Source organism: Salvelinus namaycush, chromosome 26 (genome assembly GCF_016432855.1).
Source record: "Salvelinus namaycush isolate Seneca chromosome 26, SaNama_1.0, whole genome shotgun sequence".
Classification (NCBI taxonomy): domain Eukaryota; kingdom Metazoa; phylum Chordata; class Actinopteri; order Salmoniformes; family Salmonidae; genus Salvelinus; species Salvelinus namaycush.
Window position 1 is genome coordinate 35718174 of NC_052332.1, and position 71181 is coordinate 35789354.

General features: G+C 45.3%; 4 protein-coding genes across 5 annotated transcripts in view; 2 read left to right on the plus strand and 2 right to left on the minus strand.

Annotated features, from left to right (window-relative positions):
• Positions 1-12599, plus strand: part of LOC120021318 (glutamine--fructose-6-phosphate aminotransferase [isomerizing] 2-like) — a 25379-nt gene extending 12780 nt beyond the window's left edge. The window contains exons 5-19 of the mRNA XM_038965026.1: positions 114-172; positions 928-1062; positions 2440-2501; positions 3900-3982; positions 4586-4703; positions 4939-5102; positions 5417-5512; positions 5726-5823; positions 8820-8940; positions 9036-9193; positions 9416-9530; positions 9729-9856; positions 10715-10882; positions 11103-11264; positions 11493-12599. Of these exons, the coding sequence (XP_038820954.1) occupies positions 114-172; positions 928-1062; positions 2440-2501; positions 3900-3982; positions 4586-4703; positions 4939-5102; positions 5417-5512; positions 5726-5823; positions 8820-8940; positions 9036-9193; positions 9416-9530; positions 9729-9856; positions 10715-10882; positions 11103-11264; positions 11493-11537 (1712 nt within the window). The 3' untranslated portion in view covers positions 11538-12599. The remainder of the gene's footprint in view (positions 1-113; positions 173-927; positions 1063-2439; positions 2502-3899; positions 3983-4585; positions 4704-4938; positions 5103-5416; positions 5513-5725; positions 5824-8819; positions 8941-9035; positions 9194-9415; positions 9531-9728; positions 9857-10714; positions 10883-11102; positions 11265-11492) is intronic.
• Positions 12600-15138: 2539 nt separating this feature from the next.
• LOC120021529 (mitogen-activated protein kinase 9-like) lies at positions 15139-44468 on the plus strand. 2 transcript variants are annotated; one of them, XM_038965319.1, is made up of 12 exons: positions 15139-15364; positions 17287-17443; positions 17659-17788; positions 17984-18042; positions 28474-28612; positions 33995-34160; positions 34379-34450; positions 34873-35055; positions 35342-35466; positions 39260-39323; positions 42544-42615; positions 43487-44468. In XM_038965319.1, the coding sequence occupies exons 2-12, from the start codon at positions 17328-17330 to the stop codon at positions 43624-43626; spliced, it is 1266 nt and encodes a 421-aa protein (XP_038821247.1). In that variant the 5' UTR covers positions 15139-15364; positions 17287-17327; the 3' UTR covers positions 43627-44468. The 2 variants fall into 2 exon arrangements, with proteins under 2 accessions (XP_038821247.1, XP_038821248.1); XM_038965320.1 differs by lacking the exons at positions 15139-15364; positions 17287-17443 and having other exon boundaries at positions 17671-17788; positions 17984-18085.
• A 2695-nt stretch (positions 44469-47163) lies between these two features.
• On the minus strand, positions 47164-52295 carry LOC120021116 (rho GTPase-activating protein 24-like). Its single transcript, XM_038964756.1, has 3 exons — positions 52214-52295; positions 50661-51735; positions 47164-49917 (listed from the first exon to the last, which is right to left on the minus strand). Exons 1-3 carry the CDS (start codon positions 52293-52295, stop codon positions 49695-49697), a joined length of 1380 nt encoding a protein of 459 aa, XP_038820684.1. The 3' UTR covers positions 47164-49694.
• Positions 52296-55663: 3368 nt separating this feature from the next.
• LOC120021784 (rho GTPase-activating protein 24-like) lies at positions 55664-56728 on the minus strand. The gene is made up of 3 exons (XM_038965636.1): positions 56561-56728; positions 56123-56330; positions 55664-55913 (listed from the first exon to the last, which is right to left on the minus strand). Exons 1-3 carry the CDS (start codon positions 56652-56654, stop codon positions 55742-55744), a joined length of 474 nt encoding a protein of 157 aa, XP_038821564.1. The 5' UTR covers positions 56655-56728; the 3' UTR covers positions 55664-55741.
• Positions 56729-71181: the final 14453 nt, after the last annotated feature.

A 71181-nucleotide genomic window follows, 5' to 3' on the forward strand; every position in this document is an offset into this window, starting at 1 on the left:
CACTGTAGCTATTAACCCATGTTTGACACAAGATAATGTTACGCTGTCACAGAGGAATAGGCATTCTGTGAATGCCAAAATATTTGACATGTGATCTCTGTTCTTCACCTTAGAATTTGTTGTGATCCACAATGGCATCATCACTAACTACAAGGAGCTCAGGAAATACCTGGTAAGTTGTGAGAACACACAAGGCATTCCAATCTGGACATTTATTTATACACCTTGAACACATTATTGCTACTAGACCTTTGTGCACGGGTATACAGCTCTGTACAGACGTCATAAACCAGAAGAAGTGTAGTTTTACAAGTGTGAAGACCACACAGACCCGTAGGCCGTTGGTCAGTAGGCCCAATAGAGATCATATATGTGGGGTTTGTTTGTAGACTTTAGCAAATGTTATTTAATGAAAGGACATTACAGTATTCTATTTCTGTAGCGTGGATGTTTAAAGGTGTTGACGTAGAAATGGAATCGATAGAACTGGCCTCCCCATTCAAGTCAATGGTGGCATAATGGGTGGACTGGCAGCCATTGCGAGTGTACCCATTAGTTTACCAGTGAAATTACCAGGGTCAGAGTTACCAAGCCCTTTCTATGGATTCTATTTCTGTTGTTGTTGATGGGTCGGACCGTAGATTCCTGTACAGATTGTCAGTTGTTTATTATCTACTTCACTTGCTTTGGCAATGTTAACATGTTTCCCATGCCAATAAATCCCCTTGAATTGAATTGTCTTGTCTTTGCCATTCATGGATGCGGTATGTCAGGGTCTGCATTGCTATTTAATTAGCCAGACTGAGCTAATAACTGAGACTGACAGTTAGGCTACATCTCTTATTTTTGTTGAGAGAAAGGTTGTCTGTTTTGAAGGTTGTCGTGTCTGTAACTAACAGCAGTGTTTTATTTGTATACTGCCGTCAGAAATCCAAGGGGTACAAGTTTGAGTCGGAGACGGACACCGAGGTCATCCCCAAGCTGATTAAATATGTCTATGACAACAGCGAGAGCGATTATGTGTCCTTCTCCACCCTGGTGGAGCGCGTCATCCAGCAGCTGGTAAGCGTCATGGAGGGGTGTGGGTTCTTCTGGGAAAATCTCAGTATATGACCACACACAATTAACAGTCCTGTCTGCATGTGGTAGGGTAGTTGATTATGTTGTGACAAACAAACTGAATTCATTTAGGATATGTCAGCTGGGGTTGTGTGTTGCAATGCCCCCCCCCCTCCCCCCGTCTGGCTTGTTTTACTGGTTCCCTTTAACCTCATCGCATAATCAACAGCAGCAGTTGTCCGTATGTAGCAGCTAACCTAATGCCCTCCACAACCTGAAAGGAAAAGGTTTTTAGGGTCTAAAAGTCCTGCTGTGTTCAGTGTGCTGGGATCTGGTTGAGTCTGGTTTTAGAAGTGGCTCTGAAAGATGACCTAATATCCTGTATATCAGCCCACCCCACCCAACTACCCCAGAAGAAAACGAAGACCTCACTCTGTAGCTTCAATAAAAGAAGGGGAAAGTTGAACAAAGAGATTAGCTCTTGGCATAATTGAAAACAGACTGAATCATAAGCTGTGTGTGTGTGTGTGTGTGTGTGTGTGTGTGTGTGTGTGTGTGTGTGTGTGTGTGTGTGTGTGTGTGTGTGTGTGTGTGTGTGTGTGTGTGTGTGTGTGTGTGTGTGTGTGTGTGTGTGTGTGTGTGTGTTTATTTGTTTTACATTTCTCCTCCCCTCTCAGTTTGGCCAATGAGAGAGCTCAGGGCTAGGGAGCAGAGTAGTGCTTCCACAGAGAGGCCTCTTATTCCTCCTACAGCCTGAGTGTGTGGAGCTTAGTTTCTCTGCCTCCCAGCGTACCCCATCTATCACCCTGCCTTCCAGCATACCCCATCTATCTCACAGCATACCCCATCTCCTCACCTTACTGGGCCCCTGGGCTGGGGTTTAGTCAGGGGATAGAGGGAGGAGGGATGGAGGAGGGAGCATAGTGGCTGGGCTGGGGTTTAGGCAGGGGATAGAGGGAGGAGGGAACATAGTGGCTGGGCTGGGGTTTAGGCAGGGGATAGAGGGAGGAGGGAACATAGTGGCTGGGCTGGGGTTTAGGCAGGGGATAGAGGGAGGAGGGAACATAGTGGCTGGGCTGGGGTTTAGGCAGGGGATAAAGGGTTCAGCTGATTTGCCATAGTTTCCTATCTTTTTGTCCTCTATCGCTTTCCTTTGACTGATGTCTATTGGGTTTAGCCTGTCTAGGGACTGATGTCGGACATGAGTGCAGGCTATGAAGTTTAAACATTATAGTGCATCTGACTGTTGTTGATGACTCATTGTATCAATATCATCCTGGCCTAAATGAGATCATATTGGATGTGAATTCACTGAGGTCTACAGGATGTAATTTCTGACACCGCTAACTTGCTGTCCTCCTTTTGTCTCTTCTCTCCAAGGAAGGGGCTTTTGCTCTTGTTTTCAAAAGCATCCACTTCCCGGGGGAAGCTATAGCCACCAGGTCAGTATGATCCCTCTGACATTTCTCTACTCGGCCCCATCACTTCTATCTCACACGTTCGCCCAGCCTACCAGAACACTTTACCTTCCATTATAGATTGACCCCCTGCCCAACCTCTAACCCTGTTGATGATCTCAAGGGTTGCATAATATCCTGTAGAACTCTCACTAAGCACAAAGTTCCGTGGAAGTTTAAGTGGAAGCCCCTGACTCAGGGAATCTGATCCTGTTTCAGAGTTCTGTCACCACATGCCCACTATGATGCAATGTTCTGGTGAAACAGTAAAGCCAGGTATGAACAAGGCATGATGGTTATGTAAGAAACTTATACAAGTTTTGTCATCCTTTTTATCAGCATAATGTTAACTGTATACCTGTAAAAGTGGCACATTATGCACAGTAAGCAACACTGTTCACTGTGTGTCTGGCTGTCTGTGTCTGTGCAAACTAGTGGTTGTGTGTGTTTTATGTTAGTTAAGATTTCTCCTCCCCTCTCAGTTTTCAAATGAGAGAGCTCAATGGGCTAGGGACCAGCGTGGAGCTTTTCCAGAGAGGGCTCTTATCCACTGAGTGTAGTTTACTGTCTCTTGTCAGAGTTGCTTTCCAGGGGAAAGAATGGTTACAATTAAGTCATTCTACAAGTGTTTGTAGTTCCTCATCCCCTCCATTCAACAATGCCCTCCTTCATGGTATTGTTGCTTAATATTGGCCGCTTTTCCTTCCAGTTCTCTGCTGCCAATGACTGGAATGAATTGCAAAAATCACTAAAGCTGGTCTTATATCTCCCTCTCTAACTTTAAGCATCAGAATTTTTGCAGGCCCACGCCACTGGTCTAACCATAAAGATTTCAGGGTATTATAATGAACAAAACAAGACTGTACAAGACCAAATTGAGTGATGTTTGTGGTGTGTGGGATGCTGTTGGCCTGTCTTTATAGCTGAGTGAACGGATGTGGTCTACTCTGTGTGGGAGAAAGTGGAGGGTGTGTTATGACTGCCTTTGTCTATTCTAAGAGAGCGTGTCTCAGACAGCGGTTTGATTTGGCCCAAAAAATGTAGGTCTAGTTCATACCAGTTTCTCACATTGGCTCACTCTCTCATTCCAGCCTCAGCCTCTCTCTCATTCCAGCTTCAGCCACTAACGGATCTCTGTCACTGTCATCCTTTCTCACGCTCTCCTTCCAGCCTCAGCCTCTAACGGCCTCTGTCACTATCATCCTCTCTCACTCTCTCATTCCAGCCTCAGCCTCTCTAACGGACTCTGTCACTGTCAAACTCTCTCACTCTGTCTCAGTCCAGCCTCAGCCTCTAATGGCCTCTGTCACTGTCATCCTCTCTCACCCTGTGTCATTCCAGCCTCAGTCTCTAACGTACTCTGTCACTGTCATCCTGCCTTAGGAGAGGAAGTCCTCTGCTGATTGGCGTGAGGAGCAAGTATGAGCTGTCTATGGAACAGATTCCTATTCAGTACAACAGTACTGGTGAGTCCCTCATTACCTTCTCTCTCTGGGTGCCTCTGGAAACTAGGCCAGCTGTTGACAGACAACTCTTGATGGCGGCAAACTGATACCTTTAGTCCTGGTGTTTTTAAGTATTCTCCTTCATAATTTGTAATACCCCTGTTGTGTACTGTAGCTGTAATGAGCACGTGGAGTTGTAGGTTGGGATTTGTGACCGAAGTTGCTTGTGCAATCTCGTCTGTATAGGTAAAGTGCTGTTTGTCATCAAGCAGAGCACTTAGCTTGACATTTTTATGAATTTATGTCAACTTTAGCTCTCAACTTTCTTGTGCTCGGAACCATGCTTTTGATACATATGTTTTCATTTAGCTGAAAATAAACATGACTGATTTGAAATTAAGTGTAATATTAAGGAGCTGAAAAGGGAAACTTACCAAAGACAAAATGTTAAGAACACCCTTTCACCTTTTTGGGTGAGCCTAAATAATATCTGTCTGTAATGTTTAGTGTCAATTACATTTCAGAAGGTTTAGTAATGAGTTATGTTATACAACTGAAGTTCCTTCTGGAAAAATACATTCTGTTCTATTATGTTCTGTCTGCATGACCTTGTCTACTTTCCAGGTCACTTTATAGAAGGCATCCAGCAGAGGAACTTCAGAAACAGGGTGGACAGCACCGTAGCCTTGCACTCAGTCAGTGACAGGAAGGCAGTGGAGTTCTACTTTGCTTCTGATGCCAGGTGAGAGCCACGAGAACATGAATCTCCCCTCAACTGGATAACTAACCCCAGATGTAATTCATGTAGCTCCTCCAGTTCAATACTGATTGTGTTCTACACTCCTATCTACTGGCCGTCAACTGTCATTACATGTACTTATTCATGTACTGTATATTACTGCCATGTTCCTTACACGCTCTTATGGAAAGAAATTAAAAATAAATACATATCTCTGTCCTTCCTGCTTCACCCCTAGTGCCATCATTGAACACACCAACAAGGTGATCTACCTGCGGGATGATGACATAGCAGCGGTGGCCGAGGGCAAGCTGTCCCTGCACCGTATGAGCCGCTGTGCCGGGGAGGACCCTAACCGGGCCATCCAGACCCTACAGATGGAGCTGCAGCAGATCATGAAAGGTCAGGGGTCATCACAACACACAGTCACACACTGATAACAAGAGCCCTGTATTTAGAGAGTTGGAACCTTTTGAGAGTTGTAAGGTTTCTGATGCATTGACATGACACTACAACATTCTATGGCAGCCATTTTAGTGGCCCGTTAACATGACATGGGGAATATTTCAACTATGTAACGGATTGTCTAGAATTAGAACAATATTACACATTCTAAAAGTTAGAAGCACGAGCATTTCGCTACACTCGCATTAACATCTGCCAACCATGTGTATGTGACCAATAAACTTTGATTTGATTTGGATGTTGACTCACAGGGAACTTCAAAGCCTTCATGCAGAAGGAGATTTTTGAGCAGCCAGAGTCTGTCTTCAACACCATGAGAGGAAGAATCTGTTTTGACACCAACACAGGTATGGCATAGTCTGAAATCCCCTCAATGTACTCCGTGTGATGCTAAACATGGCGACGAGTGGCGTAGGAGTAGAATGATAACTCAACAGACTGGTACCCAGGCTAGGTATGGCACACACAGTACCCCAAACAGATAACTTTAGAAATAGATCCGTAGCTGAAGATCAGAAAGGCGTCTTGTTTTGTATCAGAGATGTGCTTTTGATCACCAGTGGTCCTGGGGGGGCTGAAAGACCATCTGAAGGACATCAGACGCTGCAGACGCCTCATCCTGATTGGCTGTGGGACCAGTTTCCATGCTGGAGTGGCGGTGAGTGCTAAACGGGTCAGGGGGGGCGATTGATGGACATTTTGCTGTAGACTGAGTAGGAGATTCACTAAGTGACACTTGTGTGGGTGTAACGAGAAAGATCCTGTATGGGTCCTGGTCCTGTATTGCTCAGTTGGAGCGGGACACTAGTCCGGATGCATATAAGAAATCTCGCTACGACCTTCAACGAGCCATCAAATAGGCAGTTCTTACTTTCACTACTAGAGGGTGATCGGACAATTTCTGGGGGGTCTGCACTCCCAAAGTTGTTGACTGTTTTTGTGCTTGCCAGTTAGCTAGCTGTTCTCAGCTCTTAGCAGCCAATGGCTAGCAGTTTGTTACTGGCGATTTAAAAACGTATGATTGCCATAATTTCTTCAAGTCATTATTGAATGTAACAAATCAAGCCGTTGCCCGACTATTAAAAGGGACAGGCGGCTATTTGAGACTCAGCGTTTAGATTGAAGTTTTACGGTGTGCGGCTGCTCGGCCATGGAAACCCATTTCATGACGCTCCAGACGAACTGTTCCAGTGTTGACATTGCTTCCAGAGTCAGTTTGGAACTCGGTAGTGAGTGTTGCAACCGAGGACAGACGATTTTTATGCGGTACGTGCTTCAGCACTCGGCGGTCCCGTTCTGTGAGCTTGTGTGGCCTACCACTTGGCAGCTGAGCCATTGTTGCTCCTAGACGTTTCCACTTCACAATAACAGCACTTACAGTTGACCGGGGCAGTTTTAACAGGGCAGAAATTTGACGAACTGACTTGTTCAAAAGGTGGCGTCCTATGACGGTGCCACTTTGAAAGTCACTGAGCTCTTCAGTAAGGCCATTCTACTGCCAATGTTTGTCTATGGAGATTGCATGGATGTGTGCTCGATTTATACATCGGCAATGGGTGTGGCTGAAATAGCCGAATCTACTAATTTGAAGGAGTGTCCACATACACTATATATACACAAAAGTATTTATTTACCTGGTACCCATGTACAGTGGGGCAAAAAAGTATTTAGTCAGCCACCAATTGTGCAAGTTCTCCCACTTAAAAATATGAGAGAGGCCTGTAATTTTCATCATAGGTACACTTCAACTATGACAGACAAAATGAGAAAAAAAAATCCAGAAAATCACATTGTAGGATTTTTTATGAATTTATTTGCAAATTAGGGTGGAAAATAAGTATTTGGTCAATAACAAAAGTTTATCTCCATACTTTGTTATATACCCTTTGTTGGCAATGACAGAGGTCAAACGTTTTCTGTAAGTCTTCACAAGGTTTTCACACACTGTTGCTGGTATTTTGGCCCATTCCTCCATGCAGATCTCCTCTAGAGCAGTGATGTTTTGGGGCTGTTGCTGGGCAACACGGACTTTCAACTCCCTCCAAAGATTTTCTATGGGGTTGAGATCTGGAGACTGGCTAGGCCACTCCAGGACCTTGAAATGCTTCTTACGAAGCCACTCCTTCGTTGCCCGGGCGGTGTGTTTGGGATCATTGTCATGCTGAAAGACCCAGCCACGTTTCATCTTCAATGCCCTTGCTAATGGAAGGAGGTTTTCACTCAAAATCTCACGATACATGGCCCCATTCATTCTTTCCTTTACACGGATCAGTCGTCCTGGTCCCTTTGCAGAAAAACAGCCCCAAAGCATGATGTTTCCACCCCCATGCTTCACAGTAGGTATGGTGTTCTTTGGATGCAACTCAGCATTCTTTGTCCTCCAAACACAACGAGTTGAGTTTTTACCAAAAAGTTCTATTTTGGTTTCATCTGACCATATGACATTCTCCCAATCTTCTTCTGGATCATCCAAATGCTCTCTAGCAAACTTCAGACGGGCCTGGACATGTACTGGCTTAAGCAGGGGGACACATCTGGCACTGCAGGATTTGAGTCCCTGGTGGCGTAGTGTGTTACTGATGGTAGGCTTTGTTACTTTGGTCCCAGCTCTGCAGGTCATTCACTAGGTCCCCCCGTGTGGTTCTGGGATTTTTGCTCACCGTTCTTGTGATCATTTTGACCCCACGGTGTGAGATCTTGCGTGGAGCCCCAGATCGAGGGAGATTATCAGTGGTCTTGTATGTCTTCCATTTCCTAATAATTGCTCCCACAGTTGATTTCTTCAAACTAAGCTGCTTACCTATTGCAGATTCAGTCTTCCCAGCCTGGTGCAGGTCTACAATTTTGTTTCTGGTGTCCTTTGACAGCTCTTTGGTCTTGGCCATAGTGGAGTTTGGAGTGTGACTGTTTGAGGTTGTGGACAGGTGTCTTTTATACTGATAACAAGTTCAAACAGGTGCCATTAATACAGGTAACGAGTGGAGGACAGAGGAGCCTCTTAAAGAAGAAGTTACAGGTCTGTGAGAGCCAGAAATCTTGCTTGTTTGTAGGTGACCAAATACTTATTTTCCACCATAATTTGCAAATAAATTCATTAAAAATCCTACAATGTGATTTTCTTGATTTTTTTTCTCATTTTGTCTGTCATAGTTGAAGTGTACCTATGATGAAAATTACAGGCCTCTCTCATCTTTTTAAGTGGGAGAACTTGCACAATTGGTGGCTGACTAAATACTTTTTTGCCCCACTGTATATAGCCAAGTTATCGTTACTCATTTGTGTATTTATTCCGTGTGTTACTATTTTTCTCTGCATTGTTGGGAACATCCCGTATGTAAGCATTTCACTGTTAGTCTACACCTGTTGTTTTACGAAGCATGTGACAAATAAAATGTGTATTTTATTTGGTAGAGCATGGCACTTGCAACGTCAGGATTGTGGCTTCGATTCCTGAGACCACCCGCACATAAAAAATGTACGCACACTTCACTGTGGGTCGTTTTGGATAAGAGCATCTGCTAAATGGCTTATATTAAGACAAAGGACTTAAATAGTCCAGACTCCAGGCTGAACAGTCGGTTGTTCATAGATGAAAAATAGAGTGATTGATGATACCCAGCACGGATAAATGAAACCCTTCCTTGATGCCTCCAGACCAGACAGATTCTGGAGGAGTTGACTGAACTGCCTGTGATGGTGGAACTGGCCTCTGATTTCCTGGACCGCATCACTCCTGTCTTTAGAGATGACGTCTGCTTCTTCATCAGCCAGTCTGGTACGTGAGACTGCACATTATCTGGTCAGATATGGTGCTAGCTGCAATCGATTGTGCTTTGTTTCACAAGACGTTATGACTCCACCTCCTTCCAGGTGAGACAGCAGACACCCTGATGACGCTGCGTTACTGTCAGGGCCGTGGAGCTCTGACGGTGGGCGTCACCAACACAGTGGGCAGCTCCATCTCCAGGGAGACAGACTGTGGCATTCACATCAACGCTGGCCCTGAAATCGGCGTGGCCAGCACCAAGGTACACTAGCACCACCACCACCACACTGCTGTCTGTTCACAGGGAAGCCTCAGTTAATGTGAGCTCAGTGGTGTTGTACTGAGCACGGCGACTATATTGATATCATGATTCACATGTGTACATAGATTGAGGTTTGGAGGAGATGGTGTACTGTGTTTATGCGAGTGCCTCGTAGACTAGTGTTTGTGCATGACTGCTCACAGTGCCCCATACTTTCTCCAGGCGTACACCAGCCAGTTTGTGGCCCTCACCATGTTTGGTTTGATGATGAGTGAGGACAGAATCTCAATGCAGAAGAGGAGACTGGAGATCATCAACGGATTGAGGATGCTGCCAGGTCAGCCTGACTCTCTGTGCCTCTCGTTACCCCCCCCTTATAACCTCCACCCCTCTCATAGCCCCTGTCAACTCCTTATCTATAACCTCTAGCCACCCCTGTCATTTTACACTCCTTATCTGTCTACCTCCAATGCATTCCCTCACTGTGACGTCCTTGTGAGCTAATGCAGAATGTGTATGGTGTTCCTCTCCTCAGGGTTGATTAAGGAGGTTCTGACTCTGGACGATCAGATCAAAAACATTGCAAGCGAGCTGTACCAGCAGAGGTCCCTGCTGGTTATGGGCCGTGGATACAACTACGCCACCTGTATGGAGGGGGCACTGGTGAGCACTGAAACTACTCTTCATGCAGGGCTCTCCGACCCTGTTCCTGGAAATCTACCCTCCTGTAGGTTTTTAACTCCGACCCTGTTCCTGGAGAGCTACCCTCCTGTAGGTTTTAACTCCAACCCTGTTCCTGGAGATCTATCCTCCTGTAGGTTTTAACTCCAACCCTGTTCCTGGAGATCTACCCTCCTGTAGGTTTTAACTCCGACCCTGTTCCTGGAGATCTACCCTCCTGTAGGTTTTTAACTCCGACCCTGTTCCTGGAGAGCTACCCTCCTGTAGGTTTTAACTCCAACCCTGTTCCTGGAGAGCTACCCTCCCATGTGGTCTAGTGGATCCTTGTGGTGGGCTGGGCGCCTGCAGGCTGACTTTGGTCGTCAGTTGAACTCTGTTTCCCCCGACACATTGGTGCAGCTGGCTTCCGGGTTAAGCGAACGGGTGTTAAGGAGCGAGGCTTGGCGGGTCATGTTTCGGAGGAAGCACGACTCGACCTTCGCCTCTCCCGAGCCCGTTGGGGAGTTGCAGTGATGAGACGAGATCGAAAAAGGGGGTAAAAAAATAGAGAACGTTAAGCTGTCCAAGAACAGGGTTGGAGAGCCTCGGGGTAAAGAGCTCCCGAGTGGCGCAGTGGTCTAAGGCACTGCATCCAGGCTGTATCACAACCGGCTGTGATTAGGAGTCCCATAGGGCGGTGCACAATTGGCCTAGCGTTGTCCGGGTTTAGCTGGTGTAGGCCGTTGTTGTAAATAAGAATTTGTTCTTAACTGACTTGCCTAGTTAAATTAAAAATGTCAAATAACTCTCAGGAGGACCAGATGGCTTATCGACTTTCATTTTATTATTTTCCTGTTACAGAAAATCAAAGAGATCACGTACATGCACTCAGAGGGCATCCTGGCTGGGGAGCTGAAGCACGGTCCCCTGGCTCTCATCGACAAACACATGCCTGTCATTATGATCATCATGAAAGACGCCTGCTACACCAAGTGTCACAACGCTCTGCAGCAGGTCACTGCACGCCAGGTGAGACACACACACACACACACACACACACACACACACACACACACACACACACACACACACACACAGAGGGGACTCTCTCCCTCTCTCTGACTTTGCCATTCATCTAGCTTTTGTACCCCCTGCTATTCAAAAATAATTCACCTGAGGGAATATCACAATGGACAGAATAGATTAATGATTATATCATTATTGATGCTGTTTTCCCCCTTCCTGTCAGGGGCGGCCCATTATCCTGTGTTGCCAGGACGACCCTGAGATCACTAAGAATGCTTACAAGACCATAGAGTTGCCACAGACAGTGGACTGCCTTCAGGGCGTCCTCAGTGTTATTCCTCTCCAGCTCATGTCCTTCCACTTGGCTGTGCTCCGAGGATACGATGTAAGTCACCAGGCCCCAATGGTCCTCTGTTTTAGCCGACAGCAGTCATAGTATGTGTTGTGTATGAGGGTGTTTTTATAAAGCTGTGTGCGTGCTCTGTGTACGTGCTCTGTGTGCGTACTCTGTGTGCGTGCTCTGTCTGCGTGCTCTGTGTGCGTGCTCTGTCTGCGTGCTCTGTGCGTGTGCGAGACCTTAACACTAATGTTGATTTTCTTTCCGTCTTCTCAGGTGGACTGCCCCAGGAACCTAGCCAAGTCTGTGACAGTGGAGTAACTACTAGTTTCAAATCACTCAAAATACCATAGTGCAGTCAGGCGTGTCTTTCTCTGTACTGTGTGTGTTGGCAGGTACTGGAATGTGTAATTTTAACTGGGTGTTTATAAGGGGTTTGGGTCAATTTGAATTGAAGGCAGTCCATTCAGGAAGTAAACTGAAATTCCAATTAAATTATTGAGAAAATGTATTTTCAATGACTTCAATCAACTTAAAAGGAAAACCTATTTAGAAATGTTGGGATTTTCAAGTAAAATCCTGAATTTACTGACTTCAATTTGAATTGACCCCAACCCTGGTATTTATGGTAGACGTTAAACTCTGAAGAGTCGTCATGACTAAAGTTGTGTGTTGGAGTTCTATCAGTGAGTTAAATTCAATGACGTTTACTCAATAAGTGCCTTGTGAATTTTTATATTTTTTATTTTTATGTATAAGGAAGGGACATCTATATTCTATTCTATTCTGTTTACTGCTCGGCACTGAAGCAAAGGAACAATGTCAGAGCCTATTGTTTACATTTAGTCTCGAAATGTTTACAGTTCTGCAATACGTAGACTGACAAGGACTAAAGTGTCTTGGTGTTTGTTTGTAATAGCTCGCACATCATTTAATTTGCATGATGCCTACTATACCTTTTTAAACAGTGAAGGAACAGTTGAATCTTAACATTACAGAAGGTAGAGAGATAATATGCTTTGACAGTTATGTATTCCAACTCTCTATTCCTCTGTATTTGTTTGAGCCAAAGAGAAAACAAGCAAAGGACTGTTGGCTATATGGACAATTTCTCGTTTGATGTCCTCTTTACAACGGGAAAATATATGAGTACTTTGAGGCTGTTACTGTATAAAGCCCTTATCATATGCAAACTATTTTAGACCAAACGCGTGTACATGTACATTGCGATATATGTTTAAAATTGTAGATATTTATTGTATTTTATCTCTGATTATTAGTCTTACTTGTCTAGTTTTGAATAGGCCAGAATCTATCCCCTAATCTTTGACTATGTATATTACTTTTTTTTATTTTTTAAATACAATTATTTTTTATCCTTTATGTTTGTGTGTGTGATGGTTTCCAGATCATATAGTGCTAGCTGAAAGAAGACCAATATTCTCTTGATTTGATTTCATCTATATAAATACAGTACCAGTCAAAAGTTTGGGGACACCTATTCATTCCAAAGTTTTTCTATATTTAACTATTTTCTACATTGTAGAGTAATAGTGAAGACATCAAAACTATGAAGTAACACATATGGAATCATGTAGTAACCAAAAAAGTGTTAAACAAATCAAAATATATTTTAGATTCTTCAAAGTAGCCACCCTTTGCCTTGATGACAGCTTTGCACACTCTTGACATTCTCACAACCAGCTGGAATGTTTTTCCAACAGTCTTGAAGGAGTTCCCACATATGCTGAGCACTTGTTGGCTGCTTTTCCTTCACTCTGCGGTCCAACTCATCCCAAACCATCTCAATTGGGTTGAGGTTGGGTGATTGTGGAGGCCAGGTCATCTGATGTAGCACTCCATCACTCTCCTTCTTGGTCAAATATTCCTTACACAGCCTGGAGGTGTGTTTTGGGTCATTGTCCTGTTGAAAAACAAATGATAGTCCCACTAAGCGCCAACCAGATGGGATGGCGTATCGCTGCAGAATGCTGTGGTAGCCATGCTGGTTAAGTGTGCCTTGAATTCTAAATAAATCACTGACAGTGTCACCAGCAAAGCACCATCACACCTCCTCCTCCATGCTTCATGGTGGGAACCACACAAGCGGAGAACATCCATTTATCCACTCTGTGTCTTACAAAGAGTTGTAACCAAAAATCTCAAATTTGGACTCAACAGACCAAAGGACAGATTTCCACCGGTCTAATGTCCATTGCTTGTGTTTATTGGCCCAAGCAAGTCTCTTCTTAGTAATGTCCTTTAGTAGCAATTCGACCATGAAGGCCTGATTTACGCAGTCTCCTCTGAATAGTTGATGTTGAGATGTGTCTGTTACTTGAAGTATTGAAGTACTGTGTACTGTGAAGTATTTATTTGGGCTGCAATTTTGGGTGCAGTTAACTCTAATGAACTTATCCTCTGCAGCAGAGTCAACTCTGGCTCTTCCTTTCCTGTGGTGGTCCTCATGAGAGACAGTTTCATCATAGCACTTAATGGTTCTTGTGACTGCACTTGGAAGAAACTTTCAAAGTTCTTGAAATTTTCCACATTGACTGACCTTCATATCTTAAAGTAATGATGTACTGTCATTTCTCTTTGCTTATTTGAGCTTGGTATTTTACCAAATAGGGCTATTTTATGTATACCACCGCTAACTTGTCACAACACAACTGATTGGCTCAAACGCATTAAGAAGGAAAGAAATTCCATAAATTTTAACAAGGCACACCTGTTAATTGAAATGTGATCCAGGTGACTACCTCATGAAGCTGGTTGAGAGAATGCCAAGAGTGTGCAAACCTGTCATCAAGGCAAAGGTTGTAGTTGCAAATGAGAACTTGTTCTCAACTAGCCTACCTGGTTAAATAAAGGTGAAATAAATACATTTAAAAAGGGTGGCTACTTTGAAGAATCTCAAATATAAAATATATTTTGTTTTGTTTAACACTTTTTTGATAACTACATGATTCCATATGTGTAATTTCACAGTTCTGATGTCTTCACTATTACTCTACAATGTAGAAAATAGTAAAAATAAATAAAAACCTTGGAATGAGTAAGTGTGTCCAAACTTTTGACTGGTACTGTATATAACCATGAATGCCTAGACTAGATATATTGTCTCTTCTCCTCCAGATATGTAACAATATTTATAGAAAAATAAATAATTATTCCCATTATTTTTTATCAATGTGTTTTATTTTGAAATCTTTAGTGTGCAACTTGAAGTGTTTACAGGAATGATGTATGTAAACCCTGAATTGCGAATTCTATATATTGGCCATTGAGAGGATCTGAAGCCACCTGTTGGCCATAATGACAGGAGCAGTCCACCATAGGAATGAATGGAATTTTACGGTATTGGCAAAATTACGAATTCTACGGTAAGGACAAAATGTCATTTATTGAAGTATTTTTTTGTTGTTGTAGTGGGGACAGTAACATTAGTAATCTTCAGAAATTATATATTAAGGAAAATGTTCATATTTTTATTTTGTATGTTTAGCTCACATAATATAATTTAAAAGTATGCATTAAAGTGTCTGTAATGGAACAAACGTGGCAAAAATGAATGTAGACATTAATACATGCATTTCTAGAGCTTCCAAAATATGTTTTACAACGGTGAGGGAGTGCCAAGATGGACGCGCGGTGTATATTTATACATTTTTATTTTTATTTTACCTTTATTTAACTAGGCAAGTCAAGTATATAGAACTCATTGGTTCGCAATCGCAGACAGCATCATATATTTTGGCACTGTTGTTTGTGTGAGTTTGTGAACGGTCTGTCGTGATGTGTAGTTACAATATAACAAACTACTGTAGCTACATTGTATCAATTAACGTGTGCCAACTATTACTGCTACGCGATTACGTCATGCACGCTCGCTCGTGGCCACTCGTGGTACTGTGTGGAATTGTCCCAGCAGGACCCCTTCGCCTGCCTCCGCCCCACCAGTCATGCTACGGACAGGACCGCAACATTTTTAGCCAAACTACAAGGAAACATAAACACAAAGTCTCCAATTTCACTGAACATACCAAGTGGAACGATTCTTCTTCTAGACACATCTGGTGGCGCGACATTTCATTTGGTTAGCGGGTGTACGCATGGGAGTGATCCGGCAAAAGAAAAGGCAGAAGGTAAATCAGGCTATCGTTTTCATCCAGATTGTTCTTCGGCGCACTGTCTGCTGTGACTGGTACATTTACTGTCACTATAGCTTTGCTATCGATCAAATAAATTACAGGAATGAAATACAAAATTATAATACTGATAGCATTGAATATGTGAATAAGATACAAAACATGTTAGTCTAACTCTTTAATACTGTACATCTGAATAGGTTTGGCCTTTGTAGCTGGCAACCTGGGTTTGAACGTGTCATGATGTCGGTATAGCACGCATACTGAGTCATTCATTAGACTAGAATCAGTCTGTGCGATGCATCCAGGTAGCCTATTGAGGACGGAACGCACATTCCTCAATGTACAGTGACTGTGTGCCTGAGGTATAGAATGTTTGGCATCACTTACACATATTTTGTTCCATGGTAATTATTAGTACGGAGTAGAATACCATGTTTTAAAAAAGCATGCAGCCTACAATTTCAGGTAAAACCATAGTTATAGGCCACAGTTGGCTAAATCGTAGCTACGGAGTTATTACATAGGTTATTATTATTACAGTGGTCTGGTGTAAAGTCATATGTGCTCGAATGTTTTGTAGCTAATCAGCTAAATATTTTAAAAAAGATATGTGTATCATGTAAATGCGAGAAATGAGAACATTATGACTGTCAGCCTCAAATAATATTTGGTTATTTGGCCTACTGAAAAGCCTGACTATGTCCGAGCTAGGCCTACAGTTGTTTAACTCACCCATGTCATCTTGTACAACACAGATGCCCTATAATCAGTTCTGACCACTAGATCATATTATTTAAATGACATGTTGGCAACTGTGGGGTCATATCTAACCCGTGGGATGAACCAGTGGTTTACAGTTGGCAGCTGCCCATTGCGCCATTGCTGAGGGACCATGAGGCTTTTCTAGGTCACCATCTATCTACTAACTAGCCACAAGACTCTCGACATACCAGTGTATCTGTCTGCCCTTACCAACGTGTGTGAGAGAGAGTGCATGCGTTTGCGTGTCTAACATAGGGTTGACTGCAATATTTTTTCCTGATTGTACGCGTCTCTTAATAACAGGTCTGCATGCTGTTAGTTGCTGCCGATCTGAGCTCTACCTGACCAGGATCAGGTGAAACACAGCCTTGTCCTCCAGGCATTTAATTGTGAACGTTCCAAGGGGAGATGAATCATGCTGTTTTTCTTCTTTGTTTTATTCACCCAGAACAGCACAGCTTAATAACTTTGAATTCAGGATTTGTATGTAGATGTGGTGTATGCCACCCAAGCACTACATCTGCTGCTCCGGGTAGAGTTCTGCTGCAGCCCACTAAGAGGGTACTGCTCACCCTGAGTCACATTCAGCATGCCCTCCACTCTGTCCATGTTATGGCTGACTGGCTCTGGGAACCATGGAAAAATGGGAGATAACAGGACAGAGTCATATCGCCCAAGGTTCCTCTATGTCATCCAGCATCACGCAGATTACTGTTATGGCCGAGAGAGATTGTGTGGGCGTTGGAACAGCGTTGTGTTTGCTGTGTGTGTGTGTGTGTGTGTGTGTGTGTGTGTGTGTGTGTGTGTGTGTGTGTGTGTGTGTGTGTGTGTGTGTGTGTGTGTGTGTGTGTGTGTGTGTGTGTGTGTGTGTGTGTGTGTGTGTGTGCCAGCCAGCTAACAACGTCCACTATGTTCCATAACTACATTATTCATTTTGTTTATTTCATGCTATCATGCAACTATAATGAAATAATGGTTCCACATGAATTGGTCTGTTATTTGTGAATCTTTCCTAATTTATAGTTATTTCCCTCTCTACTCTAGAACTAGTGGTAACAGTAGTAGTGCTATAACATGCCCTAAGAACATCATCTGATATGATATTGGATGATATTATCATAATATTTGAATTCTTCTGTTCTCTCTCTCCTCAGGTTGTATCCTATTCGTTAGTGGCATCACGGGGGGAGGAGCCATGAGTGAGGGGGAGGGGCTCTTCCACAGCGTGCAGGTGGGTGACTCCACCTTCACTGTGCTGACCCGCTATCAACAGCTTCGCGCCATCGGGTCTGGTGCCCAGGGCATTGTCTGGTGAGTGGGCATGGCACTGCCACACTGTTATTTAAACTCCTCACAATCATCCTGCTGTTGCATTGACTGTGAACATGATGAGTTATTCCTTCAATAGACGATGGAATACTTTGTTCCACAGTAATCAAGGTGTGGTGTCCTATTTTCATGGAAAACAGTGATAAATCAGATGATGTCTCCTCTCCTCCCACTCCTCTGTGTGTCTGTGTATGTAGCTCGGCCCTGGACAGTGTCCTTGGGGTCCCTGTGGCGGTGAAGAAACTGAGCCGGCCCTTCCAGAACCAGACCCACGCCAAGCGGGCCTATAGGGAGTTGGTGCTGCTCAAGTGCGTCAATCACAAAAATGTACGTCACTGTGGACATGCTCAGCTGTCCACGTATGTGGGTCTTTTAGACCTCATCATTATGGCGAATTCCTTTATGTGTGACATCATTGGCTAACTATACTGTATGTGTGTGTATGAAATTATTGATTTAGTCTTATATCACCAAATGAGTGTCATATTTCATTCTCCTGATATATTGTCTCTTCTCCTCCAGATTATTAGGCTCCTGAATGTCTTCACACCACAGAATTCACTGGAGGAGTTCCAGGATCTGTAAGTCGGCTGCAGGCTCATACTTTTTGCTTATCCTTCTATGGTAAGGATTATTCTCCTCATCACTGCTGCGGGGCTGCACTGCCTCCTTCCTATGAGGGTCTGGTTGTTTGAGAGAGAGGATGCTATATAATCACAAGCTTAGTAGTGACCTTCAAAGCGCATACACATTTTAACACATTATTATACATAAAAAAGATCTACATGACCGTATTGCAGGAGACAGAGGACATAACTGAGAAATAACCTCAATGACCGTATTGCAGGAGACAGGCAATAGCTGAGAAATAACGTCAATGACCGTATTGTATGAGACAGACAATAGCTGAGAAATAACCTCAATGACCGTATTGCAGGAGACAGGAAATAACTGAGAAATAACCTCAATGACCGTATTCTCTGAAACTGGAAACACTTATCTCCCTCACTAGCTTTAAGCACCAGCTGTCAGAGCAGCTCACAGATTACTGCACCTGTACATAGCCCATCTATAATTTAGCCCAAACAACTACCTCTCCCCCTACTGTATTTATTTATTTTGCTCCTTTGCACCCCATTATTTCTATCTTTACTTTGCACATTCTTCCACTGCAAATCTACCATTCCAGTGTTTTACTTGCTATATTGTATTTACTTCGCCACCATGGACTTTTTTTTTGCCTTCACCTCCCTAATCTCACCTCATTTGCTCACATTGTATATACTTATTTTTCTACTGTATTATTGACTATGTTTGTTTTACTCCATGTGTAACTCTGTGTTGTTGTATGTGTCGAACTGCTTTGCTTTATCTTGGCCAGGTCGCAATTGTAAATGAGAACTTGTTCTCAACTTGCCTACCTGGTTAAATAAAGGTGAAATAAAAATAATAAAATTTTAAAAAATTCAGGAGACAGATGAAATAACTGAAATAACCTCAATGACTGTATTGCAGGAGGCAGATGAAATAACTGAGAAATAACCTCAATGACCGTATTGCAGGAGACAGAGGAAATAACTGAGAAATAACCTCAGAGTAATATATAGAGGGATACCTTAAAATGAAAGTTTTCAGGAATAAAAGAGCTCATAATACGACTTCCATTATGTATATGTTATAAAACTCTAGATGTCAGTGGGCGGGGCTACATAATAGAGGGGTCCTGGTTGGCTGGACCAGATGTAAGTACTGGGATCTTAGGAGTGGTTGTCCCATGAAGTTAGATAGAGGACTCTATATGGATATAAGCAGTTTTAGCATGGACATTGATGGGGATTAGGGCTGACCCCATTTAGTCGACTGGTCGATTGTTTGGTCGATAGGCTGTTTGTCGACCAAGATCTTTTTTTGTTGAGCACACGAGACACCTGTCTGATTTGCTCCTGTCTCAGTGGACTAATCCATTGAGGAGGAGGCAGGGATGCAACGGTCCAAGAATAAGGGGAGTGTGGCTCAGATGCACAAGGCACATCTCTCTCCAGCCATTTTGTGTGTATTTATTGTTTCATAACTTCATTATGAGCATTATTTGCTGTCTATCAATTCCCCATTACATATATCACCAGTAGTGGCCTACATTTACTGTTAATTCCCATAATTTCTCATCTGCAATGTTTATTTGGTTATGGTAATATCTGTTAGGCTAATGCATTCAACATGTTAAACTCAGCAAAAAAAGAAACGTCCCTTTTTCAGGACCCTGACTTTCAAAGATAATTCGTAAAAATCCAAATAACTTCACAGATCTTCATTGTAAAGGGTTTAAACACTGTTTCCCATGCTTGTTCAATGAATCATAAATAATTCATGAACATGCACCTATGGAATGGTCATTAAGACACTAACAGCTTATAGACGGTAGGCAATTAAGGTCACACTTATGAAAACTTAGGACACTAAAGAAGCCTTTCTACTGACTCTGAAAAACACCAAAAGAAAGATGCTCAGGGTCCCTGCTCATCTGCGTGAATGTGCCTTAGGCATGCTGCAAGGAGGCATGAGGACTGCAGATGTGGCCAGGGCAATAAATTGCAATGTCCGTACTGTGAGACGCCTAACACAGCGCTACAGGGAGACAGGATGGACAGCTGATCGTCCTCGCAGTGGCAGACCACATGTAATGACACCTGCGCAGAATCGGTACATCCGAACATCACACCTGCGGGACAGGTACAGGATGGCAACAACAACTGCCCGAGTTACACCAGGAACGCTCAATCCCTCCATCAGTGTCAGACTGTCCGCAATAGGCTGAGAGAGGCTGGACTGAGGGCTTGTAGGCCTGTTGTAAGGCAGGTCCTCACCAGACATCACCGGCAACAACGTCGCCTATGGGCACAAACCCACCATCGCTGGACCAGACAGGACTGGCAAAAAGTGCTCTTCACTGACGAGTCGCCGTTTTGTCTCACCAGGGGTGATGGTCGGATTTGCGTTTATCGTCGAAGGAATGAGCGTTACACCGAGGCCTGTACTCTGGAGCGGGATAGATTTGGAGGTGGAGGGTCCGTCATGGTCTGGGGCGGTGTGTCACAGCATCATCAGACTGAGCTTGTTGTCATTGCAGGCAATCTCAACGCTGTGCGTTACAGGGAAGACATCCTCCTCCCTCATGTGGTACACTTCCTGCAGGCTCATCCTGACATGACCCTCCAGCATGACAATGCCACCAGCCATACTGCTCGTTCTGTGCAGTATGCTTGTTCTGCCATGGCCAGCAAAGAGCCCGGATCTCAATCCCATTGAGCACGTCTGGGACCTGTTGGATCGGAGGGTGAGGGCTAAGGCCATTCCCCCCAGAAATGTCCAGGCACTTGCAGGTGCCTTGGTGGAAGAGTGGGGTAACAACTCACAGCAAGAACTGGCGAATCTGGTGCAGTTTATGAGGAGGAGATGCACTGCAGTACTTAATGCAGCTGGTGGCCACACCAGATACTGACTGTTACTTTTGATTTTGACCCCCCCTTTGTTCAGGGACACATTATTCAATTTCTGTTAGTCACATGTCTGTGGAACTTGTTCAGTTTATGTCTCAGTTGCTGAATCTTGTTATGTTCATACAAATATTTACACATGTTAAGTTTGTTGAAAATAAACGCAGTTGACAGTGAGAGGACATTTCTTTTTTTGCTGAGTTTATTATTACAGTCGTTTACCGTTCTCGTTGCAAAGCTCACAACCTATGATACGCTTGTGAGAAACACATTTTTTTTATTACATCCCATTTAGGAGTTCTGTAAATGTATTCATTGTCTTTTGTTTGAAACGCTCCTGTCAATGTTGAGTAAGACACGCACCTGATTATGGAAGTAGGCCTAGGCTACCTGGCCTGATTGGTCTGATTAGTATAATTCCAGCTCTCTCCAATTCGATAACCACTCTGCATGAAAGGGAAAAATGTAATGCTCTTATCCAGTCGAAACGTTATAAAAAACTTGTGTACTTCTTATTCCTTGCACAAATAGCCTACAGCTGTGTCTGGCCCGAGCTCACTGGCGGGGGAAACTGAGGGCCCAGAATATTTTATACAATGCTGCAAGTTTGCTAGCGTGAGTTTCGGGCTGACCAAGTTGATAGTTGATACATTGTTGTAAGTTTGTTGCAAACAGGCCATGCGTAGCCAATGTGATTTTTATTTTTATCAGAATATTTTCTACCTGCAGGCTGCAATGTTTTATTTGTTGGCTTTATGTAGGCTATTTTTTTTTACATTGTTGGCTATGGCAATAAAAATTACTTTAGATGTGTATAATTTTCATTTAGACTGAAATAGAATGTAGATTAACCACAGACAATGACTTTGAGATACAAAGACTATTAAAAATGAAATGAAACTGTTCCACAAAAATGTGCATATGAAAATCATAACTGGCACCCAGATCGGTAGAAATGGTAAGATAAATTGGCACTCCAAATGGAAAAGGTTGCCAACCTCTAGTGTAGCCTATTACTGGCAACTTCAGGAGCATAACGGTAGAATCTGCGAAGGCCAGCAGCTGCAGGAGGAGGGGCGGGAACAGGTTTATTTTTTTGTTTTAGGCTATATTGATCTCTGACTCCCTCTTGAGTCATTTGTGTATCTTAATTATGTAATCAAACAGCGTTCTTGAAGCAAGTTCAGTAGATATACATAGAGTTGCACATTTTGGGGAATATTCAGAGGTGGAAACTTTCTGTGGGAATTAACGGGAATATATGGGAATTAACAGAAATATATGCAAATTAATATTGATGCCATTTAAATGTAGATGTTTGTTGCATTGGATATATTTATCATATCGTATGGAGACAGAAACATAAACCTTTTACCTTATCATAAGTAGACATAATTGCAATTGATAAAATTCTTCCAATAGAAATTTTAAAAAACTATTTAGTTACGAATTGAACTTTAATTAAATGAGTTGACTCTTCACATGGAATGATTTCACTGAACAACAAAAGAAAGGGAGAAAGAAACATACATCTGTAAAATGATAGTCTAGAAACTAAAGCTTTGATGGTCTTCTTCTCAGGCTTCTATGTCTTCTTCCTGGAACTCCTCAATGTCCACCTCTTGAACATCAGACTCTGAGGCCTCATCTTCACTGTCACTTTCCAACCTTGTTGAGGATGGCTTGTTGTCAGGCTCAAAAAGCCTCAATGGCCACCAATTTTTCAACCCTGTTGCATGCTTTGGTGTGTGTGTGTTCCCAAACAAGGACCAGTTGCGCTCTGAGGCGGCTGATGTTGGTGGGATTTGGAGGAAACAGGGGAAAGAGCCTCAGATCCACAAAGTCCCTTCCACCAGGTGGCTGATGAGATATGTTCGCACAACTGCCATATTGCATCTCCATCCCAAAGCCCTTGCTTGGAAGTGTACTCCACCAGACTGCCAAGAATCTTGCCCTCATCCAGGCCAAGGTGGTGAGACACGGTAGTGATGACACCATAGGCCTTGTTGATCTCTGCACCAGACAGGATGCTCTTGCCAGCATACTTGGGGTCCAACATGTACGCTGCGGCGTGTATGGGCTTCAGGCAGACGTCTTCACGCTTTTTAAGGTATTTCAGAATTGCAGTTTCCTTTGCTTGGAGTAACAGTGAAGTGGGCAGGGCAGTACGGATTTCTTCTCTTACATCTGCAAGCAGAGTCGGAACATCAGACAGGATGGCATTGTCTCCCTCAATCTGTGCAATGGCTACTGCTATACGTTTCAGGAGTTTCAGGCTGCTTACCACTCTCTCCCAAAATACATCATCCAGGAGGATCCTCTTGATGGGGCTGTCCATATCGGCAGACTGTGATATTGCCATTTATTGGAGAGACTCCACCCCATTGGGTGTTGCTGGGCAGCTTCAATGTGGTACTCTTATTCTGTTCACTTTGCTTGGTGAGGTAGATTTCTGCAATAACTTGATGACCCTTCACATACCTAACCATTTCCATGGCTCTTTTGTAGCGTTTATCCATTGATTTCAGTGCCATGGTGTCCTTGAGGAGCAGATTCAATGCATGAGCAGCACAGACAATGGGTGTGATGTGAGGGTAGGTCTCCTCCACTTTAGACCAAGCAGCCTTCATGTTCGCAGCATTGTCTATCACCAGTGCAAATACCTTCTGTGGGCCAAGGTCATTGCAATGTAGAGAGCAGTGTGTCTGTTGTCCCTTGTGTCTGCTCTTGTAGAATACTGGTTGAGGGGTGGATATTGATGTAGTTAATTATTCCTTGCCCACGAACATTCGACCACCCATCAGAGATGATTGCAATACAGTCTGCTTTCTCTATGATTTGCTTGACCTTCACTTGAACTCTGTTGAATCCAGCAAATTAGTAGATAAAGCATGTCTGGTTGGAGGGGTGTATGTTGGGCGAAGAACATTCATAAATCTCATCCAATACACATTGCCTGTGAGCTTTAGAGGTGAACCAGTTGCATACACAGCTCGAGCAAGACATTCATCAGCATTTCCCTGACTACGTTCCTCCATTGAATCCAAAAAACTTCTGATTCCAGGAGGACCATGAGCTGTTGCTATCAATAAGGTGTCTGATTCATCATTTTCACCTCGAATAGAAGTAGAGGGACTTTTGTCAGAGGTTGCTTGTTGTGAGCGCTTACGGAACTTTATGCACTTGGCCAGATGATTCTGCATTTTTGTTGCATTCTTCACATATGATTTGGCACAGTATTTGTAAATGTACACAGCTTTTCCTTCTACATTAGCTGCAGTGAAACGTCTCCACACATCAGATAATGCCCGTGGCTTTTTCCTGTATAGATTTGGGGAAAAAATGAGTAAACATTTTTAAATACAATTCCATGTACATATAAATATTTAAGCAGTTAGATTAAACAACTCCTTTGTAAGATGTTTTAAAATGAAACATGTATGGAAATAGGTGAATTAACACTCCTCAGTTAACAGGCTCAAGCAAGCTAAAACCCACATAAAAACTAACTAGCAGAAATTGTTAACAAGTTAGAATTGATTTAAACACACTTTGCTGTAGGCTACTATTTACTAGTTAACACAAAATCATGTATGTCATATAAAATATATTCACCCCACCTAGTATTGTAATCAAAACCAGAAAGCATGTAGTCCTTGGCTCAGAAAGTGTAGTAGTGTGGGCTCAATAGCATCTCATTACTGTGCAAGATCTTGAGAATCAGCTGTACATGTGATGGAAGAATGCACTGTGCATGCAGAGGGTTGCAATTCCATTGAATTGGGGATAGTTTAACTAAAATATGCCACAAGACTGTCACACCCGGGCCTTAGTTATCTTTGTTTTCATTATTATTTTAGTTAGGTCAGGGTGTGACATGGTGAAGTATGTGTTTTTGTATTGTCTAGGGTGTTGTTTGGTTTAGGGGGTTAAGTAGAGTAGATGGTTTAGTGTTCAGTGTAGGTGTCTAGGAAAGTCTATGGTTGCCTGAATTGGTTCTCAATTAGAGACAGCTGGTTATTGTTGTCTCTGATTGGGAGCCATATTTAAGGCAGCCATAGGCTTTAGCTGGTTGTGGGTAATTGTCTATGTCAGTGTGTAGTGGTCAGTGTCAGCACCATTTCTGTTTATATAGCTTCACGGTCGTCAGTTTGTTGTTTTGTTTCGTTCGTTGCTCTTCTCAAATAAAAGAAGAATGTATTTCTCACACGCTGCATTTTGGTCCTCACTCTCTTCGCAAGACGATCGTGACAGAATTACCCACCAAACCAGGACCAAGCAGCGTGAAAGGATGGAACAGCGCTTAGTGGAGGAATGGACCCGGGAAAAGGATGAGTGGAGAACAACCTGGGAAGAGATAGACAAGTGGGCGTGCGATCCAGAGAAAGTGCCGGAGCCTGCCTGGGATTCGCTGGAGCAGTGCGAGGAGGGTTACAGGATTATGGAGCTGGAGAAAGGAGCACGAAGGCGCGGTAGGAAGCCCTCGAGGAAACGCCAAAAATTTCTTGGGGAGGGGCTCATGGGGAGTGTGGCGAGTCCAGATAGGAGATCTGCGTCAACTTCCCGTGCTACCCGTGAGGACCCTAAAAAGGAACCTGAGCCAGTCGGGCTGATATTGGAGGTGAGCAATGGGAATGATACAGAGACTGTTAAGGATTTATTGGGGAGGTTGGAGGAGAGTGAAATGAGGGAGCTGCTGTGTTGGTGCGTGAGGCACAAAATCCACCCGACAGAACGTGTGCGGGAAGTGATGTTACCTGAGTCAGCTCTCCATGCTCGTCCTGAGGTGCGTGCTAACCGTCAGGGAATGACAGTCCCACGAACCAGGCCTCCTGTACGCCTCCCTAGTCCTGCACCTCCTGTAGCAGTTCCACGTGCTAACTCTCCTGTGGCAGCCCCTTGTACCAGTCCTCCAGTTCCGGCACCACGCACCAAGCCTTTTGTGCGTCTCCAGAGTCCAGTACGTCTTGTTTCTCCACCCCGCACTAGCCCTGAGATGCGTGTCCCCAGCCCGGTACCACCAGTTCCGGCACCACGCACTAGGCCTAATGTGCGTCTCCAGGGTCCAGTATGCCCTGTTCCTCCTCCCCGCACTAGCCCTGAGATGCGTGTCCCCAGCCCGGTACCACCAGTTCCGGCACCACGCACTAGGCCAAATGTGCGTCTCCAGGGTCCAGTATGCCCTGTTCCTCCTCCCCGCACTAGCCCTGAGATGCGTGTCCCCAGTCCGGTACCACCAGTTCCGGCACCACGCACTAGGCCTAATGTGCGTCTCCAGGGTCCAGTATGCCCTGTTCCTCCTCCCCGCACTAGCCCTGAGATGCGTGTCCCCAGCCCGGTACCACCAGTTCCGGCACCACGCACTAGGCCAAATGTGCGTCTCCAGGGTCCAGTATGCACTGTTCCTTCTCCCCGTACTCGCCCTGATGTGCGTGCCCTCAGCCCGGTACCACCAGTGCCGGTACCACGCACCAGGCCTATAGTACGCTTTGAGAGTTCAGTGTGCCCTGTTGTTGTTCCCCGCACTAGCCTGAAGGTGCGTGTCCTTAGCCCGGTGTCTCCAGTTCCGGCACCACGCACCAGGCCTACAGTGCGCCTCATCCGGCCAGAGCCATCCGTCTGCCCAGTGCCATCTGAGCCATCCGTCTCCCCAGCGCCATCTGAGCCATCCGTCTCCCCAGCGCCATCTGAGCCATCCGTCTCCCCAGCGCCATCTGAGCCATCCGTCTCCCCAGCGCCATCTGAGCCATCCGTCTCCCCAGCGCCATCTGAGCCATCCGTCTGCCCAGTGCCGTCTGAGCCATCCGTCTGTCCCGAGCCATTAGAGCCGCCCGTCTGTCCCGAGCCGTCAGAGCCGTTAGTCAGTCAGGAGCCGCTAGAGCCATTCGTCAGTCAGGATCTGCCAGAGCCGCCAACCAGACAGGATCTGCCAGAGCCGCCAACCAGACAGGATCTGCCAGAGCCGCCAACCAGACAGGATCTGCCAGAGCCGCCAACCAGACAGGATCTGCCAGAGCCGCCAACCAGACAGGATCTGCCAGAGCCGTCAGCGAGCCATGAGCGTCCAGAGCCGTCAGCGAGCCATGAGCGTCCAGAGCCGTCAGCCAGCCATGAGCGTCCAGAGCCGTCAGCCAGCCATGAGCGTCCAGAGCCATCAGCCAGCCATGAGCGTCCAGAGCCGTCAGCGAGCCATGAGCGTCCAGAGCCGTCAGCCAGCCATGAGCGTCCAGAGCCGTCAGCCAGCCATGAGCGTCCAGAGCCGTCAGCCAGCCATGAGCGTCCAGAGCCGTCAGCCAGCCATGAACGTCCAGAGCCGTCAGCTAGCCATGAGCGTCCAGAGCCGTCAGCTAGCCATGAGCGTCCAGAGCCGTCAGCCAGTCATGAGCTGCCCCTCAGCCCAGAGCTGCCATTTATCCAGAACTGCCCCTCAGTCCAGAGCTGTCTCTCTGTCCGGAGCTGCCCTTCAGTCCGGAGTTGCCCCTCTATCCTGAGTTACCTCTCTGTCCTGAGCTATCTCTCTGTCCTGAGCTACCTTATCCCGGTGCTGCCCCTTGTCCCGGTGCTGCCCCTTATCTTAAGGTTACCATCTAAATTAAGTGGGTGTAAAATGAGGGTGGTCATTCTAAGGGGGAGACGTAAGCTGGGATTGACTATGGTGGGGTGGGGACCTCGCCCAGAGCCTGAGCCACCACCGTGGTCAGACGCCCACCCAGACCCTCCCCTAGACTTTATGCTGGTGCGCCCGGAGTTCGCACCTTAAGGGGGGGGTTATGTCACACCCTGGCCTTAGTTATCTTTGTTTTCATTATTATTTTAGTTAGGTCAGGGTGTGACATGGTGAAGTATGTGTTTTTGTATTGTCTAGGGTGTTGTTTGGTTTAGGGGGTTAAGTAGAGTAGATGGTTTAGTGTTCAGTGTAGGTGTCTAGGAAAGTCTATGGTTGCCTGAATTGGTTCTCAATTAGAGACAGCTGGTTATTGTTGTCTCTGATTGGGAGCCATATTTAAGGCAGCCATAGGCTTTAGCTGGTTGTGGGTAATTGTCTATGTCAGTGTGTAGTGGTCAGTGTCAGCACCATTTCTGTTTATATAGCTTCACGGTCGTCAGTTTGTTGTTTTGTTTCGTTCGTTGCTCTTCTCAAATAAAAGAAGAATGTATTTCTCACACGCTGCATTTTGGTCCTCACTCTCTTCGCAAGACGATCGTGACAAAGACCTAGAATTGCCTTATGTGTATCCCACAAAAAAGGTTCACTGTTATAAGCTAACATTTTAAATACATTTAAGCAAAATTCCCCAAAATTTCTGGAAAGTTACCAACCCTTTGCAACCCTGCATATACAGAAGTTTATTTTATTAAAACACATATGGTGTTTCTATATATGGAAAAGTGCACGTTTTACAATTTCGTTTAAATGATTGGTCAAAAGAAAAGACGATTCTCGGTTGACCATTAGGCACAGCCCTAATGGGGTGGTCTATCTAACTCTATGGGTGGTCCCCTCTGTCTGTTTGGCAGCTACCTGGTGATGGAGCTGATGGATGCCAGTCTGTGCCAGGTCATCCACATGGATCTGGACCATGAGAGGATGTCCTACCTGCTCTACCAGATCCTCTGTGGCATCAGACACCTGCACTCCGCTGGCATCATCCACAGGGTCAGTCATTGGCTGATCATAAATGGTTGTGAATATGTGTTGTATGCAGATAATAACATAAGCCATGTAGACATCTACTGTACTTGCCTAACATGTTGATTTGAATGTGTATTACATCATCACTACCATCATCCCCACCATCATAACCATTATCATCATAACCATTATCATCATCACCATCGTAACCATCATCACCACCATCATCATCACCACCACCATCATCATAACCATCATCATCACCACCATAACCATCACCATCATCACCTCCACCATCATAACCACCAGCATCATCATCACCACTACCATCATAACCATCATCATCACCACCATCATAACCATCACCACCATCATTATCACCACCACCATAATAACCATCATCATCATAACCATCATCACCACCATCATAACCATCATCACCACCACCATCACCATCATCATCGCCACTATCATAACCATCATCGTCATCATCACCACCATCATCATAACCATCATCAACATCACCACCATCATCATAATATCATCATCAACATCATCACCACTATTATCACCGTCGTCACCACCATCATAATCACCATCATCATCACTACCATCATCATCACCACCACCCTCATAACAATCATCATCATGACCATCATAACCATCATCATCATGACCATCATCACCACCACCATCATAACCATCACCATCAACACCACCGTCATCACCACCACCACCATCATAACCATCACCATCATCACCACCATCATAAACATCATCCCCACCACCATCATCATCATCACCACCATAACCTTCACCATCATAACCATCATAACATCACCATCATCATCATAATCATCATCACTAACATCATAATCACCATAATCACCTCCACCATCATCACCACCATATTAACCATCATCATCACCACGATAACCATCACCACCACCATAATAACCATCATTAGCATCATAACCATCATCACCACCACCATCATAACCACCATCATCATAACCATCATCATCATAACCATCATCAACATCATCACCACTATTATCACCATCATCACCACCATCATGATCACCACCATCACAACCACCATCATCATCATAACCATCATAACATCACCATCAGCATCATCATAAAAATCATAATCACCATCGTCATCACTACATTTACATTTAAGTCATTTAGCAGACGCTCTTATCCAGAGCGACTTACAAATTGGTGCATTCACCTTATGATATCCAGTGGAACAGCCACTTTACAATAGTGCATCTAAATCTTTTAAGGGGGGGGGGGGGTTAGAAGGATTACTTTATCCTATCCTAGGTATTCCTTAAAGAGGTGGGGTTTCAGGTGTCTCCGGAAGGTGGTGATTGACTCCGCTGACCTGGCGTCGTGAGGGAGTTTGTTCCACCATTGGGGTGCCAGAGCAGCGAACAGTTTTGACTGGGCTGAGCGGGAACTGTACTTCCTCAGAGGTAGGGAGGCGAGCAGGCCAGAGGTGGATGAACGCAGTGCCCTTGTTTGGGTGTAGGGCCTGATCAGAGCCTGAAGGTACGGAGGTGCCGTTCCCCTCACAGCTCCGTAGGCAAGCACCATGGTCTTGTAGCGGATGCGAGCTTCAACTGGAAGCCAGTGGAGAGAGCGGAGGAGCGGGGTAACGTGAGAGAACTTGGGAAGGTTGAACACCAGACGGGCTGCGGTGTTCTGGATGAGTTGTAGGGGTTTAATGGCACAGGCAGGGAGCCCAGCCAACAGCGAGTTGCAGTAATCCAGACGGGAGATGACAAGTGCCTGGATTAGGACCTGCGCCGCTTCCTGTGTGAGGCAGGGTCGTACTCTGCGAATGTTGTAGAGCATGAACCTACAGGAACGGGCCACCGCCTTGATGTTAGTTGAGAACGACAGGGTGTTGTCCAGGATCACGCCAAGGTTCTTAGCGCTCTGGGAGGAGGACACAATGGAGTTGTCAACCGTGATGGCGAGATCATGGAACGGGCAGTCCTTCCCCGGGAGGAAGAGCAGCTCCGTCTTGCCGAGGTTCAGCTTGAGGTGGTGATCCGTCATCCACACTGATATGTCTGCCAGACATGCAGAGATGCGATTCGCCACCTGGTTATCAGAAGGGGGAAAGGAGAAGATTAATTGTGTGTCGTCTGCATAGCAATGATAGGAGAGACCATGTGAGGTTATGTCAGAGCCAAGTGACTTGGTGTATAGCGAGAATAGGAGAGGGCCTAGAACAGAGCCCTGGGGGACACCAGTGGTGAGAGCACGTGGTGCGGAGACAGATTCTCGCCACGCCACCTGGCAGGAGCGACCTGTCAGTTAGGACGCAATCCAAGCGTGGGCCGCGCCGGAGATGCCCAACTCGGAGAGGGTGGAGAGGAGGATCTGATGGTTCACAGTATCAAAGGCAGCCGATAGGTCTAGAAGGATGAGAGCAGAGGAGAGAGAGTTAGCTTTAGCAGTGCGGAGCGCCTCCCTACCATCATAATCACCATAATCACCTCCACCATCATCACCACCGTAACCATCACCACCACCATAATAACCATCATTGGCATCAAAACCATCATTACCACCACCACCATCATAACCATCATCATCATGACCATCATCACCACCATCATAACCATCACCATCAACACCATCGTCATCACCACTATCATCACCACCATCATAACCATCACCATCAACACCATCGTCATCACCACTATCATCACCACCATCATAACATCATCATCACCATCGTGACCATCATCATCACCATTATCGTCACCACCATCGTAACCATCACCATCATCATCATCACCACTACCATCATATCCATCATCATCACCACCATCATAACCATCATCACCACCACCATCATAACCATCATCATCACCACCATAACCATCACCATCTTCATCACCACCATCATAACCCCCACCATCATCACCATCATCATCATAACCATCATAACCACCATCGTCATCACCACCATTATAATACCATCACCACCATCATCATCATCATCACCACCATTACCACCACCATCATAACCATCACCATTATCACCATCATCATCATCATCAGCACTACCATCATAACCACCATCACCACCACCATCATAACCATCACCATTATCACCATCATCATCACCATCATCACCACCATCATAACCACCATCAGCACTACCATCATAACCATCATCACCACCACCATCATAACCACCATCAGCACTACCATCAATCATCATCAGCACTACCATCATAACCACCATTATCACCACCACCATCATAACCACCATCAGCACTACCATCAATCATCATCAGCACTACCATCATAACCACCATCATCACCACCATCATCATCAGCACTACCATCATCACCACCATCATAACCACCATTGTAACCATCATCATCACCACCATCGTAATCATCATCATCACCACCACCATAACCATGATCATCACCACCATCATCATCATCACCACCATCTTCACCACTATCGTCACCACCATCATAACCATTAGCATCACAATCATTACCTTCACCATCACCACCACTGCCATCACTACCACCACCATCATAACCATCACCATCGTAACCATCACCATCATAACATCATCACCATTGTGACCATCATCATCACCACCATCATCATCATCACCACCACCATCATCACCACTATCGTCACCACCATCATAACCATCATCATCACAATCATTACCTTCACCATCAACACCACTGCCATCACCACCACCACCATCATAACCATCACCATCGTAACCATCACCATTGTGACCATCATCACCACCATCATCATCACCACTATCGTCACCACCATCATAACCATCATCATCACAATCATTACCTTCACCATCAACACCACTGCCATCACCACCACCACCATCATAACCATCACCATCGTAACCATCATAACCATCACCATCATCACCACCATCATCATCATCACTACCATCATCACCATCATCATCACCACCATCATAACCATCATCACCACCACCATCATAACCATCATCATCACCACCATCCCCATCATCATCACCACCATCATAACCCCCACCATCATCATCACCATCATCATCATAACCACCATCATCATCACCACCATTATAACATCATTATCACCACCATCATCATTATCACCACCATCACCACCACCATCATAACCATCACCATCATCAGCACTACCATCATAACCATCATCATCACCACCATTGTAACCATCATCATCATCACCACCATCATCATCACCACCATCATAACCATCATCATCACCACCATCATACCATCATCACCACCAGCATCATAACCACCATCATCATCACCACCATCATAACCATCATCATCACCACCATTGTAACCATCATCACCACCACCATCGTAACCATCATCATTATCACCACCATCGTAACCATCATCACCACCATTATCATAACCATCATCACCACCACCATCATAACCATCATGATCATGACCATCATCATAACCATCATTATCATGACCATCATCACCACCACCATCATAACCATCATGATCATGACCATCATCATGGCCATCATCATCATAACCATCATCACCACCACCATCATACCATCATCACCACCAGCATCATAACCACCATCATCATCACCACCATCATAACCATCATCGTCACCACCATTGTAACCATCATCACCACCACCATTGTAACCATCATTATCATCACCACCATCGTAACCATCATCATTATCACCACCATCGTAACTATCATCACAACCACCATCATAACCATCATCATCATGACCATCATCACCACCATCGTAACCATCATCATTATCACCACCATCGTAACTATCATCACAACCACCATCATAACCATCATCATCACCACCATCATAACCATCATCATCATAACCATCATCATCATGACCATCATCACCACCACCATCATTACCATCATCACCACCGGGCTATCTGCATTGTGTCCCACCACCTACCACCCGCCAACCCCTCTGTCACGCTACTGCTACTCTCTGTTCATCATATATGCATAGTCACTTTAACCATATCTACATCTACATACTACCTCAATCAGCCTGACTAACCGGTGTCTGTATGTAGGCTCACTACTTTTATAGCCTCGCTACTGTATATAGCCTGTCTTTTTACTGTTGTTTTATTTCTTTACCTACCTATTGTTCACCAAATACCTTTTTTGCACTATTGGTTAGAGCCTGTAAGTAAGCATTTCACTGTAAGGTCTACACCTGTTGTATTCAGCGTACGTGACAAATAAACTTTGATTTGATTTGATAACCATCATCATCATGACCATCATCACCACAAGCATCATAACCATCATCATCATCACCATCAATTTATCAACTTTGTTTGTATCTCCTCCAGGACCTGAAGCCCAGTAACATAGTGGTAAAGTCTGACTGTACTCTGAAGATCCTGGACTTTGGGCTGGCCAGAACAGCCTGCACTAACTTCATGATGACCCCTTACGTTGTGACCCGATACTACAGAGCACCAGAGGTCATCCTGGGCATGAAGTATAAAGAGAATGGTAAGAAATGCTCAAGGATATTACCTTCTATTCTCAATCTCACCAACAGGATAAAACACTATTAGTTACTTGATTATAAATGTCCATCTTGCACTGTTGCCCATCTATGGCTGTTCTACTTTTACCAGCAGCAAGGATCCACATATGACTGGTTATGGTGCTGTGTGAGATGAATGTGTGTGATGTGTGTGTAACCTCTATGTTTGTTTTCCTCCAAGTGGACATCTGGTCAGTGGGATGCATCATGGGAGAGATGGTGAAGGGCAGCGTTATATTCCAGGGCACGGATCGTATCCTTACCCAGTCGATCTATGTCTCCCTATATGCTGTCTTTACATCTATAATATTACCATTGTGTCTGTGTGTTTAAACTCTATTTGGTTCACTTTTAGAGACATTGTATAATGTGTCTGCCAGGTTGACTTCCGCATGGCAAGGTCAGGCATGTCAGGATGTTCTTTCCCACATTCAATTGAAACAACATCATCAGCTAGCTACTTCCTTAGCATACAGGCATTTCATTCACATTGATGAATTGATGGTCCGTACTAACTCGAAAAGTCTGGATCCTAATTGCTAAAGCCTCTTGCTACTGCTGTGTATCGTGCAATAATCAATATCCCATTTCCTATGTTTCTGAACCTCCCCCTGAGGTATTACTAGGTGTTTATGCATTAGTTTGTATATGTGTCCTGAACTAGCTCCGTATCAGACATTGACCAGTGGAACAAGGTGATTGAGGTTTTGGGCACGCCCCCCATGGAGTTTATGAACCGTTTGATGGAGACTGTGAGGAACTATGTGATGAACAAGCCCCAGTACCCAGGGGTCAGCTTCTCTCAACTCTTCCCTGACTGGGCCTTCCCGGCAGAGACAGAGCAGGATCAACTCAAGAGTAAGACTTATACCACCTATAGATGTCTACATACATTCTCTCTCTCTCTCTCTCTCTCTCTCTCTCTCTCTCTCTCTCTCTCTCTCTCTCTCTCTCTCTCTCTCTCTCTCTCTCTCTCTCTCTCTCTCTCTCTCTCTCTCTCTCTCTCTCTCTCTCTCTCTCTCTCTCTCTCTCTCTCTCTCTCTCTCTCTCTCTCTCTCTATTGTTTAGCACCTTCCTATCTGATATGCTTCTGACTGAAATATGTTGACAGACAGACATATCTTCTGCCTTGTTATCGCTGCAGCCAGTCAAGCACGGGACCTGCTTTCCAAGATGCTGGTGATTGACCCAGAGAGCCGTATTTCAGTGGAGGATGCCCTGGATCACCCCTACATCCACATGTGGTACGACCCAGGAGAGGCTGATGCGGTGAGTCTGACTGTAATATAATAATAAGATAAGGCATTTAACAAACAATCATGCAGTCATATATTTGTTATGGGTGGTCCCAGGAATCAAACCCACTATCCTGGCTTGGCAAGAGCCTTGCTTTACCATCTGAGCTACAGCGCATATCAACATACTTCAGTCAGAAGCATATAAGATAGGAAGTGCTCATCAATGAAACGTTTAAATATTGAGAGAGTGAGAGACTATCCTAGCAACGTGACCTGAAGAACTGTTATATCCTATCAATGCGATCTGAAGAACTGTAATATCCTATCAATGTGATCTGAAGAACTGTAATATCCTATGTTTCCCCGAGTAGTGGCTGAACAAGGACATATTAATTATAAATCTAGCTGTTTTTTTTATACATCTGCAGGACAGACAGCTCAGGGGAGGTGGTGTGTGTCTCTTTGTTAACAACAGCTGGTGTGCCATATCTAATATTAAGGAAGTCTCAAGATTCTGCTTGCCTGAGTTAGAATACCTAATGATAAACTGTTGACCATACTATTTACCAAGAGCGCTTTCATCTACAGTTGAAGTCGGAAGTTTACATACACCTTAGCCAAATACATTTCAACTCAGATTTTCACAATTCCTGACATTTAATCCTAGTAAACATTCGGTAAACCACTTTATTTTAAGAATGTGAAATGTCAGAATAGAGAAAATGATTTATTTCAGATTTTATTTCTTTCATCACATTCCCAGTGGGTAAAAAGTTTACATACACACAATTAGTATTTGGTAGCATTGCCTTTAAATTGTTTAACTTTGGTCAAACGTATTGGGTAGCGTTCCACAAGCTTCCCACAATAAGTTGGGTGAATTTTGGCCCATTCCTCCTGACAGAGCTGGTGTAACTGAGTCAGGTTTGTAGGCCTCCTTGCTCGCACATGCTTTTTCAGTTCTGCCCACAAATTTTCTATGGGATTGAGGTCAGGGCTTTGTGATGGCCACTCCAATACCTTGACTTTGTTGTCCTTAAGCCATTTTGCCACAACGTTGGAAGTATGCTTGGGGTCATTGTCCATTTGGAAGACCCATTTGCAACCAAGCTTTAACTTCCTGACTGATGTCTTGAGATGTTGCTTCAATATATCCACATAATTTTCCTGCCTCATGATGCCATCTATTTTGTGAAGTGCAGCAGTCCCTCCTGCAGCAAAGCACCCCCACAACATGATGCTGCCACCCCCGTGCTTCATGGTTGGGATGGTGTTCTTCGGCTTGCAAGCGTCCCCCTTTTTCCTCCAAACATAACGATGGTCATTATGGCCAAACAGTTATATTTTTGTTTCATCAGACCAGAGGACATTTCTCCAAAAAGTACGATCTTTATCCCCATGTGCAGTTGCAAACCGTAGTCTGGCTTTTTTATGGCGGTTTTGGAGCAGCCTTTCAGGTCATGTCGATATAGGACTCGTTTTACTGTGGATATAGATACTTTTGTACCTGTTTCCTCCAGCATCTTCACAAGGTCCTTTGCTGTTGTTCTGGGATTGATTTGCACTTTTCGCACCAAAGTACGTTTATCTCTAAGAGACACAGCGCGTCTCCTTCCTGAGCGGTACGACGGCTGCGTGGTCCCATGGTGTTTATACTTGCGTACTATTGTTTGTACAGATGAATATGGTACCTTCAGGCGTTTGGAAATTGCCAAGGATGAACCAGACTTGTGGAGGTCTTGGCTGATTTATTTTGATTTTCCCATGATGTCAAGCAAAGAGTCACTAAGTTTGAAGGTAGGCCTTGAAATATATCCACAGGTACACCTCCAATTGACTCAAATTATGTCAATTAGCCTATCAGCAGCTTCTAAAGCCATGACATAATTTTCTGGAATTTTTCAAGCTGTTCAAAGGCACAGTCAATGTAAACTTCTGACCCACTGGGATTGTGATACAGTGAATTATAAGTGAAATAATCTGTCTGTAAACAATTGTAAGAAAAATTACTTGTGTCATGCACAAACTAGAGGTCCTAACCGACTTGCCAAAACTATAGTTTGTTAACAAGACATTTGTGGAGTGGTTGAAAAACAAGGTTTAATGACTCCAACCTAAGTGTATGTAAACTTCCGACTTCAACTGTATATTTTTTCCTGGCTGTCTATTTACGACCACAAACCGATGCTGGCAGTAAGACCGCACTCAACAAGCTGTATAGAGCCATAAGCAAACAATAAAATGCTCACCCAGAGGCGGCTCTCCTAGTGTCCTCTTTAATGCAGGAAAACTGAAATCCGTTCTACCAGCATGTCACCTGTGCAACTAGAGGCAAAAAAAACCTCTAGATGACCTTTACTCCATAAATGAAGCGGATGCTAAGCTACAGGAGTGTTTCGCTACAACAGATTGGAATATGTTCCGTGATTCATCTAATGGCATCGACGACATTGTGACCGTATGTATATGTCCCAACCAGAAGCCATGGATTACAGGCGACATCCTGATTGAGCTAAAGGCTAGAGCTGCCGCTTTCAAGGAGCAGGACACTAATCTGGAAGCTTATAAGAAATCCCGCAATGCCCTCCAACAAACCATCAAACGGGCAAAGCGTCAATACAGGACCAAGATCGAATCCTACTACACCGGCTCTGATGCCCGTCGGATGTGGCATGGCTTGCAAACTATCACAGATTACAAAGGGAAACCCAGTTGCGAGCTGTCCAGTGACGAGCTAAATACCTTCTATGCTTGCTACGAGGCTAGCAACACTGAACCATGCATGAGAGCACCTGCTGACTGTGTGATCACGCTCTCCGTAGCCGATTTGAGGCAGTGTGGTGTCAGGACAACAACTCCTCCCTCAATGTCAGCAAGACAAAAGAGATGATCGTGGACTACAGGGATGGATGGCCAAGCAGTGGAGCAGGTCGAGAGCTTCAAGTTTCTCGGTGTCCACATCACTAAGGATATTATCATGGTCCACTCACACCAACACAGTCATGAAGAGGGCACGACAATGCCTCTTCCCCTTCAGGAGACTGAAAAGATTTGGCATGGGTGCTCAGATCCTCAAAATGTTATACAGCTCTACCATTGAGAGTATCTTGACTGACTGCATCATAGCTTGGTATGGCAACTGCTTGACATCTGACCGGAAGGCGCAACAGAGGGTAGTGTGTAGAGTTACCTGCCATCTAAGACTTCTATACCAGGCAGTGTCAGAGGAAGGCCATAAAAATGGTAAAAGACTCCAGCCACCCAAGTCATAGACTGTTCCCTCTGCTACCACACAGCAAGCGGTACCGATGGACCAAGTCGGGAATCAACAGGACCCTAAACAGCTTTTACCCCAAAGCCATAAGACTGATAAATAGTATTGGTTAACTATTTAACTATCTGTATTGACCCTCTTTGCACTAACACTTTGACTCATCACATACGCTGCTGTTACTGTTGATTATCTATCCTGTTGTCTAGTCACTTTATCCCTACCTATATGTACATATCTACCTCAATTACCTTGTACCCCTGCACATCGACTCTGTACTGTTACCCCGTGTATATAGACAAGTTATCATTACTCATTGTGTATTTATTCCTTGTGTTATAATTTGATATTTTTCTATTATTTTAAAAATGAAAAAGTTCTCTGCTTTGTTGGGAAGCATTTCACTGTTAGTCTACACCTGTAGTTTATGAAGCATGTGACAAGTACAAATAGATTTTCTGTCCCTCTGTTTGTGTCAACTTGTAACACTCATTTGGGCTCACACGAGCCAACTGTCTATAACTGTCTGTGTATGCTGTGATGACGTCTATAGCCACCACCACAGATATCTGATAAACAGCTGGAGGAGCGAGAACACAGCATTGAACAGTGGAAAGGTATGACAACTGTTTTGTTTGTATTTTACCTTACTGTCCCTTCCCCCACAGCCATTATAGAGCTTCTGCTACCTCTCTGTACAAGGATGGTTTATGTGTTTATGTTTTGTCAGCCCATAGCCTGCCTTCCATCAGCCCGTAGCCTGCCTTCCATCAGTCCATAGCCTGCCTTCCATCAGCCCATAGCCTGCCTTCCATCAGCCCATAGCCTGCCTTACATCAATCCGTAGCCTGCCTTCCATCAGCCCATAGCCTGCCTTCCATCAGTCCATAGCCTGCCTTCCATCAGCCCATAGCCTGCCTTCCATCAGCCCATAGCCTGCCTTCCATCAATCCGTAGCCTGCCTTCCATCAGCCCATAGCCTGCCTTCCATCAATCCGTAGCCTGCCTTCCATCAGCCCATAGCCTGCCTTCCGTCAGTCCATAGCCTGCCTTCCATCAGCCCATAGCCTGCCTTCCGTCAGTCCATAGCCTGCCTTCCATCAGCCCATAGCCTGCCTTCCGTCAGTCCATAGCCTGCCTTCCGTCAGCCCATAGCCGGCATAGCTCATGGCCAGCCTTCAGTCAGCCCATAGCCTGCCTTCAGTGAGCCCATAGCCTGCCTTCAGTCAGCCCATAGCCTGCATAGCTCATGGCCAGCCTTCAGTCAGCCCATAGTCTGCCTTCAGTCAGCCCATAGCCTTCCTTCAGTCAGCCCATAGCCTGCGTAGCGCATGGCCAGCCGTCAGTCAGCCCATAGCCTGCCTTCAGTGAGCCCATAGCCTGCCTTCAGTCAGCCCATAGCCTGCATAGCTCATGGCCAGCCTTCAGTCAGCCCATAGTCTGCCTTCAGTCAGCCCATAGCCTTCCTTCAGTCAGCCCATAGCCTGCGTAGCGCATGGCCAGCCGTCAGTCAGCCCATAGCCTGCCTTCCATCAATCCATAGCCTGCCTTCCGTCAGCCCATGGCCTGCATCCGTCAGCCCATAGCCTGCCTTCAGTCAGCCCATAGGCTTCCTTCAGTCAGCCCATAGCCTGCCTATCCCATAGCCTGCCTAGCCCATGGCCTGCCTTCAGTGAGCCCATAGCCTGCCTTCCTTCAGCCCATAGTCTGCCTTCAGTCAGCCCATAGCCTTCCTTCAGTCAGCCCATAGCCTTCCTTCAGTCAGCCCATAGCCTGCCTACAGTCAGCCCATAGCCTTCCTTCAGTCAGCCCATAGCCTGCATAGCTCATGGCCAGCCTTCAGTCAGCCCATAGCCTTCCTTCAGTCAGCCCATAGCCTGCCTACAGTCAGCCCATAGCCTTCCTTCAGTCAGCCCATAGCCTGCATAGCTCATGGCCAGCCTTCAGTCAGCCCATAGCCTTCCTTCAGTCAGCCCATAGCCTGCATAGCTCATGGCCAGCCTTCAGTCAGCCCATATCCTTCCTTCAGTCAGCCCATAGCCTGCATAGCTCATGGCCAGCCTTCAGTCAGCCCATAGCCTGCATCCGTCAACCCATAGCCTCCCTTCCATCAGCCCATAGCCTGCCTTCAGTCAGCCCATAGCCTTCCTTCAGTCAGCCCATAGCCTGCATAGCCCATAGCCTGCCTAGCCCATGGCCTGCCTTCAGTCAGCCCATAGCCTGCATAGCTCATGGCCAGCCTTCAGTCAGCCCATAGCCTTCCTTCAGTCAGCCCATAGCCTGCATAGCTCATGGCCTGCCTTCCGTCAGCCCATAGCCTGCCTTCCATCAGCCCATAGCCTGCCTTCCTGCAGCCCATAGCCTGCCTTCCATCAATCCATAGCCTGCCTTCCGTCAGCCCATAGCCTGCATCCATCAGACCATAGCCTGCCTTCAGTCAGCCCATAGCCTGCCTTCAGTCAGCCCATAGCCTTCCTTCAGTCAGCCCATAGCCTGCATAGCCCATAGCCTGCCTAGCCCATGGCCTGCCTTCAGTGAGCCAATAGGCTGCCTTCCTTCAGCCCATAGTCTGCCTTCAGTCAGCCCATAGCCTGCCTTCAGTCAGCCCATAGCCTGCCTTCAGTCAGCCCATAGCCTGCATAGCTCATGGCCAGCCTTCAGTCAGCCCATAGCCTGCATAGCTCATGGCCAGCCTTCAGTCAGCCCATAGCCTTCCTTCAGTCAGCCCATAGCCTTCCTTCAGTCAGCCCATAGCCTGCCTTCAGTCAGCCCATAGCCTTCCTTCAGTCAGCCCATAGCCTGCTTAGCTCATGGCCAGCCTTCAGTCAGCCCATAGCCTGCCTTCAGTCAGCCCATAGCTTTCCTTCAGTCAGCCCATAGCCTGCATAGCTCATGGCCTGCCTTCAGTCAGCCCATAGTCTGCCTTCAGTCAGCCCATAGCATTCCTTCAGTCAGCCCATAGCCTGCATAGCTCATGGCCTGCCTTCAGTCAGTCCATAGCCTGCCCTCCGTCAGCCCATAGCCTGCATCCGTCAACCCATAGCCTGCCTTCCATCAGCCCATAGCCTGCCTTCCGTTAGCCCATAGCCTGCCTTCCGTCAGCCCATAGCCTGCCTTCCGTCAGCCCATAGCCTGCCTTCCGTCAGCCCATAGCCTGCCTTCCGTCAACCCATAGCCTTCCTTCAGTCAGCCCATAGTCTGCCTAGCTCGTGGCCAGCCTTCAGTCAGCCCATAGTCAGCCCATAGCCTTCCTTCAGTCAGCCCATAGCCTTCCTTCAGTCAGCCCATAGCCTTCCTTCAGTCAGCCCATAGTCAGCCCATAGCCTTCCGTCAGTCAGCCCATAGCCTTCCTTCAGTCAGCCCATAGTCAGCCCATAGCTTTCCTTCAGTCAGCCCATAGCCTTCCTTCAGTCAGCCCATAGTCAGCCCATAGCCTTCCGTCAGTCAGCCCATAGCTTTCCTTCAGTCAGCCCATAGCCTTCCTTCAGTCAGCCCATAGCCTTCCTTCAGTCAGCCCATAGTCAGCCCATAGCTTTCCTTCAGTCAGCCCATAGCCTTCCTTCAGTCAGCCCATAGCCTTCCTTCAGTCAGCCCATAGTCAGCCCATAGCTTTCCTTCAGTCAGCCCATAGCCTTCCTTCAGTCAGCCCATAGTCAGCCCATAGCCTTCCGTCAGTCAGCCCATAGCCTTCCTTCAGTCAGCCCATAGTCAGCCCATAGCCTTCCGTCAGTCAGCCCATAGCTTTCCTTCAGTCAGCCCATAGCCTTTCTTCAGTCAGCCCATAGCCTTCCTTCTATCACTGTGAGTCAAGGACACCTTTCCTTTAATTTCTTCCAGAGCTGATCTATGACGAGTTGATGGACTGGGAGGAGAGGAACCAGAATGGAGTAATAAAGGAGGACTGTGCAGGTGAATGACCATGGATACTGTGTGCTTCTGACACATGCACTGTCTGTTGCTGAGGGGCTTTAGAAATGACATTTACAGTATACCTTCCCTGATGTTCACTGTTGGTGAGATCATCTCGGTCCTCATAATCCTTACTCACTTTCTCTAAGCCCAAAAATGAAGACAAATGTTTTTGTTCTCAAGAGAAGGTCAGGGTGTGAGTCACACTCTCATATGTTTTGATGATGTCATACTGTGTATCACTTCATGGGCCCTTATCTCTCTCTCTCTCGTTCTCTTTCTTTCTCTCTGTCTGTCTTTCTCTCTCTCTCTCTCTCTCTCTCTCTCTCTCTCTCTCTCTCTCTCTCTCTCTCTCTCTCTCTCTCTCTCTCTCTCTCTCTCTCTCTCACTGTCTTTCTCTCTCTCTCACTGTCTCTCTCTCTTTCTCACTGTCTTTCTCCCTCTCACTGTCTTTCTCCCTCTCTCACTGTCTTTCTCTCTCTCTCACTGTCTTTCTCTCTCTCTCACTGTCTTTCTCTCTCTCTCACTGTCTTTCTCTCTCTCTCATTGTCGTTCTCTCTCTCACTGTCTTTCTCTCTCTCACTGTCTTTCTCTTTCCCTCACTGTCTTTCTCTCACTGTCTAACTCTCCCTCACTGTCTTTCTCTCTCTCACTGTCTTTCTCTCTCCCTCACTGTCTTTCTCTCTCCCTCACTGTCTTTCTCTCTCTCACTGTCTTTCTTTCTCTCTCACTGTCTTTCTCTCTGCCTCACTGTCTTTCTCTCTCCCTCACTGTCTTTCTCTCTCTCACTGTCTCTCTCTCTCTCACTGTATTTCTCTCTCTCTCACTGTCTTTCTCTCTCTCACTGTCTTTCTCTCTCTCTGTGCTGTAGATGAAGTGGTGAACCACAGTGCTACAGCTTCCCAGTCGTCCTCTACGAGTGACTTCTCCTCAATGTCCACTGAGCAGACCTTGGCCTCTGACACCGACAGCAGCTGTGTTGACACCCTCACGGGGGCGCTAGAGGAGTGACAGTGAGCCTCTTTCCACCCCGACATCTCTGTTTCTTTTTCAATCATCACTAACTATCCATCTTCTTAGGTAGCACTTTTCACATGACTTTATACTGTCTATTTTTACTTTGGGTCCCGCTGGATGGTAAATCATACAACCGCTTTTATTTTTTAAACTGAAAATGATTCCGTTTTAAATTGAACTCTCTCTGTCACTCTTTCCCTATCTCTGTTGTAAATAGTCCATTCATACTGTACCATGGGTCAAATAAGTCATGCACCTCTAGACTTGTTGTCCAAGCCAAGAGCACACACTGTTCAATGTGTAGTTTGACCACCTACAGTTTCAGTATAAAGTACTGTATATGCATTAAACTAGGGCTAGGCTATAATGTCTAATGACTGTTTTGTCATCGGAAATATCTAATGATGAACAAAAGACATTGCTGCATGTTACTAAAAATGAATACTTGACTACACATATAAACATCTGTGATGCAACATCTTCATGTATTTCCATCCAGAGGACATTAGCCTCCTCTGTGTGAAGAAACAGTACTTGGCTCTGGTCTGGGTCTTTCCTAAGGAGGGTAAAGAGTGATACATTTTATGCATGTTATGTGTGTTCATGTACATAAGTATCTATCTATACTGTATACTGTGTGTTTAAATGTATTGATTGTTGTGATGCTGAGACTGGGTTTTACAGCTGATCCAAATATGCTGAGGCATACAAACTGTACAAAATACATCCATTTATTTTAGAACAAATTATTGTTAAAATGCAATGGGAAACATTTCAGAAATTCGTTGATGTTTGAAAGATGTATTATAATGAAACTGAATGGGGAAAAAGGCGAACGGTGGATACATTGCACTTTCTAGACAATTTCAGCTTAAAGTCATTCCAAGAAAAATATTGATTAAAAGAGGGATACAATCATGCATTCAGTTCTTTTTCAGATTGTTTCTAAAGATTGTATGACAAACTCCCTCTAAACACAAGCAACGCACGCGCAAGTGTGTCATCTTCCCATCAGTCTTGAGTCTGCATTTTTTTCCTTTTCTGTGCAGCTCTGTCCTCCAGATTCACTCTCATTCTCAATCCTTCAATGGGCAATGTTGAATCTAGCCTCTAATGCTTTACTGTGTTTTGATTGACTTCATAGCGATACGTCTGTTTGGAACCTCTAGAACCTCAGTGTGGTGACAGGAGAAATGTTACAGGGGTAACCAAAGACAGGTCTCACCACTGATAGGTAGCTTTCTTTCATCGTGTTCTTTTCCACCACATTACTGGTGTCCAGAGCAGTCTCAATGCTGGACCATTAACTGACATGTTTGATACAGTGTGTCATGTATGTTTGAGAGTACAGTGGACATTCTCCTTGGGACTTGAAAATCAACACTGGCGAGACCCACATTGACTTAGGAATCTTGATAATTCTGGACCTTGATGTCCTGAGAAAGAGCCTTGTGATACCTGACCGACAGATCCATGCTAATGTCTTTGCCTCAGTCCTGCTGGGAACAAACTGGACTGGAGCTGTGTTCATGGTGGCAGTCTGCTGGGAACCAGCTGGACTGGAGCTGTGTTCATGGTGGCAGTCTGCTGGGAACCAGCTGGACTGGAGCTGTGTTCATGTTGGCAGTCTGCTGGGAACCAGCTGGACTGGAGCTGTGTTCATGGTGGCAGTCTTCTGGGAACCAGCTGGACTGGAGCTGTGTTCATGTTGGCAGTCTGCTGGGAACCAGCTGGGCTGGAGCTGTGTTCATGGTGGCAGTCTGCTGGGAACCAGCTGGACTGGAGCTGTGTTCATGTTGGCAGTCTGCTGGGAACCAGCTGGACTGGAGCTGTGTTCATGTTGGCAGTCTGCTGGGAACCAGCTGGACTGGAGCTGTGTTCATGTTGGCAGTCTGCTGGGAACCAGCTGGACTGGAGCTGTGTTCATGTTGGCAGTCTGCTGGGAACCAGCTGGACTGGAGCTGTGTTCATGTTGGCAGTCTGCTGGGAACCAGCTGGAATGGAGCTGTGTTCATGGTGGCAGTCTGCTGGGAACCAGCTGGACTGGAGCTGTGTTCATGTTGGCAGTCTGCTGGGAACCAGCTGGACTGGAGCTGTGTTCATGGTGGCAGTCTGCTGGGAACCAGCTGGACTGGAGCTGTGTTCATGTTGGCAGTCTGCTGGGAACCAGCTGGACTGGAGCTGTGTTCATGTTGGCAGTCTGCTGGGAACCAGCTGGACTGGAGCTGTGTTCATGTTGGCAGTCTGCTGGGAACCAGCTGGACTGGAGCTGTGTTCATGTTGGCAGTCTGCTGGGAACCAGCTGGACTGGAGCTGTGTTCATGTTGGCAGTCTGCTGGGAACCAGCTGGACTGGAGCTGTGTTCATGTTGGCAGTCTGCTGGGAACCAGCTGGACTGGAGCTGTGTTCATGTTGGCAGTCTGCTGGGAACCAGCTGGACTGGAGCTGTGTTCATGGTGGCAGTCTGCTGGGAACCAGCTGGACTGGAGCTGTGTTCATGTTGGCAGTCTGCTGGGAACCAGCTGGACTGGAGCTGTGTTCATGTTGGCAGTCTGCTGGGAACCAGCTGGACTGGAGCTGTGTTCATGTTGGCAGTCTGCTGGGAACCAGCTGGACTGGAGCTGTGTTCATGTTGGCAGTCTGCTGGGAACCAGCTGGACTGGAGCTGTGTTCATGGTGGCTGTCTGCTGGGAACCAGCTGGACTGGAGCTGTGTTCATGTTGGCAGTCTGCTGGGAACCAGCTGGACTGGAGCTGTGTTCATGTTGGCAGTCTGCTGGGAACCAGCTGGACTGGAGCTGTGTTCATGGTGGCCCTGAGAAAGATACAGTGCATTCAGAAAGTATTCAGACCCCTTTCCTTTTCCACATTTTGTTTTGTTACAGCCTCTAAAATGAGATGAAATTGTTACAGTCTTATTCTAAAATGGATTAAATACATTTTGTTCTCATCAATCTACACACAATATCCCATAATGACAAAGCGAAAACAGTTTATTTTTTTAATGAAATAAATAAATATATCTGAGAAAGATATCTAGATCAACTCCATGGAGCACACAACACAACCTCCCAAGGGCTTTTTTCTCTGGGTTATTGTTTTTCACTGAGTGAATCTAATGTGTGAGGGACATTGAGTGGGGTGTGTGTCTCTGGTTTGTGCAGTGTAGTAATATACAAGGCTGAAAATCTGAATATGAGTGACAATCTTGCTCCTGTAAGCTATTACTAAGATATGGAGCAGGTCGACTCTTAAATCATCATTGTAAGGTCTCAATCAGTGATGTAGTGGTAAGAGAAAGATGTGGGTAAACTCTGATCGCCAGGCCGCCGTGAAAAAAGTCACGCTCCCTTTCAATACATTTTTTCCGCAAAAGGTGGGTAAAGTGTCGGGCAAAATAAAAAGGTGGGTAAAGGTGTGTTTACAGTCCACTGGTCCCAATCATATTGACCAAACCCTGTGTTTACAGTCCACTGGTCCCAATCATATCGACCAAACCCTACTGGTCTATGTTACCTTATGTCTTTATCTCTATCACTCATTTTGTAATCAAACAATCAATACAGACACTTTGTCTGGTTTGCTGTTTAATGCAATCAAACTTGTTTATTACACATTTCTTCAAGACATAGATACATAGTCAAGTCTATAAACTGGAGGTAGAATCTGTTAGATTGGCCTGTCTCTACTGCTTGTGTTCTCTGCTGTGCAATGCCATGTATGGGCGCCCACTGGTGGTCTTATTCAGAGATGCATCACTGATGACTCCTTAAAGGTGCTACACATAAGATTTTTTTTCCTCAAATTTTTGCATTGTAATTTAAAAAAAAATGTCCATAATATATCTGCCGGTAATAGTGAAATGATAGTGTGTCGCAATATTACTGACCCGCCAGTGTTGTGATTGGCTGGTGTATCGCCTATTAATTTCTTCCGCCACAGCGGCATCTGTGGTCAAACTAGGGAAGCTGTTCTGACTTTGTGGCTGGGATATCTAGTGGAAATCACTATTTTCCTGGTTGAGAAAATTCTACACGGTTCGCTCAATTTCAGTTTATGTGAAAAAACAAGCACTGAATAGTGACCAAAACCGCTGTTTGATGCTGGTGGACCAAAACCAAAAGTAGCTTTTGGTTTGGTCCACCAGCTTCAAACAGCTGTAAAAAAAAAAAATTATATTGTTTGTTATTGAAAAGATATTTCACAGCAATTTAGATGGTACATTGATTCCCTACACTATGCAGTGCTTGTTTTCTCACATAAGCTGAAATTGAGCAAACAGTGTCGAATTTTAGCAACCAGAAAATAACAGAACTATTTCCACTAGATAACATAGCTACAAAGTCAGAACAGCTTTCCCAGTTTGAAAACAGATGCAGCACCGGCAGGAGAAATCAATAGGTGAACATCACAGCCAATCACAACACTGGCGGGTCATTAATACGGCGAAACACCATCATTCCACTATTAGTACCGGATATATTATGGACATTTTTCTGAAATTACAATGCAAAAAGAAATCCTACGTGTAGCACCTTTAATATGTTCCACTATATTCGCCCTGTCTGAAAAATATGCAAAAACTCAAGAGATGATTATCATTTGACATCAAAGGAGGACAAAATTAATTCTGCTAAATAAAATGCTATTGCTATAGACAGGATCTATTGCTTACGTCTTTGGTTATTTTATTTCATACAAGTGTGTGTGTTTGCGTGCTTGCATGCGTGTTTCAGTGTGTGTGTTTGCGTGCGCGCACGTTCCTCTGCAAAATGATTTAGTAAAAGTATGTTTTATTATTCAGGACGTTAATATTGCACTATACATATTGGTTTTCGTGGAAAAGCTACATGGGCATTTTCAAGTGGTGTACTGTTAAAAGCTGTGACTCACCCTGCCCTGTCATAATGAAGTGAAATAGTGTTCAGATGGGTCCCAAATTATAATCCTTCATATTTATAGCAGTGTGAAATACCTGCATCAGTAATATGAGTCTGTTCTTAGACACCCTCATAGACAAACTCAGAACATGACCTCAATACTTGGAAGCACTAAATCAAATCCTATTTAAGATCAGCTTTCACACGGTGTCTAAATGGCTGTGGGATCTTGTCAGAGACTGGGAATAGTACATCTTGTCTGCGTTTCAACACCTTGTTTGGGCCTCACATTCACATCTGGACCTTGAAGCTAGTTACAATGCTCCCCCCCCCATTCTTCCCTTCTAAGCAGGGACATATTTAGACCTGGGGCACCAGGTGGGTGTAATGAATTATCAGGTAGAACTGAAAACCAGCAGTACTCCGGATCTCGTAGGGTCCGATTCTATGAGACTGTTATGTTACTTCCCAGATCTCTTTCACAACTTTTCCTGTGTGGCTCAGGACAGACTGGCTGGGTCTGGGCCTGTCTATTATATCAACGGCCAGGCCAGCTGTCAGACATCCATTAAGTCTCCAAGTTTTGATTCTGTATATTATAGGGCTCATTTCAGTCATTGACACATTTAGTGAGCTCAGTAGCTTATGTTTCTTGTCTGTCTCCATCGTCTCCAGTCCACCTCATTCTGGTCTGGTCTAGTCTGGTGGTCAATATGTCTGGTTGAACAATGTCCAAGGCATCAGAGCAGAGTTGTCCATCTCAGCAGGTTCCATCTCAAAACTGTCTTAGAACCATCCTCAAACATGTACAACTCATTATGAGACAAATCCAATATGGATTAATCATGGCAACAGACAGTTCTCTCTATATTCCATTCAGATGGATGGTGTTTTCTCCTGATACTGCTCTTGTAGTGCTCTGGTAATGGCATCTTTCTCTAATCTGACTGGCCATCAGAAGCTCTGTAAGATATGCTTGCTCTTCCTGGCCTCAGCGCTCAGCTCTCCAGGGGTGCTAACCCTAACCTTCGCTCTTCAGGGGTGCTAACCCTAACCTTCGCTCTTCCTGGCCTCAGCGCTCAGCTCTCCAGGGGTGCTAACCCTAACCTTCGCTCTTCAGGGGTGCTAACCCTAACCTTCGCTCTTCCTGGCCTCAGCGCTCAGCTCTTCAGGGGTGCTAACCCTAACCTTCGCTCTTCTGGGCCTCAGCGCTCAGCTCTCCGAAGGTATCAAAGAACTGCTCCATCTCCCTCTGTAGAGTGGTGTTGCGGCGGTCGGCATCGGCCCGGGCACGCTCCACGTTGCGGATCTTGATCTCGGCCACACTGTACCAGCGGCGCTGCTGCTCCAGGCTGGTCCGCAGTCCCACCACCTCCCCCTGGAGGGCCTCGTTACGCTTCTCCAACCTGGGAGAGACAGGACAGAGAAGGACAAGGAGTCACACACAGAGGTTTCACTCTGCTGGTACTACAGGACTGTGGTGTAACATGTAACATGTAGGACTAATATCATGTTATGTTATTGAAGACTCTATATAGACTGTACACTGAGTGTACTAAACATTAGGATCACCTTCCTATTCTTGAGTTGCACCACCTTTTACCATCAGAACAGCCTCAATTCGTCAGAGCATGGACTCTATAAGGTGTCAAAAGCGTTTCACAGGGATGCTGGCCCATGTGGACTCCAATGCTTCCCACAGTTGTGTCAAGTTGGCTGGATGTCCTTTGGATGGTGATGGACCATTCTTGATAAACACAGGAAACTGTTGCTTGAAAACCCAGCAGCGTTGCAGTTCTTGACACACACAAACCGGGGCACCTGGCACCTACTACCATACCCCGTTCAAAGGCATCTTAATCTTTTATCTTGCCCATTCACCCTCTGAATTGCACACATACACAATCAATGTCTCAATTGTCTTGAGGCTTAGGAATCCTTCTTTAACCTGTCTCCTCCCCTTCATTTACACTGATTTGAAGTGGATTTAACAAGTGACATCAATAAGGGATCATAGATTTCACCTGGTCAGTCTATGTCATGGAAAGAGCAGGTGTTCCTAATGTTTTGTACACTCCGTGTAGCATGTATATAGACTGTTGACAAGGACTGCTGTTGCATTGGCATGGTTTATTCACAGTTCTATTACCTCTGGATCTTGGCTTCAAACTCAGCCCTCTGCCTGGCCATCTGTTGTCTGAGGCCAGTCAAGAGCCAGTGCATGGCCTGGGAGGCCGGGGGGACGCGGAGGTCCGGAGGAGCAGAGGGCAGGAAGACCTCTGAGCTGCCCGTGCTCAGGGGGGCATCAGTGAGGGCAGAGGAGGAGGCTGGGGAGTTAGGATGGAGGTCCTCGTCTCCTGGGTCAGTCCTGAAGGAGGGGAACCTAGTGGACCCCCGTCCTGGGCTGGTTCTGACCACACCACTCCCACTGTCTTCCAGGGACAGAATCTCACAGGAAGACCAGGAGCTTCTGGTGTCTACCATGCTGGCCGTGCCCACCTCCACCGGGCCAGCAGGGCTGCCCCCACCACCATCCGCAGCCAGCTCCTCCATGCGTTGTAGTGTGTCCAGGTTGTCATAGACAGACAGAGTACTGTCCTGAGCCTCACTGCTACCACTGGTGCCAGTAGTCCCCTGTTCTGCAGCCCAGCTGGGATCCTCTGGGCCCCTCCAGCCAATGGGCAGCATGCTGCTGGGTTCTGGGGCAGCCTGTAGCGTCACTGTGGAGGCAGAGGCTGTGAGTTGGGAGGTAGGGTGGGGGCTGTCTGCGGTCTCAGTGGGCTGGGACTCTGACTGGGACAGAGTGTATCTGTGGTACAGAGGCCCAGAAGAAAGACTCACTGGAGAGAACACCTCAGCTGGCTGCTGCTGGTGGTCTGTGATGGACAGCCGTGTGGCTAAGCTGGTTTCATCTGGGTTTTGGGCCGACCCTCTCCTCTTAGGGATCAGAGGCAGGGAGAGCTGGCGGGAGCAAGGGGAAGGATGGTGATTTATCTGTTGTTGGGGGAGGTGCTCGGCTGTTATGCCCGGCCTGTAATCATGCGACTGGGTCTGGGCAGTTGGCTGGATGTGCGCCCCCTCGAATGGGTCTCCTTTCCATCTCTGACATGGGTAAGAGTCAGGACGTGAAGAGCCAGGGGCCTCTATGTCTCCCCCCTCCCTGGAGAAAAGGCACTGGTGCTCCCTGATCAGCTCGGACATAAGCTGCTGCACCACGGCTGCCCCTGGGGGGGGGGGGGGGGGGGGACGGACAGACAGACAGACAGACAGACAGACAGACAGACAGACACACTGAGTAACAGCTGGACACATAGAGTACAAACAGCATCACATGGCACATAGCATGTTACACAACAATGTGTTGATATAAACACTGTCAAGGACACACGGGCAGACAGACAGATACTATCTTTATCTGCCTATATCTGTCTCAGTCTGTCTTCACTGGCTCTGTATCTGTAGGCTAGTTCTGTCTAGCTCTGATCCATGTCTCTTTCTCTGAATAACACTCTCACCAGTGGAGGCTGGTGGGAGGAGCTACAGGAGGACGGGCTCATTGTACTGGCTGGAATGGAATAAATGGAATGCTATCAAATATATGGAAACCACGTTTGACTCCATTCCATAATTTCAATTCCAGCCATTACAATGAGCCCATCCTCCTATAGCTCCTCCCACCAGCCTCCACTGACTCTCACACACCTCCAATGATACTCTCTGGATCTTCAGCTTTGGGTCGTAGGATGTTTGGGCCAAAAACAGTAGCCAGGTTCTGGGTGCTCATCTTGTTGCTGCTAGAATAGGACTGGACTTCATTCAAAAACCTGTATTGGCAGTGATTTATCTGTGTGAGACTTGGGCAGAGTCGATTTTGTCACATCTGCTACATAACATACAGAAATGTATCATGGTTGAACAGATGAGGCTGTATGACGTATGTTGTGACTGGGCCACAGGCCAATTCTATTGGGTCGTTCCACCTCAAAAAGTCCAAGAAAGAGGATTTTGACTTCCACTATCTCAGATTGTTCTGAAATTGTTTCTGTTGTTAGAAACAGATATGATTAGCATTTTTGCACCATTATTTTTTGGGGGATACATATCATTTGATCGCTGAGAAATTAAGCTCATTGATTTCACCCAAATTTGTCATTTTCATTTATAGGATTCATATAATATAAAAAAATATAGTAACTGACATCTGATTTGGATCAACCTTTTTTTAACAATGAGTTAGACATGAGGAACACACAAAAATGGTCAAAAGCCATGCTTCATGTCCAAATCATCCTGAAGTAGCTAAAATTTGATTGTGTAACTCAATGATGTTACTTGGATATGAAACGTGAAAATGCTAGTATAGGTACTATTGACTTGCATTGGATTTCTGCCACAAATGAAAGAAAGTTAGCATTTGAAACAGTGTCCAGGTAAATAAGACCAAAGCATGGATTGCTGTCATACCTTGTCCATAAACTGCTTACAGGGTAAGGAAACCAATATGTAATTTGGCAATATGGGTGAACTATTTATCCCTTTAACATTGAGGGGGAAATTCTTTAAAAAATAAATAATAACAATAGCAGGAACAGCACCATCTAGTGGACATAACCTGGTAATATTGGTATGTAGGATGGGACATAAACCTAACAACTTCAATGAACAGGGGGGAAAAAACATCACTAAATTCACTGAGAATATATTACATATGATGAAGAAACTCCATGCCGCAGCTCCATACTACTAGTCAGACATAGAGAACTGATACTGTATACTTCATGTAAGGATAGGATTCTGGGTGGATAGGATTCTGGGTGGATAGGATTCTGGGTGGATAGGATTCTGGGTGGCTTTTGACAATCTATTTGGATTCCACATCTTACTTGTTGTTAGAAAAAAAGGTTGGTCCCAATCGGATGTTGGGTACTATATTTATTGAATATTATGAGTTCTATAACTTAAAATGCAATCAATTAGCTTAATTTCTCATATAATTATATTTCATCAAAATGATGTTGCAGGAATTCTAATCTTATCTGTTTCTAACTACAGAAATGATTTCAGAACTATCTGAGATGGTGGGTGTCATGGTTTGTTGAAATGACATAAAACGACCCTATAGTGCAGGAATCATCAACTAGATTCAACTGCAGGCCGATTCTTCTTTAGCTAGATGGCCAGAACATAATTAAAAATAATTTGACCGCGAGAAATTGACCGCGAGAAACAAAAATAGATATAATATTTGACTCAAATAGAATCATTTCAAACCTTGCTTACGTTTGTATACGATCACATACAGTGCCTTCGGAAAGTATTCAGACTCCTTGACCTTTTCCACATTTTGTTGCATTACAGCCTTATTTTCTAATTGTATTGTGTGTTTTTTCTCATCAATCTACACACAAGACCCCATAATGATAAAGCAAAAACAGTAAAAAAAAAAAAAATCTTCTAATTTATTAAAAATAAAAAACATTTATCACATTTACATAAGTATTCAGACCCTTTACTCAGTACTTGTTGAAGCACCTTAGGCAGAAATTACAGCCTCCAGTCTTATTGGGTTAAATGCTACAAGCTTGGCACACCTCTATTTGGGGAGTTTCTGCCATTCTTCTCTGCAGATCCTCTCCAGCTCTGTCAGGTTGGATGGGGAGCGTTGCTGCACAGCTATTTTCAGGTCTCTCCAGAGATGTTCAATCGGATTCAAGACCGGGCTCTGGCTGGGCCTCTCAAGGACATTCAGAGACTTGTCCCGAAGCCACTCCTGCGTTGTCTTGGCTGTGTGCTTAGGGTCGTTGTCTTGTTGAAAGGTGAACCTTCGCCCCAGTTTGAGGTCCTGAGATCTCTGGAGCAGGTTTTCATCAAGGATCTCTCTGTACTTTGCTCAGTTCATCTTTGCCTCGATCCTGACTAGTCTCCCAGTCCCTGCTGCTGAAAACCCCCACCATGCTTCACCGTAGGGATGGTGCTAGGTTTTCTCCAGACGTGTCACTTGGTATTCAGGCCAAAGAGTTGAATCTTGGTTTCATCAGACCAGAGAATCTTGTTTCTCATGGTCTGAGAGTTCTTTAGGTGCCTTTTGGCAAACTCCAAGCAGGCTGTCATGTGCCTTTTACTGAGGAGTGGCTTCTGTCTGGCCACTCTACCATAAAGGCCTGATTGGTGGAGTGGTGCAGAGATGGTTGTCCTTCTGGAAGGTTCTCCCATCTCCCCGGAGGAACTCTAGAGTTCTGTCAGAGTGACCATTGGGTTCTTGGTCAACTCCCTGGCCAAGACCCTTCTCCCCCAATTGCTCAGTTTGGCCAGGCAGCCAGCACTTGGAAAAGTCTTGGTGGTTCCAAACTTCATCCATTTAAGAATGATGGAGGCCACTGTGTTCTTGGGACCTTCAATGCTGCATAAATATTTTGTACCCTTCCCCAGATCTGTGCCTCGACACAATCCTGTCTCGGAGCTCTACGGACAATTCCTTCAACCTCACGGCTTGGTTTTTGCTCTGACATGCACTGTCAACTGTGGGACCTTATATAGATAAGGTATGTGTTTTTATTTTTTATAAATGTGCTATAAAAAGAAAATACTGTTTTCGCTTTGTCATTGTGGGGTATTGTGTGTATTTATTTAATACATTTTAGAATAAGGCTGTAACGTAATAAAATGTGGAAAAAATCTAAGAGGAATGAATACTTTCCGAAGGCACTGTATATCTCTCTATTATGCGTGGGAATACTTTGGAACAGATTTCCAACATTAAAATCACTTGGATGTCCAACAATAAAGAAACAAATAAAAAATAAAATATTTTTTTATATTGCTCAGAAAAGTTGAGGTGCCAAATAAAATCCCCCGCGGCCCGCCAGTTGGGGAACCCTGCTATAGTGATTCAATCAATTTCCATTCATTGCTTTCGAAATGCATTAATCGTGAGGTATGTTGTATGCAGATTTGACGTTATCTTGATTTGTGATAATTGTTGTAAATTACAGGTAAACGGTAGACTTACTGGCAGATGTAGTTGAGCAGGTTGAAGTTAGCCACTGGAAGTTGATGCAGAAGATGCCGTAGTTCTGTCAAACTCTTGGAGACAAAGATATTGTTGTAGGTAGTGTGCTACGCTGCTCCTATCACAATATTAACCATTGGTGGAGTTTATCAATTAGATTTCTCCCTTGGACTTGTAGATCAGCAGTTGTGTTCTGTCTTCATCTGTTTATCCGATGCATCTCAGCATGGCCTGCATGATGCGGCTGGATGGAGACTTACCTGCTTCCTCTCAGAGGAGATCTTCTTGCCACACACCAGGAAGTCCTGGTATCTGGAGAAGGGCACCAGTGGCTCTGGCAGCTCCCGCAGATACAGCTTCAGGAGAGACGCCACGGTGTGCACGTCTGTACTGCTAGGATGACAAACACACACGCACGCACACACACACACTTAAAATACAGCACATCACTACCAGTTTATGTGGGTGAACAACTACATATAGTGAGACATCCAGACATACCTGGAGCATAGGTATAACTTCATGAACTTGATCTGTTTGCTTGGCAATTGCAGTGTTTGCAATCAAGCAGAACCTGTTTGTGTTGACTGGAGAGCTCTTACCTGTCAAAGGAGGGCTTCTCCCCAGCGTCGAAGGCATCCTGCAACTCTTTAACCAACGTGGCCTGGCCTGGCTGGCGGAACAACCCCACCTCCAGAAGACCTCGCTCCCGGATGAAGTCCACACACTGCTCCACCACCAGCGGTGCCATGTGTACCCCGTAACGCCGCTCATACAGAACCGTCTCCTCCAGCCGCTGGCCAAACACGCCTTAGAGAGACAGAGAGGAGAGAGAGAGAGACAGAGAGAGGGGATTTAAGATCACCCAGGCTAATTTAATAAACAGATGATTATAGAGTGCAAGTTTGATGGTTCAGGGATTTTCTTTCCTTTCCTCAGACAAGTGAACTCAAACCCTCTATACCCCCAAACCACCTATCTACACAGCCTGCCTCACATTGCAGCTCTGTGTGGGTCTCTGTGTTGTCTGAGAAACTCACGCCTCCTGAAACTCAGAACCCGCTTGATCTTCCTGTAGGCAGAGTGGGACAGGTAGCTGCTGGTCCTGTACACTGTCGCCTTGTTCTCCGGCATCTTCGCTTTTCTCTTCACATGTATTCTTTCTCTGTCCAGATCTCTCTCTCTCTCTCTCTCTCACCGTCCAGATCTCTCTCTCACCGTCCAGATTTCTCTCTCTCTCTCTCTCACTGTCCAGATCTCTCTCTCTCTCTCACTGTCCAGATCTCTCTCTCTCTCACTGTCCAGATATCTCTCTCTTTTTCCCCACCCAGATATTTCTCTCTCTCTTTCTCCTTCCAGATCTCCGTCTCTCTCACCGTCCAGATCTTTCTCTCATTTTCCCCTCTTTTCCTCCACTCTTTTCTTTCTGGCCAGTCGGGCTGTTTGATGGGGATTATGAGAGGACCCAGATGGCTTGTGACAGCTCGGCGCTGTGGAGACCAGTGCGTGTCCTCGCCCACTTTTATCTACCTCTTTTTGTTTTGTAAACTCACTCCTGGCTAGTACTCCGTGTTTTGTCTATTCTCTCTCTCCCTCCCTCCTCCTCTCCTTCTCTTTAGGTAAACAGATAAGGCTCCTTGCTCTGATGACTCAAGAAATGAGGGGGCAGACTTTCCTTGTCAATGCTCAACAGTGGTCCCTGAGCTCAACTATGTGACCTAATCAGATAAATGAGCATTCCAATGGAAAGAATTTCATTCTACAAGAAGAGGCATTGTAAAGTGCCGGACACATCAAACACTCACAATCAATGAGTGGAGTGGAGCAAACATCCCAATCAATTGAACAGCCACAGGAATATGAGCAATGTCAAAAGTAATATGGAATGTTGAACTTTGGAAAGTAAAATCTCCTCTTCATTTTTGGTGGTTAATGTCTCCTCTTCAGAGTCTTAAGTAAAATGATTTGACAGGAGATTTGAGAGTCCAGTAATACTACATGTTCTACTGATAACAGAGGTCCCTTTTATCACCACTGAACATTGGAATGTCAGAAAAGTTCCTCCACACGTCGTTGCTGAATCCAGATAAAGAGTGCACTTGTGGCTCGGCTCCTCTCATGCTCACCTCAGCCTTGGTTCCCAGGGCTCAAGTCCTTTTTTAGGCTGCTAAACTTAACTCAATCTGGTTAGCATTGAAAAATGCAGAGGAACTACTTTCAGGCTGGATTGTGTTGACAAAAGAATCCACTTAGCTGCCATCTCTCCTAGAAGGTGTTATTATAGTAGTGTATTATTCCCTCCATTCCGTCTCAGAGGAGATGGAAGTCAGTGTTCCTGCGTTTTCCAGCAGTAATTGGGTTTAGCACTACTTAGTTTGTCCAGAGGAGTAAGCTGTGGCCTTGCTGCACGTGCCTCTCCCTCCTTGTCCTATCCATTCCTCCACATGCTTCAGGAATGTGTTTTCACTCAGCCAGTGCCATACCTCCCTCCCTTTCCAATACACTCCCAGTCTCCCCTTGAGCCACTCTCTTTTTCACCAATTAGATTATGTTGGTTCCCTCAGGTCGTACTCTTCAGTGTTCCATCAATGACCCCCACTGTCCCACCGAGTACAATATTCACAGTGTTTTGTCTTTGACCCTTTGTCTTTATTTAGCCTGACAGCACCCTCCCTAGCCCCCACCCCAGCCCCCTGCTCAGTCGACTCCCCAGCCCCCTCCTCAGCCGATTCCTCAGCCCCCTCCTCAGCCCCCTCCCTAGCCCCCTCCTCAGCCCACTCTCCAGCCCCCTCCCCAGTCCCCTCCTCAGCCCACTCCTCAGCCCCCTCCTCAGCCCACTCCTCAGCCCACTCCCCAGTCCCCTCCTCAGTCCCCTCCCTAGCCCCCTCCTCAGCCCACTCCTCAGCCCCCTCCTCAGCCCACTCCCCAGCCGACTCCTCAGCCCACTCCTCAGCCCCCTCCTCAGCCCACTCCCCAGCCGACTCCTCAGCCCACTCCTCAGCCGACTCCTCAACCCCCTCCCCAGTCTCCTCTTCAGCACACTCCCCAGCCCCTGTATCAAACTATTCCCCACCATACTCACAGGAGCATCGCCGGGAATCATCCCTCTGTCGCTCCTATCTCTCCCGACCCGAGAATCATTAACAAGGGAGAACAGTGTCAGAGATTGACAAAAAATAAATGAGTTAGAATGATTTCTGTCCCCCCCACTCCCCTGTGTCCCCCCACTCCCTTCTGTCGTAGCATACTACTTTGCCTGCAGGCTGCCAGCCCCCTCAAAATAACTTTCCGCTGAGCCCCTGATGAACTACCCCTCTCCCCTTGTAGTACAAGCCTCTGTGGAGCGACGCTGGCCCCTGATGAGCCCCATGCAGCCCCAGCTGAGTCTGGCTCTTTGCTCTCTTGTTGGACATTAGAAAGATGTTAATTAGGTGGTTGTGTGGCCTCAGTGAGCCTTTAATCTCTGAATATCTCTCTCCTGGACGACGTCTCCTGGACGACGTGTGTCAGAGAAAGGCAGTAGGCTCAGGGATGGAGCGACTAACTGCTCCGGGGCGGTGTGAGGAATCCATTGTGAAGGTTCATCTGTGTTGCTGGGCATTGATCAGGCTCAGGGGTCAGATTTATATGGTAGGCACACAACACAAGTAGTCTAAGGACATTTAAGAGCTTAAGGTCTTTACAGGCCGTAAAGTGTATTTTGACCCAGTGAATTCCCTACATGGTGGCCTCATGCTCAAATATTACAGGATTACTATGTCATTATTCCTCAGGTCTGGATAACAATCAATATTTCTCCACACAAGGAAATTCAGCACTAGGCCTGCACGTCACATGGGCTAGTTCAGCTTAACCTGTGAAGTGTGTGTGTGTGTGTGTGTGTGTGTGTGTGTGTGTGTGTGTGTGTGTGTGTACTCCTGTGCTCTATTTGCAGACCTCTAGGTGGAGCCCCCTATGTTTCGTCCCTGGGCCTTGAGACTGATGGGGCTTGAAGGGGAGCTGGCCCTTCTCTGGGTAACTATGGTGTGAAGCCCAGGCAGGCACCCAGCTAAGGCAGACACACAGCTGTGCCCACCAAGGGGGAAGAGGAGCTGAGGCTGACGAACACACACACACACACACACACACACACACACACACACACACACACACACACACACACACACACACACACACACACACACAGGGCTGACTGGAAGTCAGACACTGGTCAGTTCAGGAAGTCTGTTGAACTAAAATGCATTAAACAATGTAACGTGACCAAATTATACGGTAGAGAGTGAATTGATTGTTTGAATCTTGCTGGAGAGCACGTGTTCTATTTCTGGCAAACCAAACCTGAGTCCAGCTGGATTTGTAAACGGTCGCCGTTTCCAGTGAGAGACAGTGAGAGCGTCAAGTGTATGCATTATGAGTAATGTAGGCTAATGAGTGTGTAACAGTGTGCAGTAGTGTTCTAGTGAAGTTACCTGTAAAGGGTATCCAGACACCCTTGTTGAGGGTCTTGAGCCACTCCTCTCCCTGACCACAGCTGTTGGAGAGGAAGAAGTATGAGCCAGGGCTGACCAGTACATCTCTGTTCCCACCTGTGGTGGAGGGAGGGAGCGAGGGAGGGAAGGAAGGAAGGAAGGAAGGAAGGAAGGAAGGAAGGAAGGAAGGAAGGAAGGAAGGAAGGAAGGAAGGAAGGAAGGAAGGAAGGAAGGAAGGAAGGAAGGAAGGAAGGAAGGAAGGAGAGAGTCACAGACAGACAGACAGATAGCAAAGACGTGACGCACCAGGGTTATGAGTGTGTTTAGTTTGAGTAGACTGTGACTGCAGGCCACTGATGACCTCTACTTCAAATCAAATGTTATTGGTCACATACACATATTTAGCAGATGCTATTGCAGGTGTAGAGATAATACTTCATATTTTTCTGAGATGAGGAACAGCAGACAAGTTGTATTTATTGTTACTGTCCAGGGCCACAATTACCCTATGGATGGATCAATATGGCTGTCATAACAGATGACGTGGTGGGTTGCCTCCCAAATGGTACCCTATTCCCTATCTAGTGCACTACTTTAGACCAGGCCTATGGGCTCTGTAGTGCACTACTTTAGACCAGGCCTATGGGCTCTGTAGTGCACTACTTTAGACCAGGCCTATGGGCTCTGTAGTGCACTACTTTAGACCAGGCCTATGGGCTCTGTAGTACACTACTTTAGACCAGGCCTATGGGCTCTGTAGTGCACTACTTTAGACCAGGCCTAGGGCTCTGTAGTACACTACTTTTGACCAGGGATAGGGCTCTGTAGTGCACTACTTTTGACCAGGGATATAGGGCTCTGGTCAACTGTAGTGCACTATAAAGGGAATATAGGGCTCTGGTCAACAGTAGTGTACTATATAGGGAATATAAGGCTCTGGTCAACTGTAGTGCACTATATAGGGCTCTGGTCAACTGTAGTGCACTATATAGGGCTCTGGTCAACAGTAGTGCACTCTATAGGGCTCAGGTCAACTGTAGTACACTATATAGGGTTCTGGTCAACTGTAGTGCACTATATAGGGCTCTGGTCAACTGTAGTGCACTATATAGGGAATTGGGTTCCATTTGGGACGCAGGTGTTGTTGTGCTGTGTCCTCAGTAAATCAGCAAAAATGATGTCCACTCTTTTTCTGACTGGGATTGATTGGACGTTTAGTCTTCTCTGATTGCCATGTATTTTAAGCATGGTTTAGATATGCCCCAACCAACCCCATCTCCATGTACTGCAGGCCTCTGGATTAGAAACCCCTGAAGTAAACTAAGTCATCAAAACTACCTGACCAGTTTGATCAGTGTATTTTCTCTAGTAATCAACACAGACACCAATTGGCCCCTTTACACTGTGAATACGAGATAGGACGAGTAGTGTAACGAGGATACTTTTACACACTGTACATAGATGTAGAGGTCATTGAATACATGTAGCCAATAAAATCTTAAGCTACATCACATTAACGCTTGTGCTAATGAATTGACTGCTGATAGTGCAGATCAGGGGCATTTCATCTCTCCTTCACTCATACAGAGAGAGGGACAGACTGTGCGTGCATGAACTGGTATACGCAGTCAGTGTCTGTCCTCTTTGCCCGTCTCCACAGGTCCAGAGACTGACATCCTCTCATATAGTCATACCACAGCACCAGTCAAACATGACTAATCCCCAAAGGCCAATACAGATAACACTGTTTTACATTCCATGCATTTCACAATCTCACCCGTCTCCACCTCTCTCCGCCTCTTTTTGAAATATTTTTGTTAATCTTTGAAGAGTGTAGGTGCTGGGAAAAGCAGTGTAGGATCCCTATGTACACAAAGGAAGGGGGCTTTCTTGGAAATAGCAAGTGGGGGTGTTGTAATGTTTAATGATCTTTATCTGCCAGCCTCAGAAGAATGGTTTTCAGGTACCACGTGTGATTTATGCTTGCCGACTGTGAGCTGTTGGGATTTATTCCAGTCAATTAAAGGGGCAATTTTTCTATAATAGTGCAGGACATGTGATTCTGGCTCCTCACGGTCACTGTGTCCTTCCAGGTGGAGTGATCGCTGGACAATGGCCTGGCAGAATCAGATGGCTATTCTTTATCTTTAAGCACTTCTCGGATTCAACAAGGGAAGAAGAGCTCAATGATTTTCATAATTTAATTAATATGCTTGCTGCCTTTTTTAAATACATTTTTCTCCAGAGATATTAATCACATTATGGGGTTCTGGAAACAATTAAACTGTGCTCTCAATCCTGCTCACATTCTTTCTGGAAAAGAGTTTGGTGATTAATTTCAGGGAAGCCACTTTTCTTTTTGACGTGGTAGAGTTGAACCCGCTCATTGAACCCGCTCATGCACTACTGAGAATGAATCAGACCAGGAATCAGTTACTTGGGAAAAACATAAATACTTTACTGAATAATTGAGAACGTAACGATACAGAAAACTTTAAACCACAAACACTTGCACTTGAAACTCACACGGGGGAAACACACAGGTAACTGAAATCAAGAACTAACAAAGGGAAACAGAAAACACACCTCTCTTAAAAACAATCAGGAAATAATAAGACACACCTGAGTACAATAAAAGTCTCTAGGGCGGCCTCTGCCGCCCTCTGGTGTCAGGAGGAACCATGACATTCTTCACAAGGCCAGCGATGTAAAATAAGCCCATCTAAGGATCTTGTCAATACCTACAGTTCAACTGTAAGGGCCCAGGCAGGCACTGTGGGGCTGAGTGACTCTGACTACAAGGCAGGTAGTAACTCTGACTGTGCTGCAGGTAGCCTAGCGGTTAAGAGACCTTGGGCCAGTAACCGAAAGGTTGTTGGTTTGAATCCCTGAGCCGATGTCACCTTGAGCAAGGCACTTAATCTAATTGCTCTGGATAAGAGTGTCTGCTAAATTATGTAAATGCATTCCTCAGCCTACTCTGTGATAACAGATCTGAGCAGATCTACATGTGATCTGGGTGCACAGTATGTGATCTCTATCAGGCACTAAATCATTTAAATCTATTCAGGAAACTTCAGTGATTTAATTCCAATACTATTTAGTGTAATGCAACACAGTATGGGCTAGAACAAGCATTTTCTAACAAAAGTTACTCTCTAGCCCAGCCATACTCAACTGACGGACCACAGTCCGGATCCGGACCCAGAGTTAATACAGACCATGGGCCCCGACTTTAAAAAAAAAAAAACGAATAATTGACGAACTCAGTCAGGTTTTCAACTTACTGCTGTTGAGAGTTGTAATAGTAGAATGCACAAGGTTCATTTCCCCCCCCAAATGAGCAGTTTTCCTTTTGCTATGTCATTCACTGACTGACCTTATAGAGCTATTTATAACCAGAAATGTCCAGTTGATATACTACTAGCCCAGGTCAGATGGTTAGCCTAACTTACCTGTCTATCTAAATACTGTAGTTATCATGGTGAGATTACGTGCCCCAAAGAAAGGGTCCTCGACCCCCAAGGGCCCCAATTGATTTTGTTGCTTCACTCAGGTATCATATGAACACACATAAGACATGGCAAAATGTGTAGAATTGCAGGAAATTAGGTTTAAAACTGCAAATCTTTCTCTTCTCCAATAAGAGGGGTGTGAACAGTTTGAACAGCTTAGGGTCGCATGGGTTGCGAATTGTAGTTTTTTTTATAACACCGATAAACGACAATATCCCTCAGGACCTTTGCCACCGGATTGTAGTTGAGTAACTCTGCTGCAGCCTGGTTGCTCCACATTCCTCTAGAATGATGCTCAATCCTCTAGTCCTTTGTCAGACGACTGTCTATCTCATTCTCTGTGTCTCATCTCGTCATCCTCTACCCACTCTCAGCTCATTATTTTGAGTACCCCCACTCTCCCCTTCCTCCCCCTCCCCTATCTGTCAGGTTGCTGCTGTAAATCAGTGGTCTGGTTAATACAGCTTCGCTGTACTCTTCCTCTCCTGCCTCCTGCCCCTCCTTCCCCTCTCCCCGCTGAACCCCAATGAACATGCACTGATGTCACTCAAGGGCTGCAAGACACTACATCACTATATCACTCTCTAGTTCCCCTGGGACCCCCATGTTATCTGCCTGTGAGTGTGAGATAGGGCTCGGTACATCAAGACTCCGACTGGGATTTAATTAACCCCCTCTGTGTTGCCCTCCTCTTACCATCAGCATTCCATAGGGATATAGTCAAATTACAACTGTTTAAGCATGGCCTGTACACGCTGAAACATCTGTCATACACACGAACAGAACTGTGATGATTTGGCCACACTAAGGACATCAGTGCAAGCATTTCATTTTCAACAAGTAGAAACAGTAGGTGAAAGATTCTTCATCACTTACACGTTTGCCTTGAGTTTAGATTTATTGATGCACAGAATGGAAAAAGCTATATGAATGGTACACTGATGGATTTCAAATGGTTGGAGAGTAGGGAAGCATGCTTACTTTCTGCGGAATATGAGGAAACAGTCACATAGTAGAGCCGTCCAAGCCAGGTTAAAGTGAACCAGATCTGTCTCATGATGATGAGTAGTCTGACAGGATGAGTATGTGAGGCGAGGTTTGACACCTCACTCACCTTTCTGAGCGGCACTGTCGTACTTCCAAGACTTGAAGCAGGTGAGTCCCATACTGAAGGTCTGTCCAGCTCTAGTAATCACCTATCCTAGCCAACAACCCAGTCCTCTAAGCACATGTAATAATCCAATTGATTTTGCATGTAACACACGTTTACCTTCCACTGACAGCACTCCCTACCGACCCAACATCCATCAGGGAAGGCTCCCTAGTACTGCCATGGCCTGGATCCCCGCACATTCCTCCCCCCCTCTCTCTCTCTCTCTCTCTCTCTCTCTCTCTCTGTCTCTGTCTCTGTCTCTGTCTGTCTCTGTCTGACTCTTTCTCTTTCTACCGCTTTCCTTCTGTGTCCCTCCTCATCCACCTCATCGATTAACCAAACAGCCCCATCCCTTTAGCCGCGCTGCAGGGCCGGTTCCAGGCATAAGCGACATAAGCGGTCACTTAGGCCCCCCCCCCCATTTTTAAAAATTAATTAAAATCTCAATTTACTGTTGAGAGTTAGAATAGCAGAATACACAAGGTGCAATTTCCAAATGTGGTTGTGCATCAGCAGTTTCTCTCTCGTTATGTCAATCACTGATAGTCACTCAATTAGCCATGTCATATAACAATTTTTAGATTGGTAAGTTAGTCTAGCCACTAGCCGGCTATCTAAACTTGTAGTAATCATTGCTGAACACTAACAAAGCACACAGGGAACGTGCCCAGGGGCCCTGAGCTCCAGGGGGCCTCTGTTGAGTTTGTTATGCACTCTCACTCAGATGTCATTAACATGGCATAAGTCGTGGCAAAATGGGTATAATTTGTTTATCTCTGCTCCATGGCAAATTGGGTAAAATTGCATGAAATTTGTTATAACATTTTACAATTTTTTCTCCTCCCCATGGCAAAATTTGTAGAATTGCATGTCATTTGTTATAAAAATGCAACATTTTCTCTGCCCCACAGCAAAATGTGTAGAATTGCAGAAAACGTGCTTTAACCTTCTACTGCAGTGGGCTAATTCAGGGTTACAGAGAGTGTTTCTGGGTAGTCTTAAACAAATATCACACACGTGGTTATGGGCTTTAATAAAAGAAGACACCTTTACCATGTCAGATATAGGGTTGAAAAGTATTAAATCTTGAGTTTGCATCCCAATATTACACTTGATATATATCACAGAAGACTGAGATATAACAAAACTGCTTGACATAAAAACAATGGATTTTCAGCGTTTTTATTTTATTAATTATTTTATGTTTATTGATTATGAAATTATGAAAAATATGACTAGCAGTCCACCCATGAGGCCAGTAGGTCATTTGACTGCAGGAAAAGGATACAACTGCACAAATCTCTCCACCCCATGGCAAAATTTGTAGAAGGAAATTAGCTGTAAAACATCCAAAAAAGTATCTCTGCTCCATGGCAAAATGAGTATAATTGCAGGAAATTAGCTGTAAAACATCCAAAAAAGTATCTCTGCTCCATGGCAAAATGAGTATAATTGCAGGAAATTAGCTGTAAAACATCCAAAAAAGTATCTCTGCTCCATGGCAAAATGAGTATAATTGCAGGAAATTAGCTGTAAAACATCCAAAAAAGTATCTCTGCTCCATGGCAAAATGAGTAGAATTACATGAAATGTATTGTAAAATCTAAAATGTTTCTCTCCGTCCATTGACAAAATGCTTTAAAACTGTAACATTTTCTCTCTGCCCCAAGAAAAAATGTTTAGAAATGCAAGAAATGAACTTTAAAAGTCAAACGTTTCTCTCCACCGTCAAGAGGGAGGGACACTAAAATGTTTTGCCCGCGAGGTAGGGGGGCCCCCCAACCAAATCTCGCTTAGGGCCCCTAAAAGGCTAGAGCCGGCCCTGCTGTACCGTGTTGGGTTGGCGGGGACCTACAGCGGAGGGTGGGGTTGGGCGGGGCCCTCTGCAGCAGACCAACCTACACTGGCCGCACACGCAGAGGCAAAGCATGGCCTCAGCATTCCTCAACCAACTGTAATTATTTCAGTGCCGTGTCACAGGCGGAGGCAATTTCCCTAATGCACAGCCCACCCCACTACACCCCACCCCTCCAGCTCTCGACGTGCGCCGCCCTCACCCACACACAATGACTCAAGGGTTTATCAAGATGCAAGCGGGTGCCCGGCACTTTCAACTTTTGAACCGTCGTCCATTACGCTAAGAGGAGCCTCTCTCTCTCCTCTCTCTCTCCCCCTCTCCCTCCTCCTCTCCCCTCCATCCCTTTGGCTCTCTCCCATAGAGTCTTGGATTTATGATCCTAGCCTGACAGATGCTCAGGAATATATTGATCCTGACAGAGAACCACTTAATTTGGCGGGAAGAGTCCTCCTCCTCAGCAGACTTTACTGATGCCAGTAGACTTGATGACTGAATCTGTGTGGCTTGGCTAGAGTGGAGTTATGTGGCCAGGTGCCAGTCTATGAATGACACAATGATAGGGGTACCATGAGACCATTACACACCTGTCTAGCTACTGCTTTAAAGTTGTTGTCCATCGTCTTACTCCTATTATGGGAGCTAGTAGTGGTCCTCTGTAGTCCGTTGGTAGCTCATGACGCTTCTAACGCCAGGGTAGTGGGTTCGATTTCCACAAACATCCATATGTAGAATGTATGCACATATGTAGCTTCGTGTAAAAGTGTCTGCTATATGGCATATATTATTATAGATAGAAGACGAGGAGATCACAATAGAATTCTCTTTTTGATGTTTGCTTCTCTTGTTAGGATTTGAATTCAGAAAGTGAAACCAGTTTAATGCAGGTCTTTTGTTTTAACCTTTATTTTACTAGGCAAGTCAGTTAAGAACAAATTCTTATTTTCAATGACGGCCTCGGGAAACAGTGGGTTAACTGCCTCGTTCAGAACAGATTTTTACCTTGTCAGCTTGGGGATTCGATCTTGCAACCTTTACAGTCACTAGTCCAACGCTCTAACCCCTAGGCTACCTGCCGCTCCAGTCTTAACTGTACTGCTGGCATATAGACTTCTGGTATTGGCCATGTTGGCTACTGTGTGACAAAAAACTGATCAAGTCCCCTGGTGTGGCCACAAGAGGGAGAGTTGCAATTACCACTGAGAGAATTCAATTACCTTTGTGTTAATACACGGGACTCACACTCTTTATGCGAGAGGGGTCAGCGGATGCTCTTCAGAAGATTAAAGCAGTCACTCCTCCCATCCCACCCCATCCCACCCCACTCCACCACTTCTCGTTTTCACCCCATATTCTACTCTTTACTGACATGGAACTGTTGGTTTGAGAGGTGCTGCTAGTGGTTTCCGTTTTCCTTACCACACATGCCTTTAGCTCTCTTCCCTTACACTTCTTTGGGGTCAAGAGGTCAGTCTCACCAAGTGATGAAGTGTAGGCTAAGTGGTCAAACTGAAATTGACCTCGCATTGAAATGCATTAAGCAATTTGCTCCAATAGTTCAGCTATATTTCCTGATGTTAGAGTTTGAATCATACTCAGGGTATTCCAAATGAACCAAAACAAAACTGCACGACATTGACAAACAGAATTGTCTTTGTGCACAAATTTACTTACATCCCTATTAGTGAGAATTGCTCCTTTTCCAAGATAATCCATCCACCTGACAGGTGTGGCATATCAAGAAGCTGATTAAACAGCATGGTCATTACACAGCTGCACCTTGTGCTGAGGACAATAAAAGGCCACTCTTAATTGTACAGTTTTGGCACACAACAAAACGCCACAGATGTCTCAAGTTTTGAGGGAGTGTGCAATTGGAATGTTGACTGCAGGAATGTTCACCAGAGTTGTTGCCAGAGAGTTTAATGTTAATTTGTCTACCACAAGCCGCCTCCAATGTCATTTTAGAGAATTTAGTAGTACGTCCAACCGGCCTCACAACCGCAGTGTAACCACACCACCCCAGGACCTCCACATCCAGCTTCTTCACCTGCGGGATCGTCTGAGACCAGCCAAGCGGACAGCTGATTAAACTGAGGAGTATTTCTGTCTGTAATAAAGCCCCTTTGTGGGGAAAAACTCATTCTGATTGGCTGGGCCTGGCTCCTCTGTGGCTGCTGAGCTGTTGTTGCTCCTAGATGTTTTCACTTCACAATAACAGCACTTACAGTGAACCAGGACAGCTCTAACAGGGCAGACATCTGACAAACTGAGTTGGGATCCTAAGACAGTGCCATGTTGAAAACTACTGAGCTCTTCAGTAAGGCCATTCTACTGCCAATGATTGTCTATGGAAATTTAATGGCATTTTGCTCAATTTTACACACCTGTCAGCAACGGGTGTGGCTGAAATAGCCGAATACGCTAATTTGAAGGAGTGTCCACATACTTTTGTATATAGTGTATATTACCAGCATTCAAATGTACATCTCTGTTTACACTTGAACCGGCTCTGTTGAAAAGCAGACCTCTGAGTAGAGCTGTAACCATTTTTATAAAATAGAGGGCTGAGGTGATGGTCAAAACATGAAACCCTGCACATTTACTTCCCCATGTCCATAAACTGTCTTTGGCATCAGCCGAGTCAGGTCAGGTCAATATGTTTGTGTGTCAAGACTAAATGACTATCTGGAAATAGTGAGTTTTCTCATTTCTCAAGATTAGAATTCGATTAGAAAACTTTATTGTCCATTAAATTACACAGCATGGAAACTTTTTTTAAGCAACGTCTCTTACTTGACAATGAACAGGACCTTGTAGTTTCCAGGTTGTGTGTGTTTTAATTGTAGTCTGCCTCCTCGGCCACAGTTGTCACCTTGACTCTAATTGGCTGGAGTACAGGGAGCGGAGGACCGGCGAGCCCAGTGTGGAACAAGACAGTCAGAGATGGTGCCAAGGGTGAGCTGTGCAAGGAGCGGAGGAACAGAGACTTGCATCACTACAGCAAATCCTCCGCAGCCACCAGAGCAGTTGCATACCACACCGCTCCCACATCCAGGGGGTGCTCTGACTTGCTATGATCCTCTCATCACTCCCTCTCTAACTCTGTCTGTGGATTTGTTTGATAGTATAGTAGAACAGTAATCATGTACGATTGATCATTTTGTTATTGGGGTTATTTGAACTTGCATAGTTATTTGGAACTGGTCTAGTTAGCCAAAACAGTGCTATGCTTTATTATTATTGTTATTAGTATTATTAGTATTTATTTTATTTTATTATGAGTATGTATATATATATATATATATATATATATATATATATATATATATTTATTATTATCATTGTTATTATTATTATTTTATTTATTTTATTATTATTATATATTTTTTTTAACAATCAGTGAAAGATAAGATTGAGGTATTAATTTCAGCACAAATATTAGATGCTGTGCTCCATAAAACTCAGCCATTTAAATTGTGGATGCTGTCCTACTGCGCTTCTAATTTCTTGAAAGAACTTCTGTTGTGAGAGTCATGTGCTGCCATGTTTTTCTTCTGTAACACACATTATGGTTACGGCTTTTAGCCCTAGTTGGTGCGGCAGGTAGCCTGGTGGTTAGACTGTTGGACTAGTAACTGAAAGGTTGCAAGATTGAATCCCCGAGCTGACAAGATAAAAAAAAATATGTCGTTCTGCCCCTGAACAAGGCAGTTAACCCACTGTTCCTAGGCCGTCTTTGAAAATAACAATTTGTTCTTAACTGACTTGCCTAGTTAAATAAAGGTAAAATAAAATAAATAAAAATGGTGGCACCTGTAAGTTTCTCGGGGATGCATTTAAAATGGTTGCCGCTGTGGCCTGGCCTGGGTTTCTGAATGGGCCGAATATCCTCCCCCTCATCAACTTCCCCCCCACCGAATGAATGATTGATGCATTCTGGGGTGGTTCTGTCGGGTTTATGATGTTAGTGATGCTGGTGCCCCCCCTTCCAGAGGAATCACTGCAGGAAAAGGTGATGAAGATGATGAGGAAGGTCACCTGATCTATCACAATAGACTCGTATTAAAATATGTATAGAACAAAACTTTCTTTCTGTCTGATGTGTGTTCACTGGTGTCAATGTAGGTAGGGTATAGCTTGGGAGCATTGGAATATTTTAAGAAATATTTTTCACCTTTTGATATTTGGATGATTTTTTCCCCATCATCCGTCTATTTGCAGTAAAACTAGAGAGAACTAGTATTATAGTAGTTTCCAAGTAATAGGAGTCTTTATTTCTTGTTCAACCTGGTGGGTTAACTGGGCCATGTCAATGCTTTTCTATCTCTCTCTCTCTAATGACCAGAGAGTGGCGCCGGAGAACAGCTGAACTTCCTGGAAGATGAGAAAACGTCATTTACAGGGACTAAAGGAACACATTTTAACCTACAATGTTGTTATTTACATATTTTCTTAACCTCGGTCGAGCTGCTCGGAGGTGATAGACAAACTACTGGTGATGTGTCTTCTATGTGTCTTGTGATGTGTCTTCTACAGTGTGTGCATGCTGGACTGGTTCCATCACCATGGCCACACCTGTATTGTGTTTGAGCTTCTGGGTCTCAGCACCTTTGACTTCCTGAAGGAAATGGGCTTCATGACCTTCATCTGGGCCAGATCAGACACG

Bases quoted from the DNA above. Each gene is read 5' to 3' on its own strand.
- LOC120021529 (XM_038965319.1), top strand. From the start codon at position 17,328: ATGAGTGAGGGGGAGGGGCTCTTCCACAGCGTGCAGGTGGGTGACTCC. The intron at 17,444-17,658 runs GTGAGTGGGCAT...CTGTGTATGTAG, and splicing joins GGTGCCCAGGGCATTGTCTG to CTCGGCCCTGGACAGTGTCC. The intron at 17,789-17,983 runs GTACGTCACTGT...CTTCTCCTCCAG, and splicing joins AGTGCGTCAATCACAAAAAT to ATTATTAGGCTCCTGAATGT.
- LOC120021116 (XM_038964756.1), bottom strand. From the start codon at position 52,295: ATGAGCACCCAGAACCTGGCTACTGTTTTTGGCCCAAACATCCTACGA. The intron at 51,736-52,213 runs GTGTGTGAGAGT...CCCCCCCCCCAG, and splicing joins TCCAGAGAGTATCATTGGAG to GGGCAGCCGTGGTGCAGCAG. The intron at 49,918-50,660 runs GTAATAGAACTG...TGTCTCTCCCAG, and splicing joins TTTGAAGCCAAGATCCAGAG to GTTGGAGAAGCGTAACGAGG.
- LOC120021784 (XM_038965636.1), bottom strand. From the start codon at position 56,654: ATGCCGGAGAACAAGGCGACAGTGTACAGGACCAGCAGCTACCTGTCC. The intron at 56,331-56,560 runs GTGAGTTTCTCA...TGTCTCTCTAAG, and splicing joins GGTTCTGAGTTTCAGGAGGC to GCGTGTTTGGCCAGCGGCTG. The intron at 55,914-56,122 runs GTAAGAGCTCTC...TTGTCATCCTAG, and splicing joins GAGAAGCCCTCCTTTGACAG to CAGTACAGACGTGCACACCG.